At 49.6% G+C, this 72,089-nt stretch overlaps 1 gene segment (V, D, J or C); it reads right to left on the reverse strand.

Moving 5' to 3' along the window:
- Nucleotides 1-17,195: 17,195 nt before the first annotated feature.
- On the reverse strand, nucleotides 17,196-36,099 carry LOC123278876 (immunoglobulin lambda constant 3-like). The segment is given in 3 exon segments: nucleotides 17,196-17,631; nucleotides 18,899-19,017; nucleotides 35,796-36,099. Coding segments are annotated over 3 exon segments (636 nt in total).
- Between the last annotated feature and the right edge of the window lie 35,990 nt (nucleotides 36,100-72,089).

Here is a 72,089-nt window from a genome sequence, read left to right on the forward strand (position 1 = left end):
AGAGAAATTCCCTTGGTGTTTTCTGACTGATTTGGTGGGAAACTGCCCTATTTCGTGTGGCCATGAGGATCTAGGTTTGGAAGTCTAGAGCTGTCAGTTCAGAGCTGTGATACTGGTTTGAACCCAGTGAGGACAACCAGCTTGAGGGAACGAACCAGCATACACACAAAAGGCTGGAGAAAAAGTATGTTGTTGAATTAGTTTCTGGCTTCAACCCTGCCCAAGATCAGCTACAACCCTGATCTTTCCACGGTTGGTCAGTGAAGCCAATAACGTCTTTGGTAGGTCATGTTCTAGGTGAGTTTTGGTCACTGAAAACCACAGGGTTCTAGCAAACATGGCTTAAAACTCTTTCTTCAATTCTGTGATGTCATAATGTAGTTGATAAATACTTAGGAAGGATCCGGTATGGGCCAGGCACTCTGCTAAGTAATGGGGACCCAAGGGTGAGATGAAAATATGGCTCCTGTCTATATAGAGCTCCCTGTCTGGAGTTGTGCTGTACAATGTAGTAGCCACTAGCCACATTCAAATTTACAATAATTAAAATTAAGTAAAGTGTAATATTCAGTTCTTTAGTCCCACCGGACACGTGGTACTCAGCCACATGTGGTTGGTGGCTACCTTATCGGGCAGCACAGATACAGAACATGGATATCAACACAGAACACTGAATGCGACAGGTACCGCTGGTCTAGAGCCTTGCTAGTCAAAGTGTTATCCCTAAGACCAGCAGCACCAGCCTCACCTGGGAGCTTGTTGGAAATGCAGAATCTCAAGTCCCATCACAGACCATGGGAACCTGCGTTTCAACAAGATTTCTGTGACTTTGTTAAAGGAACCTCTGTTAAGTAGAGCCCTGGGGGGTTGGATGTTGATCCACAGTTCAACAGAAGACTGCAAATAGGGGCCTGCAAAAGAGTCAAGGGCCTGCAGGGAGGTCGAGGCAGAACACAAGGGGCATGTGCCTTTATTAGGGTCCAGGACTGGAGTGCTTTGGGGTCCCAGGCTAAGGCCGGATTGGTCAATTCAGACCAAAACCAGTGGGATTTTGGTACACTTCATGGCCTGGGAGCTACAAATTCTTATCACAATGGCTTTTGAGGGAGTCACGTCAGGAACTTCCACTTACTTAGGAGTCTGTGGACTGTTGTCTAGGGCGTGCACTCTTAGGAAGTTCTAACGTCAGTTCAAGGTGCCTGCAGGCCACTTGGCCACGTGAAGGGGATGCCGAGGCAGCAATACTGTGGAGTAGTTTAGCTAAACTCTCAACCAAGTTACCCACATGGTTCATGTGCACATGGGAGTTTGAGAAACCCTGTTCTGATAGCCACTCCTAGGTTAGCCTACCCTGCCTCCTCTGTCACAACCACCCTCCCATGAGCAAGAGTGGGGCCCAACCTTAAGGAGGACATAGATGGTCACCTGGCCACCAGCTCACTGACTTCTCAACAAGCCACAAAATTCACTCCGTTGGTGTCTGTCCATGGAGCAGAGGCTTGAAGGAATGACATCAATCCTCAGCTGAAAAAACTCCCTCCCATTGCACTCCCCAAGCTGATAAATAGGATTTGTGTTAATAACGACCACTAGACTTGGCGGAGGCGTGGCAGCATTCCCACTGTCGACTGAAATAAAGAGTCTAGGTAAAGGTTAAACGAAGGAGTTTATTTGATAATCCTGTATTACACCAAACATCTGAACTGTTCATCTTCAATTCAGTTTGGTAGCAATAGTGATTTGATAGTTGAGCCGTACGATTTCTTATTCCCTCCCAGTAAAAGCAACCCCTTCCCATATACCATATATTGTTTTGGACAGGAGTTTTTTGTTTTTCTTTTTTAAAGATTTTATTTTTTCTTTTTCTCCCCAAAGCCCCCTAATACATAGATGTATATTTGTGATTGTGGGTCCTTCTAGTTGTGGCATGTGGGATGCCACCTCAGCATGGCTTGATGAGTGGTGCCATGTCCATGCCCAGGATTTGAACTGGCAAAACCCTGGGCCACTGAAGTCGAGTGGGCAAACTTAACCACTCAGCCACAGGGCCGGCCCCAAGACAGGAGTTTTTATCATAGGCCAAGTAAGGGTTATTTCTGAATTCCATTGTGCCTGCAGGCATAGCCATATCCCTCTACATTGCTCATGTGGGGGATCGGAATTGGCCATCCCAAAATGTGTCTCTTTGGCATGAGGACTATTTTGGGCTGGTTACTTTTACAAACTACAGACATAGGAGAAGCTCTGAAAATTAGAATTTATTTACCCTTTGTAAGAGACATTTACATTTGTAATGGAAACCTCCATCTGTAAAGGTGTCTCCCTCTCTGTCCCAGGAAGCAGGGGGATGACCTTACCTCTAAAAACTCTTACCAATGCGGAAGGCAAGGACTTAAATCTGCGTAATAACCTCACTCTTGTTTACTATTCTTTTCCGGTCATCGCCCACAGCTGACTCCCCCACCTCTAACGTCCTCCTTTGCCTTTAGCTGAAGCTGGTATTTAAGGGAACAGCCTCTGCCATTTTGGCGAGTTGCTCAGTTTTCCTGATTCTCTCCCATGTACACATGTTATAAAGCCTTGTTTAATTTTCTCCTGTTATTCTATCTCATGAGAATTTAATTTGTAGCACAGCCAGAGGGACCTAGAGTGGGTAGAGGAATGTCTTCCTCCCCTACATTCACAACCTAGAACCAAAATAGCTTCCCCTCATGGCATAGTCTCACTGTGGCCAAGAAGGGCCCACCAGCTCGCTATAGGAAATATCCAATAGTTGTCATGGATGGTCCCTATCCCCACAAGTTGTGCCATCTTAGGAAATATTTTTGGAATGACTCTCGAAAGATCTTGTACTGTGTCTACATTTCTTTGCTTGTCTTCCACTCCTTGGTGTGTAACGTCATCCATAGGGTTTGTTAATCCTCCCTTTCCACCTGTTCCTTACCTTTAATTTTTGAGGCAATCATATGAATTAGCTGATAAAGATCTGAGAATCCTGGAACATAAATTCTGATTGTTAACTCAAATTCTTTAGCAATTTGAGTTCCTTCAGGCGTCTGGAAAATCCTTGGTTATGGCTCTTATTTCTGATTTGGCCCAAGGAGTACACTGGGGTGTCATATAGCTCCGCCTCCTTGCCTGGTTGCTGTTTTCTCTCAGGTGGGCAATAATGGCACAGGGGACTGGAAGTATCTGGCTGTGCCTTGAGTGGAGGTATTGGTGAGGGCAGAGGAGATAATGAAATGGCATCCAGACCTGGTGGCTCTGAAAGCAGCAGGTATAATGGGCGAGCTGTTAAAGGATTTACCAAGTTGGGTGCTGTGCTAGCTTCAGCAGTTTTCTTTAACTCAGAGACAGTCTCACATAGAGTTTTATTAATTAATTGCTCCATCACTTTCTCTCTTGGATGCTTCCAGTTACCTATCGAAATACGCATCCCATTCTGACTCTTTAGTTTTTTAGTTGGCTTTCCCCAGTTGCGTACACAAATACACTAGTTTGGGTAAGTTGAAACTGTCCCATTTTGGCTATTTTATAGTGAGATCTCCTTTAGAAATTTCTTTTAGGAATATTTAGGAAGATTCCTTTAGTACCATCCTCCCATTTAGGGAGCTATTTGCAAGTTTGTGCTCCATAAGTATTGACCATTAAATTTGCCAGAGCACTAGCAGACAGCTGGATGTCAGATGTCCTGACAGGTTTTGATGTTTACTTTCCCCTTCCGATCCAGCAAGCAAAACTAGTGGCTTAGTGTGGTAGATCAAAAGGGTGCTGCTTACAGGCACAGCTCCTCAGAGTGTCCCCAAGGAGTTCGTCCCACCCTTCTGGGCCTTGGTTTCTCCTGCTGATTGTCTAAAATAATCATAGGGCTCAGAGCACAGGTGATCATCCTACAGCACATCCCTGGACAAGCCGAATACTTAATTCCCTGGTTTGGAGTTCCCCGTGGGACCACTACACATCTTGAGAATGGATCTCAGACTCCAGTGGACTAGTCTCCGCTTGTCCCCTGGTCACCCAGAGGCACTGGCATTGCCAGCCAGAGGGAGCAAGTGTCTCTTTTCTTCGGAGTCAGCCAAGGCTGGCCCTCATTCACGAGTATTTTCGTTTTTGGCTAGCCAAACCAGTTCTCACTCGTCAAGGAGGCAAAAAGGGGAAAACTCTACTCAAGCCACCAGTTATTCTCCTTATTTTTCTTGGCTCAAAAGGCTGGAAACCCGAGCACCAAGTTTGGAATTCCCTTCTCTGAGAACACAGAGGGTAACCTGTCCCACGCGGATAAACACAAGACAACTATTGAATAGACTCAAAGACCTTCAACCTTTGGCTGGGAGGTCTGGGACCCAGGAAAGACTAACCCTGCCTCAGATGGAGCTCTGGGGAGCTGCGTGGGCTCAAAGGGTGCTTGCTGGTACCATGGCCCTGGGTCCCCTTCAGGCTCCAGGCGGTCTCAGGCAGTCTCTCTGGGTCCCTTCGTAGTTGTCAATTTGCCGGCTGAAATAGTGTGGGTAAAGGTTAGATGAAGGAATTTATTCAATAATCAAAGTGAGGAACTCGAGCCCTGGGGAGCAGCCCAGCACAGGATGCTGAGGGGGTGCCCTGAGGCCCACAGCCCCAAGTGCTGTTTACACACCTTTTAACAGAGCGCTGTCCAGGCCGAAAGGCCTTACACGTCTGACAGTCGTCTACTTCTAAGAGAACATGAAGTTTCTGGTTGTACATCAAACAAGGCTTGGAATGTGGGTGTTATCTGTGTGTGGAGGGAGGCAAGGACCAGGTCGCCCCTCTTTGCCTCGATCTCTGAGCAATGTGGCTGGGACACGTGAGAGTGAGGTCCCCTTTGTCCTTTCCTGTTGTGGATCTCTCCAGGGGACATCTTCAGTCACAACACGAGGAGCTGCAGGGCCATTCGGTCTCAGGCTGAGGCCTGCGCGGCCTGCACAGCACAGCGTGGGTTTCTGTACTGACAGAGCCTGTGCGGCTCACTTGCTGGATTCGCCGTTAGACCAGGGAGAAGGTCCCAAATGTCCTATCACAGGAGGCAGCCATGGGGCAGCCTCAGGCCCGGGCAGGGGCTGGGAGGGGGCCAGGTGCGGGGGGGGCTCTGCTACCCTCCACTGTGAGCTGCACAAACATCTGGTTCCAGCCCTGAGACTGCCCTGGCCCTCCTCGGGCCACACCTGGCCCTGTTTGTCCCCTGTCCCACGCCCCACTGACCATGGGCTTGATTTCTCTTCCCCTTACTGCTCCTTTTCTGTCACCCTAAGTTCGGGTTTAGGTCAGGTTAGGATTCGTTTTAGCCTGGGTGTTCTCAGGGTGACCAGCAGGGCCACCAGACCTGGGGGAGGCCATTCTCTCCAGTCCCGTTCCACGTCAGGCCTCGCGTCCTTCCGGGCCCAGGGCCTCTGTGCCCATCCCGTCATCTAGGAATCCTACAGTTTCCCAGCAGACTGGCCCTTGGAACCTCTCACCCAGCTCCTCCTTGAGCAGAGGGGAAGACTGGGGCTCAGAGAAGGAAAGCAACTTGCCCAGGGTCACACGGCATGTCAGAGGCAGACCTGGGGCCCAGGAGAAGAAAGCAATAACTGGGGTTGGTGAGGGTCATCATGGGCCAGGGAAGTCATAGGCATTGTCTCCTTTAATCTCCAAACCCACCCTGTGGGAGAGACACTCATTATTACTTCTTTCTACAGGGGAAACTGAGGCCCACAGAGGGGAGACAAGCCACCCAAGGTCAAGGGCTGAGAAGGGCTCATTGTGAGTGAAGGGACCCCTCCCTATTAGACCCTAGGGTCTAGGATCCCACCACAGAGTTCCCCTGGGCCCCTAGCCAGTCCGCTTCCCTCCTCCCAGCCATGGGGTGGAGGCGTGGCCTCCTTTCTGTACCCCTTAAGTGGGGTTGGGACTGGGGAATGATGCAGGGAGGTCACCCCAGGTGAGCAGTTTGGGAGCTTGGCAGAGGACAGCACTCCTTATGGCACAGCCCCTGTGAGCTCGACCAGGCCCCTGCCTCTCCTGGGGTGTTTCCCCATCCAGCTGATGGGACGGCCCAGGCTGGGAGTAGAGACACCCAGGAGCTGGCTCTGTCTTGCTCTTTGGGGTGCTAATCATTCTGAGCCTCAGTTTTCCTCCCTGTGAAATGAGATGATGATCCTGACCGTCAGCGTCATAGAATCCGTGAGTGGTTTAGCTGGATAATGTGTCCCCGTGTTTCATAAATGATACAAGGACAGTAGGCCATTCCATAGTGTCACAGGGCACAGCTGCCTTTTGAAATCTCAGATCTGGTCAGGGCTGAGGCCTTCAGGGGCCTCTACCCTCTGCCTCGCCTCCTCTGAGCTCCGTCCCTGCCTGTCTGCTGGGCTTTGGCTCTCCAGGCACTCCGGCCCACTGACTGGGCTCAGCCTCTGTGTTCCTGCCCTTCCCCACCTCAGCCCTGCCTGCAGCACAGACCACCCATCCACTGTCCACCTGGGAGATCTCCTGTGTACCCCCCCGGGGCCCTGCCCTGGACCTGGATCCCAGCATCCTCTCCACGTCCCCTCTCTGCCCAGAGGTCACTGTCTGTGTCTGAGTCTCCTTCCTCCCCAGGGCAGGGCTTGGCCACGGGGTGCAGAATGCAAGGGCTTTCTGGGTGGCGAGGATGATGGCGGGCCAGGTGGCGCAGGAGACAGGAGTCTGGGGTCTTCGAGGCGGAGTGGTCAGGGTCCCTCAATGGGGGCCTGGGTACGCCAGCTGAGGGGTGCTGCAGTCCCCCTCTGTGTCTTTGCTCATGCTGACCCCCAGGACACCCTCCTCCCTCTGCCCCCCCAGCCCCAGAGGTCCAGCTCCCAGGCCCTGTTTGGAGGTGGCTGAAGTTGCTGCTGCCACCAGACCACCTTTGCTGACTGTGCAGGACCCTCAGTGTCCCCCACCCCTTGTCATCCTCACGGAGGTCTCATTTGTGCTGTGAGTCTCAGGCTGCACACGGACAAGTCTCCCCAGGGACCCCAGAGCCACAGCGCCCTCCCTACTCCCTCAGTGAACTAGCAGGTGCCTTCCAGGTCTCACTTCAGCCTCAGCTGGACCAGCCCCACCCTGCCCGGGACAAGAAAAGCCAAGGGCCCCACACAGCCCAGGCCCCCAGGAGGCCTCAGGGATGGTGGATGTGGCTGACCAGTCTCATGAGCGACCAGTCTCGTGTGCTTCTGGGCCTCACATTATCTCTCCAGACCCTGGGCTCCCAGGGCAGCCATTGCGAGGGGCCACATTTCTCCTCCCCTCCCCATATTTGGCCTAACTCCCCCAAAGTCCCCAGCCTGGAGTAAGCAGGTGAGATGTGACCCAGTGTGCCACGTCCCGCCCTGCCCACCCAGGGCTCCTCTGAGCTCCGAGTACCTGGCTGTGCCCCATGGTCGGCTGCAGCTCTGCTTCCTGGGGGCCTGGGGAAGGCACAGGATCCACAGGGACACAAGATTCTGGAACAGAAGATGCCGCTCCTAACTGCTGATTGACCGTGATCTTGAGACACTGCCCAGCTCAGCCTGGTTACAGGGGCCGGGGTGGCCTTGGTGCTGGGATGTGGGCCCCTTCTCCAGCTGGGCTGCTGGAATCTTCTGGAGCTGGACCCCCCTCCTTCCCCAGGGAGAGAGAAGCACCTGCTGCCAGGATGGAGCTGGTCTTGGGGTTTCCCAGCTATTTCGGGCATCAGGGACTCTTGGTTTCGCCAGGCCAGCTGCACTGGGTTAGGGCGTGAGGCCAGTGGAAAGCCATCCCAGGGGTGCTGTCCTGAGGCCTGCTGGGGCCGGAACAGCCCAGTGATAACAATAGGCTCCCGCAGAGATGAGCAAAACGCCCATTTTTCATCTGACCATTCCTTCCCTCCCCGCAGGGAGTGAGGTTCCATTATTATCAACCGGTTGCACAGAGGGGAAACTGAGGCCCTATGCCACCAACTCCAGCTGCGGGGACCTGGCCCTGAGTCAGGACTGCTCCCAGCCCCTGGCTGCCTCCAGCTACTCGGACATCTCCCCTCAGGAGACCCGGGCTGGATGCTCTCTGGCCCCCTCACCCCCGGTTCATTTTCCCCACTGCACGGATCCTGTGTCCTGTCCGACAATGTTCACTGTCCATTAGGCTTATTCCCGTGTCCCCCAGATGTGAGTGCTCCTAGCAGGGCTGGGCCTGGTTGCCCACCACTGTGGTCCTGCACACAGTAGGTGCTCAGGAAAGAGATGTTGAACAGACGACTTGGCTCTGGGCAGTGTCTACACTGGAACCTCAGCCACAACAGGCCATGGTCCACACTAGAACTGAGTCGGAGCCCCCATCTGACCAGGGACACCTGAGAACGGGGCCCACTTGGCGGGTCTGGGGTCCCACCTTCTCCAGCCTGCTCTGACCTGCAGCCCCGGGGCCAGCACCTCTTCCCTCAGAGAGACGCTCTCTGTTGCCCGGCCCACGGCAGCCCTTCCATCCTCTGCTGGGAGCCAGGCTGGGGTCTGGCCACAGCTTCCTCCCTCCTCCCGGAATGGTCAGGAGACCCCACCATCTCCCCACGCAGGCTGGACACTGGCCAGGCTGGGGTTGCCCATCCTAGTGAGGACCTGTGGGTGGTCTAGGCTCCGGTGCCCAGAAAAGCCCTGGGCACAGTGGATGCTCAGTGGATGCCCAGTGGACGTCAGTCCTGACATGAGATGTCCCCAGCCTGGAGCCTGAGGAGCAGGAGGGACCTGGGATGTTGACGTGGCCACAAAAATAGGGTGTTACGATGAGGGTGTGGCTTTGTGGAAACAGACGCATGGTGGGTGCTCTGGTGGGTGTGCTGTCAGCTACTCTGTCCCTAGAGGGACATGGGGACTGACGACGTCAGTTTTGTGACACTGACCACAGAAGTCTCCCAGCCCTTCCCCAGGCCCCTGTCCTTGTTGTCCTGAGACATTCTCCCTGATTCCTGTCTATTTCCCCGGGACAAGGGCTGCCCAGAGGACCTGTCCCTTGCTGGTCCCTGTCACGCGGTGCTGTCACTGAGTAGGAAATGATGTCAGGGTCACACTTGGGTCTCTCACAGGTTGGGCTGGTGTGAGCTCACACCAGAGCTCCAGTGGGACCCATGGTGACCAGGAACCCCATGGTGACCGCCTGCGTGTGGGCCCTGGTGAGGCCGCTGACTCCCATCGTGGCGCCTCAGTCAAGAACAGACCCATAGAGCACTTGATGGCTCTGTGTGGTGTGCAGCACGGCACCATGCAGGGCTGGTGGCTGGCCTTGGGCCTCCTCCGTTATAGGGAGCATTGTTCAGTCATTCAGCAAACAGCTGCTCCAAGCTTGGGTGACCAAAATTTATTGTCCAAACAGGGACATTTATGGGAGTGGAAGGGGCACTGTTAATAATTATGCCAGGACACAGGCATGAACTGGGAATGTCTGGGGAAATTGAGGATGCAGGTCACCCCCAGAGCCTGGCCTGGGCCCGGCCTTCCAGGGGAGGCCGGCAATTGTGGGATTCCTGTCAAACAGGGTTAGGATCGCTGTGGTGCCAGGGGACCAGCTGGCTTTTCCGAAACACTGATCCAAAGACTGGCCCTGCCCCGACCCCACTAGCCTCCAGCACATCACTGTGTTTATGTCCCCGAGGCCAGTCCACAATTCCTGAGGGTGACCATGTAGGAGCAGAGGCTGCCCAAGGTGGCCCCAGAGGGAGAGAGTCCTCACAGGGTCTCCTGCTCATATGAGGAGGCGCCTCTCGGGGACGTGGCACAGGAGTGCCTTGAGGAGAGTCCCAGCCGCTGCGGCCAGGTGGATGCTGGTTTGGGATGCTCATGCGTGTGCAGCTGGGGACCCTGGGCAACTGGCCCTGCTCCTCCCACACGTCCTACTTTGGAGCCACAGGGAGGAGGTTGATGTGCCCTCCAGTTACGGATGGGCTGTAGGACACAGAACCTGGCTGGAGGCCACAGAGACTCTGAGAAGAGGCTCATGTGTTGGGAGGGAGGGGGTGAAGGAGAGCCCACTCTGAGATGTGGACAGTTGTTGTCATGCTGTGTCATGTGTCACTAAACCAAAGGGCATTACAGGGGACAGTTGACAGATCATGGACCCCCCTGAAGCTGTATTATTATTATTTTTAAATCGCTCTTGAACTTTAATTCCTTTTTTTTTTTTTTTTTGGTGAGGAAGATTGGCCCTGAGCTAACATCTGTTGCCAATTTTCCTCTCTCTCTTTTTTCCTCCCCAAATTCCCCCAGTACACAGTTGCATATCCTAGTTGTAGGTTCTTCGAGTTCCTCTATGGGGAAGGCCACCTCAGCATGGCTTGATGCTAGGTCGGCCTGGAGGATCTGAACCAGTGAAGCTGGGGCCACCTAAGGGGAGTGTGTGAACTTAACCACTGGGCCACGGGGCCGGCCCCTGAAGCTGTATTTTCAAGGTGGCTGGAAACCTGGGTTTGGAACTTTGTGTTGGGAAGTAGGTTTCGCCTAGTTTGCGGGGCCTCGAGTCTGTTTCATTTGTTTCCTGGTGAGTGTCCCTGTCCCCACGAGACACAGGCTGGGGGCAGACCCCCCTTCCCGCTGCTGCTGGGCTCAGTGAATACTATGGGGTGAAGGGGTTCCCCTGCCCAGGCCTGGCTGGGCCACACTCTCTAGGTGCCTTTGCAGGCCTCATAGGGGACCTGGCAGATGGGACAGTCACCCAGCTCAGCTCAGTCAGAGCTCTCTGGCCTCCCCCAGGTCCCAGCTGTCCCCTTCCCTAGCTCCCCCAGGGCCCCTCTGCCTACCAGAGGCTATTCTGGGCTCTGCTTTTAGGCTGTGGAGGAAGCCACCAACCCCTCTCCCCCTCAGCCTGGCCTCCAGCAAGGAGGAGGCTCAGAAGGGAGGGGGCTGCCCAGGGTCACACATGGAGGCAGGGTGGGGCCAGGCCAAGCCCCTTCCCTGGCCTGCCAATCTTTTCTATTCCAGGAGGGGCTTACCCAGTGTGAACCACCTGGGGCCCTGGGGCCCTCACTCCCTCGAGGGCTGCCCTAGCTCTGAGCTGGGTAGGGCAAGCCCAGTGCATCCATCATGGTCAGTGTCCCCTCTGTGAAATGGGTAATGACATCCCTAACAGGCACTTGGAGGCTCCACGAGGGACTGTCACGTGCCTGGAGAGATGCCCGGTGACAGCAGCTCGGGGCATCCCCTAGACGTTTCTGTTGGTTCAGTCTTATCCCAAGTGTGTGGGTAGATGCTTGTGCTGCATCAGATGCTCCCTGGGCTGGGAGCTGACCTCGGGGGCTTGAGGACAAAGGTGGAGTCAGGGATGCTCTCTAAGGCTGTGCCCCCCATCACGTCAGCTCTTCCAGGGCAGGTGGTCCTCATCTTCTTGCATCCAGCCCTGGCCCACAGCAGTGCTCACCAAGAGTTTGTTAAATGAGTGAGTGAGTGAATGAATGAATGGCACGTCACGCAGGGCTGAGGAGCCATGGAAAGAGCTTAGGGGGCAGGTCAACCAGCAACTCGCCATGTGACCGCAGGCAGCTCCCTCCCTGCAACCTTCCTCCTGCCATCAGAGCCTCACTTCTTCTTACCGCACGAAAATGGGGCTCTCCTATCCAATGCATGTAAACAAGCCAATTAATTACAGCATCAGCTTCCAGGAAAAGAAATCAGTTTTATTCCGTGAGCTCCATCTTCAGGGAGACAGGGTGTGTGTGCCCTGGGTTGTGTCTCTTTGATTCAAGATTTGGGACAAAATTTAAGAGGTTCGGGAGAACAGGCTGGTGTGTGGAAATGCTGGTGGGACAGGTTTTGATTTGTGGGCTTCAAGCATTTATGGGGAGGTTCTAAACATTTATGGTGAGGTGGGGAAGGAATTTTAACACCAGATCTTCCTGGAGGACGGAGCCCTCACTTCTGATGAGAGTCCGACTTTCAGATTCCAGTCACGTCCTGGTCCTCTGGTTTCAGAGGTAGCAGAATCTTGGGATCTGCAGTCATTTCAGGTCAAGATTTCTTCTGTGCATGCTCTGGCTCCATGACTTTGCACATTTTCTGAGAGGCACTTTCTTAATCACTCTGTTGATAAGGGATGGAGCCCGTCTGAACTGGCTCTAAATGGCCCCGTGGTTACGTTCTCTCCTCTGAAATGGGCACACAACACGTGCCCTGCTTTGCACAGGAGTCTGTTGTCCTCGTGGGGCCAGCTGACACAGGTCTGATGTCCTCAGGTCGCAGGACTCTGGGGGAGGTCAGACTCAGGATGACAGAGGATGGGGGGGGCTTTCGAGGCAGCCCCTGGCTGAGAGGAGAGGAGCGTGGAGCCTGCACTGGGAGCTTGGAGGTAGGTGTGGGAGGAGGTCTTTGGAGAGGGTCGGGGGTGGCCAGCACCTCCCTGAGCCTGTGGGCCTAGTGGACGTCGAGCCAGGGGTGGGTGAGAGACTCCTGGGTCCGTGGATGTGGCAACGCAGAGTTCTGCAGCTTCCTGCCATGCCCTGGAGGGCCCCACTTCCCAACTGACTGACCCACTGTGTGCTTGCTTTCCTCCCTAAGAGGCCGCTGTTCTGAGGTGCAGAGGAAGGGGCACAAACCCACAAACTCACACCCTAGTCACACACACAGCCCCAGATGCTGACAACTCTACGCACAGGCATGGTGGCACTCCAACTGTCACACTCACCATGTTCCCATGCTGATCTTTGCTCTCACTGTGCTGAGAACAGAGGGCTGAGGAAACCAGGTCCCCCCACTCCATAGAGCCTTGAGGATGCCTCTGCCAGAGGCCGAGGGGGTCTGCGTGCTCAGCACCTTCTCCTGGCACAGCACAGGTACGGCCTCCTCATGAGGGAGGGGGACTTCAGTCAGGGGACCTGGGTGCCCACCATCTGTGCAGCCCTGAGCACCTGAGGAACTCGAGCAGGTGGCCTCAGCTCTGGGAACCTAGGTCTCCTCATCCGTAAGGTATGGGGGATATTAACACCTTCCCTCCTGGGTGGTCTTGGGATCACAGGAGGTAAAGCACCTCAGACACCAGCACAGTGCTTCCCTCAAGTAGCACTCGGTCACTGTCCTCATGGCAGGTGAGATAACAGGGCAGCAGAGCTGGGGACAATCCCACAACCAAGCAGCATCCATCGAGGGGCTCAGTGATGCCCACCCTGCACCCAGCTAAGCCTCTGAGGAACTGATGGGGGTGCAGCCCCTAATGCTTGCGCCCACCATCTGCTGGTGACTTGGTCGTGTAAGCTCTGCTGGGGTCATGCACCCACCATGCGGCCCAGGGTTGTCGAGCCCGAGGCAAGTCTGAGAGATCAGGCCAATAAAGAACCAGTCGAGTCCTTTTTAGATCCAGTTTACGATTATGTGGACAGAGAAAGAAAGACTAGCAGAAGAGGCCAGTTTCCCATGGCCCTGATGGGCTGTGATGGGACACCCTATTGCGGAGGGCCCCATTTCATCCTGCAGCTGTGCCCTGGGGTCTGAGGCCCGAAGCCTCATTCCTCATCCTGACTGGGAGGTGATGAGGAGCTGTCTGCTGACAGCCTCCAGGGAGACGGGGAGAGTGGGAGACGCCTGGGAGCAGCTCCTCTCAGTCCCCCTCGTCCTTGTCCCTGATCAGCTGCAGCTGAAGCCATACCAGTGTGTGACACTGACCCACTCAATCTCCAGTTGCTGTGCTGGACATGCAGTAAGCCCTTCACTGAGACACGAGGGCTTGGAGAAGGAGGAATGTTTATTCGAATTGACCAAAATGAGAAGGCAGGAGGAAAGGTTCTCTCCTATCCACCTTCACAAGAGAAGAAAGCAGGGGATTCTATAGAGCTCAGGGGCTTGAGAGGAGGAGTTCTAGAGAAACAAGGGGAAATCTGTTTCTTTCAGTCCAGGTAAGCCCTTGGGCAGTCAGACTTCTGCACGTCAACTGCACCTGGGGGCTGCTCACCTGTCGATGCCGCTCCCTTGAAGACATTCTTTTTCTTCTGCAAAACAAGCTCATAAATCCTTGTGACCCTTGAGTCACCCCTCGGGTCAAACAAGAAAACAGCAAATTAACAACATTAACTTCTTTTCATCTGTGTCTGGGTTGGGAAGCACGTGGAAGGGTAACCGCGTTCTTACTGAATATTGACAGTAACCCTCAGGTACCTGGCTTCAAGAGGAAGGCCAGGGAAGGTCATGAGGGAAGAGGAAAGAGCTAACTGCAGACCTTGAGGAGGGGTGGGCTCTGTCAGGTGTGTGGGGACAAGGAATGGCATGCCAGCAAAGGGAACAGCAGGAGCAAAGGTGCAGAGGGTGAGGCAGTGCGGCCTTTAGGGATCTGAGTCAGTTGGAGTGGAAGGTGTCGGGGAGGTAGAGGCAGCAGGAAATGCAGCCGGGTCTGGGGAGGGGCAGATGCCCAGTGGCCTTGTGTCAGGCTTGGCATTTGGACTTTATCGTCAAGACCTGGGGTTTGGCTGGGCAGGCCCCTTGCCAGGTAATGATCGTCCTGGTGTTGGGGCAAACAAGGGTGAGCCCTGCAGGGAGCCTCCCCTCCCAGAACTGGACTGAGGTGGGGTCTCCAGAAAGAGGAGACCCTCCCTGGCACCTCTCTCAAGTGCCCTCACCCTAATTTTTGACCACAGGATGTGGGAGGGGCCTGAGGAACCCAGCCACTCCAACCTGAGGCCCCTGTCCCCCTCGGTCTCTTGTCGACCCCAACAACTCTGTCCCGGGGCAGGGGACCTGGGTGTGAGGGGCTCAGAGCTCTCCAGGGAGGAAGCTGGACTAATCAGGAGAGCCCGGCGGGAACCGGGGTCTGGGGCTGAGATCTGGAGCCGAGCGGCCCAGGTTCTGGTCCCTGCTGTGACCTCAAGCAGGTCACTCAGGGTCTCTGGGCCTCGGTGCATCCATCCATAGAAGAAAATCTTAATAAGATCTTCATCCAAGAGTGATTTGATGGCCGAGAAGGAAGGTCTGGAGAGCAGTTAGCCGGAGGGCCAGCGGGAAGAAATGCCCCAAGCTGAAGCGAAAACCCAAGTCCCTTCCCTGGGACCCCAGGAGGAGGAGGGGCCCCAGGAGACCAGGGAGGAAGGAGGGCTTGACCTGGGCAGGGTGGCCCTCAGGAGTGGCCCAGACTGGGGACTGAGCAGGACGCAAAGGGAGAGGAACTTGGGAAAAGGTGTCTTGAGTCCCAAGATCTGGGAAATGGGGCTGCGGTCAGCAAATAAGCCACCCCGAGGGTCTCCGCATCTTAGCCCCCAGCACCTGTGAACGGGGCCCTCCATGACAACAGGGATTGTGCAGATGTGATGGGGTTAAGGACCTTGAGATGGGGAGATTACCCTGGAGCGTCTGGGGCCCCACGTGGGGTCTGTCTGAGGGAAGGACGAGGCCAGAGCATCAGTGAGAGGACATGTAGGATGGAAGGGGAGGACGGAGAGAAGGGGAGAGACTGAAGACGCTGCCTTGGGCCTTTGAAGTTGGACAGAGGGGCGGCAAGGCAAGGAGTGTGGGAGCCTCCAGAAGCCGGAAAGGGCCAGGGGGCAGGTCCTCCCTGGACCCTCCAGGAGGGCGACCAGCCAGCTCCTTGACTTCAGTCGTGAGGCTCATTCCGGACTTCTGACCTCAGACCTGCGAGCGAATAAATGCATGTTGTTTAACCACCAAGTGTGTAGTGATGTTATAGCAGCCGCAGGAGACTAACGCAGGAACCAAGGGAGAGACTCACTGAGGATGCTCAGCGTGGTGCCTCCACGGCCCTCTGCCCCAGGGACACGTGTCTGACCTGCTGCCACTGCCCCCATCCCGAGAGTGAGGTGGAGGAGCCGGAGCCCAGGGGCCTGGCGTGAAGGGCTGGATGGGGCCAGGCCAGGTTCTCTCATTGCAGCCCTCGTCCTCAGAGGGCAGCTGGCACCCCCAGACCCCGGGAGCCTCACAGCATCACAGAGTCCCTAAACGGGACCTGGTTTACCGCTGGCATCCAAGATCCATGGAGATGATTCCCAATACATAATGCCCCCTGCCCCCAGGAAGGTGGTAGGTGACTCTCTGTGCCACATGCCTGAGAGGATAACTCCCCCTTTGGCAGAGCTAGGGCATGAGTGGGGAACAGCTCAGGGGGCCCAGGACACCCAAGGAGGTGTCAGACAGGGGTGGGAATGGCCTTGGGCGTGTGGTGTGTGCAGGGTGGTAGGGTTTTGTACTGAGGAGCCACCCTGGATCCAGGGTGAGGATCTTGCCTGGCTGGACTCCCCAGGCAAATTGGGGGACTGTGATTACATATGTCCCCCCCCTCCCCCTCAGTAAGGGTGAGCTGGTAGTACTGGAGGCAAGAAGACAGGGGCCTCCCCATGCAGGGGCAGCTGTACCAGCTCGTGGTCATCACCACATCCTGAGGCTGCCGGGTGATCACTGGGCGTGTCAGAGCCTGATTCCCATCAATGCTGAGGCCTCAGGTGAAACGTGTCTCCACTTTTAACTACGGTACAAGATGACTGGCCTGAGTGTTGAGACGTCAATTTCCCTCAAGCAAAGGCTTTGTTTAATCTCAAAGAAATTATGAGGCACCTATTTCCCTCTTTGCATGGGTTCTTGGGGAGCTCAGAGCTTACCTTTGTCAAGTGTTGAGCCTCCTGGCAGGGCTTTCGTGTGACAGTTTCCTTCCTGGCTTCCCCCTAGTCCTCTTAGATCTCTGAACCTGCCATTGGGCGACGAAGCGAGATGGGCCCCAGATTTAAGAGCCAGGGAGCCGATGTTGCTGGAGTGTCCTGGACCCCTTGGGTAGTCCAACCCTTAGGAGTGACAGGGAAGGGGTGAGGGTGGGCAGGAGCTGAGCTGGGGAGGGAGGAAGGAGGGCATTAGGAGGCGAGGGCCAGGAGCAGAGGGGTCCAGGTCACAGCAGGGACTCTGGGCTGAGGAAAGAGAGGACAGGAAGGGTGTAGAGGGTTCTGACCCAGGCAGGGAGGGAGCCTTACCTAGACGCCGCTGGCCAGGGACAGCTCCCACCAGAGAGGTGGCAGGGAGTGGGAACGGCCCTGTGATGGAAGAGGAACGAGAGGAAGGAGAGGGCAGAGGGACTGATGTTTGGTGACTAGACTTCTCATGTCCTGGCGGGTTTCCTGGCAGATGCCCCCAGGAAACTGTGAGGCTCTCCCGTTGGGTTATTGGGTGCCAAGGATTCCCAAACCCCACCCGGAGAATCCTGGAGAGGCTGCAAATTAAATATGAGACAAGAAAAAAATGAGCAGAGAGCACGATTTCTGATTGACAAAAGGACATTTTATTGAGAATGGATTGGGTGCAGGGAGGATGACGGGGTTGGAGGGAGACCTCGCAGGTGTCCTGCAGCTCCAGGCCCCTGAGGGTAGGACAGGCTCAGGGACCTAAGAACACTGTGAGGAGGCCACTGTGTTCTCCACGGTGCTCCCTTCATGCGTGACCTGGCAGCTGATGCTGCTGTAAGACTTCCACGTGGCAGGGGACAGCGTCAGGTAGCTGCTGGCCACGTACTTGTTGTTGCTCTGTTTCAAGGGCTTGGTGATCTCCACGCCCTGGGTGATGGGGGTGCCGTTCGCCTTCCAGACCACTGTCAAGTTGCTGGGGTAGAAGTCACTGATGAGACACACCACTGTGGCCCTGTTGGTACTGAGCTCCTCAGAGGAGGGCGGGAACAGAGTGACTGAGGGCGCAGACTTGGGCCCACCTGTGTGGACAGCAGGAGAGTCCGGGGTGATGGGCAGTCCCTTACTCTACAGCCTCACGACTGTTCCCGCAGAGCCTGTGCCTGTTCACCCAGGGGACCCTCCTTTCTTTCCTTCCTTTCCTTTCCACTCAGCCCCTGACAGCAGACAGCCCCTCACCCTCCCAGAAGTCCTTCCAAGTCACCTCTCCCAGGGGACCTTGTCACATGCTCCATCTGCAGCCTCAGTCTCCCCGTGCGTAAGCAGGGCAGGCTGTACTCCCTCCTCCTGGTCTGGAGTCTGAGTCTGGAATCCTGAGCCGCAGCCCGACCTCAGCTCTTCCAGCCAAAGCCCGGGGGCTCCTCTGCGGCTCTGCCCTTGTCCCTGTCCCTACTGCCCTGACTGCAGGAACCCTCACCTCGGCTGCGTTCCTTGGGCTGCTCCCCGCAGAGGACAGGCACAGTGGCCTCCACGGCCACCCCAGCACCTCCGGGGTCTCTTGATTTTACGGAACAGCCGTGTAGCTCTGAGTCCCCCATTCACTTCCCCGTTTGTCGTCTCCTGAGCCCAATGCTACCTTTGAGGGAGGCGGGAAGCCAACCCTTGGGACAGGTGAGACCCTGGGTCCCAGGGATTATGGCGACCCAGGGCCAGATGAGCCTCTGCCCTATGGGAACTGCTCCTTTCTGACCACCGTCCAGGGAGCACCAGGCTTCCGGCCACCTCGCCCATTTCACCTGTGGCTCTGTGTCCTCAAGGCCCAGCAGAGGCCCCAAGAGCACCAGCCTAGAGGGAGCTGGACCTGTCTCTCTGCCCTCCAAGAGCCTCCTCTTGAGCTGCCCTTCTGTGTCCCTGGAGAGAAGGGTCACAGTCCCAGACTTGTCCCTAGCCTCCTGTGTAGCTCCTCCACCCTGGATGGGCATTGAGCCCTCAGCCTAGACCTTGGGATTCAGCGACTGTCTCGAAGGCCACTCCAGTGCCCCTTGTCAGAACCTCAGGCCTCCATGTGGGCATCTGCCCTAGGAGAGGGAGAGGGGCCCCTGTTCCTGGGTCAAACCTTCAGCGCAGGCCCTGGGATCTGCCACATCTAATTGTCAGACTCCAGAGGTGGCTGCTCCTGCTGTTGGGTCCTTTTTGCTGGTTACCCTGAGACTAACCCCACACCCAGGTCCCACAGAGGAAGGTGGGAGCTAGTCCTAAAGGCCGGGAGGGCAGAGGGGAAGCAGCCCCACACAGACAGAAATGACTTTCCTGAGACAGCAGAGGAGAACGGTGGTGAAAGGTACTTACCTGTGACAGTGAGCTGGGTCCCTTCGCTGAAGATATACCATGGTGGCTGAACGTCAGACCAAAACCCACCGGGCCAGCACCTGGGGCCTGCCCCTCGGGGGCCAGGTCGCAGTGGGAACCTGGTGGGCATGATGGGCACAGGGCTGTAGCAGGCGGTGCTGCATCTTGGGGCTGGGCAGGTGGGTGGCCAGCCCCCAAGAGAGGCCAGGGCAGCCCTGGGTGGACTCACAGCCCAGAGGTGGCCCAACACCCAGCCTCCTGTCTGAGGCAGGTGACACCCACACCTTGGAGTCACCCAGTGTGTGTCCCCCCTCTCCGAGGCTGTCCTTGTCACCACTGAATCCTCAGGGCTGATGGTGACACTGTACATAGTAGGTTCTTGGCAAATCCATGAGTGCCTTGTCGTCTCGTGTGGTGTGGTAAAGAGAGTCCTGAGCTGGCTCAGACCTGCTCGACCTTTCAGACCTCATCTTCGGGTCTCTGAGTGTTCCTCCCACAGTCCAGCTGGCAGGCGTCCTCCCTGGGCCCATGGACACGGAGTCATTCCTGACTCACAGTGCTCCCCCTTTGAATCAAGACACAATTCAGCTCACCTCTTTCCTGAAGCCTTCTCTGATCTCTCAGACCACTGGCTTTCTGTCCATCTGCCTGTTCATCTGTCCATCCATCCATCATCTGTCCATCCAACCATTATCTATCGATCATCCATCCATCCATCCATCCACACATCTATCCATCAGCAACAGCTCCCAAGCTCCTGTCTATGCCAGGCACTGTTCTATGTGCTGGGACATGGGAAGGTGCCCCTGGCTCTCACCCCTGTCTCTCCCTGAAACCTCTCAGGTCAAGGCCAACAAGGCCCTTGTCCCAGTCAAGTCCAAGGTCCCTCCCCAGTTCCTGTTGTACTTTATGTCTCTGCAGGATGCAACACAGGGTCGATCGTTTTTTCCAGTGATTCTTTTCCCCTGGGCATCTGAGACCCTCTACTCTCTTCCTCCTCTGGCTTCCCTTTCTCCTCAGCCCACGTATGGCTGCTGACCCCCACACCATTACCCTGCTCCTTCTTCTTTGCCATCTTCTCACATTGTGGACTCCCCCTACTGCCCATATAGTTAGGCTTGAGTCTATCTCAGCTTCAAACCCTCTCCTTAGCTCCACCTAAATTGCCTACTGACCATCTCTAGCTGGATGCCCAACAGGAATCTCAAACTCTCCTTGTCCACATGAGACCGACCATCTTTCTCCCAACCCAGCTCTTCTTTTGTCTTCATCTCAACACATCCGACTATGAGTTGGAAACCTGTGTTTAGATTCCGCATCTAAATATTCCTTTTAAAAGTTAAAACAAGGCTCAAAATAATTAAGAAACAACAAAACCACCCCCTGAGACTCCCAAACCACAAGAAGCCCCAGGTTTTGTTTTTGCTGATTTTAATTTCCAACTCATTCAAGGATGCAGCACTGAGTTGGGGCTTTTTGGATGCAAGCATCTTGCCAGAGGGTTGGGCCAGTGTGTTCCCATCTTAGAAACTAGTCCAGTAAGCTGTGGTTGGTTTTGTGATGCAAATCTAAGATTTATTTTGCTTTAAATTTTTAAAATTGTTTTAAAATTCTAAGAATATCGCACATATAACACAATTGAGCAATGCAGAAGTGTATTTAAAAAGTGTAACATTTATCTCTCCATCTCTCTCCGGCTATGTAGTGCCATTTCCTTTTTTATTTTATTGTGGTAAGATGTACATAGCATAAAATTTACCACTTTAACTCCTTCTATCAAGCCAACATTACCCTAATACCAAAACCAGACAAAGACATTATAAGAAAAGAAAACTACAGACCAATATCTTTCATGAACATGTACGCAAAAATCCTCCGTGAAATATTTGCAAATCGAGTCCAATAAAATATTGAAAGAATTGTGCACTATGACAAGTGGGATTTATCCCAGGCATGCAAGGCTGGTTCAGCATTTGGAAATCAATTAATGTAATCCATTGCATCAACAGGCTAAAGAAGAAAAATCACACGATCCTGTCAATAGACGCAGAAAAAGCATTTGATACAATCCAACATCCATTCATGATGAAAACACTCAGTAAACTAGGAATAGAGGGGAACTTCCTCAAGTTTCTAAAGAATATCAACAAAAAACGCTACAGCTAATATCACCTTAATGGTGAGAAACTTGAAGCTTTCCTGCCAAGGTCAGGAACAAGGTAAGGATGGCCCCTCTCACCACAGCCTTTCATATCATACTAGAAGCCTTAGCTAATGCAAAAAGACAAGAAAAGGAAACAAAAGTTATACATATTTGCAGGGAAGAAAGAAAACTATCTTTTTTGGCAGATAGTAAGACTGTCTGTGTAGAGAATCTAAAAGAATTGACAAAAAAACCCTCTTGAAACTAATAAGCAATTATAGCAGGTGCAAGATACACAGTTAATATCCTTCAGTCACTTTTCTATATACTGGCAATGAACAAGTAGAATTTGAAATTAAAAACACAATGTTATTTACATTATCACCCCCTAAAATGAAACACTTAGGTATAAATCTAACAAAATATTACAAGATCTATATGAGGAAAATTACAAACTCTGATGATCAAAGAACTCAATAAATGGAGGCATATTCCATGTTCATGGATAGAAAGACTCAATATTGTCAAAATGTCAGTTCTTCCCAACTTGATATTAGAGTCATACAATCCCAATCAAAATCCTAGCAAGAAATTTTGTGGATATTGACAAACTGATTCTAAAGTTTATATAGAAGGGCAAAAGACCCAGAATAGCGGATACGATATTGAAGGAGAAGAGCAAAGTTGGGGGAATGACACTATGAGACTTCAAGCTACAGTAGTCAAAACAGTATGGTATTGGCATAAACACAGGCATATAGACCGACTGAATAGAATAGAGACCCCAGAAATAAACCCTCACAGATACAGTCACATGACTTTTGACAAGGATGCCAAGACCATTCAGTGGGGAAAGGATAGTCTTTTTAACAAATGGTGCTGGGAAAACTGTATATCCACATGCAAAAGAATGAAGTTGGACACTTACATAACACCATATACAAAAATTAACTCAAGATGGATGAAAGATATAAATGCCAGAGTTAAAACAACAAAACCCTTCGAAGAAAACAGGACAAAAACTTCACTACATTAGATTGGCAATAATGTTTTTGTTTTGACACCAAAGGCACAGGAAACAAAAGAAAAACTAGACAAATTGGACTTCTTGAAAATTTTGTACATCGAAAGACACTGTCCACAGAGTAAAAAGCAACCCATAGAATGGCAGAGTATATTTGCAAATCACGTATGTGATAAGGGGCTAATATCCAGAATATATTGGGAGCTCCTAAAACTCAATGACAAAAAAACCCCAAACAACTCAATTCAAAAATAGGCAAAGAACTTGAATAGACTTTTTTCCAAAGAAGATGCACAAATGATAGATAAGCACATGAAAAGATTCCCAATATCACTAATCATTAGGAAAATGCAAATCAAAACCACAATGAGATACCACTTCACATTGATTGGGATGGCTACTATCAAACAAAAAGAAGACAAGTGTTGTCAAGGATGTGGAAAAATTGGAACACTTGTGTACTGTTGGTGGCACTGTACAATGGTACAGATACTATTGAAAAATAGCATAGAGGTTTCTCAAAAAAAATAAAAATAGAATTACCATATGACCCAGCAATTCCATTTCTGGATATATCCTCAAAAGAACTGAAAACAGGGTAACACAGCTATTTGTACACTCATGTTTATAGCTGCATTATTCACAATAGCTAAAACATGGAAGCAACCCAAGTGTCCATTGACCAATGCATAGATAAGCAAAATGTGTATATACATGCAATGGAATTTTATTCAACTTTACAAAGGAAGGAAATTCTGCAATATGCTACAACATGGATGAACCTTGAGGACATTATGCTAAGTGAAATAAACCAGTCACAAAAAGACAAATACTGTATGATTCCACTTATATGAGGTACTTAGAGTAGTCAAAATCACAAGGACAAAGGGGCCGGCAGGGAGGGAGAATGGGGAGTCATTGTTTAATAGATATAGAGTTTCAGATTTACAAGATGAAAAGAGTTATGAAGATGGATGGTGGTGATGGGTATACAACAGTGTGAATGTATTTAGTATCACTGAATTTACTTAAAAAGGATTAAGATGGTAAATTTTATGCTATGTGTATTATAACACAATAAAAAAGAAAAGATAGGGGCCAGTCCAGTGGTGTAGTGGTTAAGTTTGCATGCTCTGCTTTGGTGGCCCAGGGTTTGCAGGTTCAGATCCCAGGTGTGGACCTAACACCACTTGTCAAGCCATGCTGTGGCAGCATCTCATATACAAAGTAGAGGAAGATTGGCAGCGACTATCTTCCTCAAGCAAAAAGAGATGTTAGCTCAGGGCTAATCTTCCTCACAAAAAAAGAAACAGAAAGATAATATTTAAAGAAAAAAGAAGGAATATATGGTCTTAAGGAAATATGGAAAAATAAAGAAAATCATAAAGAAGAAAGTTAAAGTTAAAATTATTTGTAAGTCCAGTAGAGAGAGATAAATATTATTAATGGTTTTGGTATATTTTCTTCCAGGCTTTAAAAGAGCATATACAATTATATTTTAAAACAAAGTTTATATGAGACTTCTTATTTTCTTATGTAAGTATTTAATGCTATAAATTCTCTTCTAGGTACTGCTTTAGCTGTGTCCCACAAATTTTGATATGTTGTGTTTTCTTTTTCATTCAATTCAATTATCTAAGTTTCCACCTTTAAGAAATTAGAAAAGTAATCATCTCAAACCCAAAGAGAGGAAACAATAAAAAGCAGAAATCAATGAAATTGAAAACAGAGAAAACAAATAAAACCAAAATCTGGTTCTTAAAAAATCAATAAAATTGACTAAACCTCTAAGCATACTGACCAAGTAAAGAAGAGAGAAGACACAAAGTGCCAACATCAGGAACGGAAGAACATCGCTAAAGATCCTACAGTCATTAAAATGTTAATAAGGGAATACTGGGAACAAGTCCATGCAAATAGATGTCAGCACTTAGATGAAGTGGACCCATTCCTTGAAAGGCATGAGCTACCTAAGCTCACCTGTATCCATGTAAAATCTGAATTCAGAGTCAAAAGTCTTCTAACAAAGAACTCCAGGTCCATATGGCTTCACCTGTGAATTCTATATTCTTCCTTAAAAATATTCAAGGATTAAATAATACCAATTCTACACAATCTCTTCTGGAAAATATAAGGGAAAATTTTCCAAATACTTTTATGAAGGCAGCACTACTTTGATATCAAATGTAGATAAAGACGTTGTAAGAAAAGAAAACTTCAGATCAATATCCTTCATGAACATAGATGTAAAAATTGCTCTCAAAATACTAGCAAATCAAATTCAGCAATACATAAAAAGTCTAATACATATAATAAAGTGAGGTTTAACCTGGGAATGCAAGGTGAGTTCAACATTTGAAAATCAATCAATATAATCCACCACATTAACAGACTAAAGAGGAAACTGTAGTATCGTTTCAATAGATGCAGAAATAGCATTTGACAAAATTCAACATCTATTCATCATAAAAACTCTAAGAAAACTAGGAGTCAGAGGAAACTTTCTTAACCTGATAAAGAGCACCTACAAAAAACCTACAACTAACATCACAGTTAATGGTGAAGGACTGAATGCTTTCCCTCTGTGGTTGAGGACAAGCGGGGAAATGCTCAATGAAGAAAGAAGTTGATAGATTTCAGCAGGAGAGCACTGTGTCATTTTAACTTACCCACTCACCATCCCCTACTCTCCAGCTTGATAGCATCCATGAAGACAGTAGCCTGGATTCTTGGGGCAGGTTGCTAAAACCAGAGGAAGCAATACAGACCTTAGTCTCAAAGAATTGTGGTTGTGTGTTTTGTCCAATCTGATGGCTCCCTGAAGAATCAGCCCAAATGCTTGCCTTTGTTTTGCGTGCCTCAGAACTAACCCAGAGCTGAGGCAGCTTCCCACAGTGTGTTTGCTGAAAGCATTTAAAGGCAAATGTATTAGTCACAGCTGCTGGGGACAAGGGATGACATTTGAGGAGAGCAAGAGACAGACCAAAAAGCCTGAGAACTAAGAGGCTAGGGAAGGAGATACTTGGGGAAATAAGGGCTCTGAAAAGCTCCTGCAAATACCAGGGACTATAGAAGGCTACATGCATTCCCAGGATAGCACGCATGCACAGGAGACCTGAGAAGACCCAAAGCTTTCACTCCTGGCATACCTTTAGACTCCATGCAAGCAGGAAGTGAAGAGCCAAGGCAGGGTTGCAAATAGTCTAGCATTGAAGGAGTGCCCTAAATCATAGCCAATCTACAAAGAAAGGGAGAGTCTGGTTTTGGTTTGGTTTTTTGTTTGATGTTTTACTTCAGGCATAATGGAACAGACACTTTAGTGGCCACACATGATAATGCAGACTTTACAAAGATAGTACAGAAATGTCAATAAGTAAATAAACAGCAACAACTCCCAATAAGCAGTAACAACAAAGTCTGGTAAGGGAGAGAATCTGATTTCCAGGGTTTCTATGTTATAATATTTAAAAACTTCAGTCTTCAACAAAAAGTTACGAAGTGTGCAAGGAAGCAAGATACTGTGGCCCACTCACAGGAAAAAAAAAAATGAACAGAAATTGTCCCCAGACAATGGGCTTAGCAGACAAACATTTGATCGACTATCTTTTTTTTTTGAGGAAGATTAGCCCTGAGCTAACTGCTGCCAATCCTCCTCTTTTCACAGAGGAAGACTGGCCCTGAACTAACATCCATGCCCATCTTCCTGTACTTCATACATGGGACGCCTACCACAGCGTGGCGTGCCAAGCCGTGCCATGTCCGCACCTGGGATCTGAACCAGCAAACCCTGGGTCACCGAAGTGGAATGTATGCACTTAACTGCTGTGCCACCTGGCTGGCCCCATCAACTATCTTAAATATGCTCAAAGACCTGAAGGGAACCGTGGTCAAAGAACTAATGGAAACCAGAAGAATAATGTCTTGCTATATAGAGAATATCAATGAAAAGATAGAAATTATTAAAAGACAGGTCAACTGGTATTATCCAGTCAGAGGAGTAGAAAGAAAAGAGAATGAAGAAAAATGAACAGAGCCTAAGAGCCCTGTGGGGTACCACCAAACAAATCAACATGTGCATAATGGGAGTCCCACAAAGAGAAGAGAGAGAGAAAGGAGCAGAAAGAATACTTGAGGAAATACTGACTAAAAACTTCCAAAATTTGATGAAAACCCTAAATTTACACACCCAAGAAGCTCAACAGACTTCAAGTAGAATAAACGCAAAGAGATCTGAGATCAAAAACACGGAGACATATTATAATTGTCAAAAGCCACAGACAAAGAGAATATCATGAAAGCACCAAGAGAGAAGCAAGTCAACATGTAGAGGAAATTCTCACTAAGAGTAACACCTGATTTCTTAAGGTGTTAATCAAGAACCCAAGGAGGCCAAAAGGCATATTTAAAATTCTGAAAGAAAGAAACCTGTCAACCAAGCATTCTATATCTGGCAAAACTATCCCTCAAAAATGAAGGTTGGGGGCTGGTCTGGTGGCTCAGTGGCTAAGTTTACTTGTTCTGCTTCAGCAGCCCGGGGTTTGCTGGTTTGGATCCCAGGCACGGACCTACACACTGCTTATCAAGCCATGCTGTGGTGGGTGTCTCACATATAAAAAATGGAGGAAGATGGTCACAGATGTTAGGTCAGGGCCAATCTTCCTCAGCAAAAAGAAGAGGATTGGAGGTGGATGTTAGCTCAGAGCTAATCTTCCTAAAAAACAAATGAAGGAGAAATAAAGACATTCCCAGATGAAAAAAACAACCAAACAGAAAAGTCTATCACCAGAAGACCTGCCGTAAGAGAAATGCTTCAGGCTGAAAGGAAAGAACACTGGACAGTAACTCAAAGCCATATGACAAAATAAAGAATGCTGGTAAGAGCAGCTGTATAAGTATATGTAAATGCTTGTATTATTGTATTTTTGTTTTCTAACGTCTCTTTTTTTCCCTAAGTGACTTAAAAGACAAATGTATAAAACAATAATTATAAAATCTATTCTAACGGATACACAACGTAAAGATGTAATTTGTGGCAATAACAATGTAAAGAGGGAGGGACCGAGATGTGTAGGAGCAGAGTTTTCGTATACTGCTGGAACTAATTTGGTCCTAATTCAAACTGGTTTGTTGTTATGGGCTGAACTGTGTGCCCCGCAAATTCATATGTCAAAGTCCTAACCCCCAGAACCTCAGAATGTGACTGCATTTGGAGACAGTCTTTAAAGAGCTAGTCAATTTCAAGCAAGCTTATTAGGATGGGTCCAATCCAACACGACTGGTAGCCTTACAAGAAGGGGAGATTGGGACACAGACACACACAGGTGGAAGACGGTGTGAAGACAGAGAAGACGGCCATCTAAAAGCCAAGGAGAGAGGCCTTAGAAGAAAACAACCCATCTGACACCTTGATCTGAGACTTCAGCCTCCGGAACTGTGAGAAAATAAACTTCTGTGATTAAGCCAGTCAGTCTGTGGTCCTTGGTTAGGCAGCCCTAGCAAACTAATACGATTGATATAAATTTAAGATGTTAATTGGAATCCCCAAGGTAACCACTAAGAAAGTAATTAAAGCATAAACTGAAAAGGAAATGAGAGGGAAATAAAAACGGTACACTAGAAAAATAAATTAAAAACAAAAGAAGGCAGCAACAGAGGAATTGAGAAACAAAAAAGATGTAAGGCATGGAAAACAAATAGCAAAATGGCAAAAGTAGGTCTTTCATTATTAGTAATTACTTTATGTAAAGGATTAAACTCTCCAATTAACAGATAGAGATTGTCAAAACGGATTTTTAAAAAAAACAACCAGATCTAATTATACGTTGTGTACAGGAGAATCACTTTAGATCCAAGATACATAGAGACTGCAAGTGGAATGATGGAAACAGATATTGTATACAAATAACAACCGAAAGACACCTGGGTGGCTGTACTAATATAAGACAAAAGAGACTTTCAGTCAAAAATTGTTACAATAGACAAAGGAGGACATTATATATCGATCAATGGTCAATCCATCAAGAAGATATAACAATTATAAATATATACACACCTAACTACAGAGTCTTAAAATATTTGAAGCAAACGTTGTTCAGAATTGAAGGGAGAAAGACAGTTCTAAAACAACATTTGGATATTTCAATACCTCTCAATCAGTAACATGCAGAAAAACTACACAAAAGGTCAATAAGGAAACAGATGACTTTATTTTTTATATTGTATTGTTTTTGTAATAACTCATAAACCTAGTAGAGTCAAAGGCACATATAGAACTCTCCACACAACAACTGCCAAACAAAAATTCTTCTCAAGAGCACATGGAACATTCCTCAAGATAGACCATATGTTGAATCACAAAACAGGCTCAATAAATTTAAAAGGATTGAAATTATACAAATGATCTTCTCTGACCACAACCGAATGAAAGCACTAGTTAATAACAGAAGAAAAACTGGAAAATTAAAAAATAAGTGGAAATTAAACACCACATTCTTTAACAGTCAATGAATCATAGAAGAAATCACAAGTGAAATCAGAAAATGCTTTGAGATGAATGAAAACAAAAACCCAACATACCAAAACATGGATTCAGTGACAGTGGTGTTTTGAGGAAAATTTGTAGCTATGAAAATACCAGTACTAAGAAAGAACAAAGATCTCAAACCGATAACCTAACTTTACGTCTTAAGGAAGCAGAAAAAGATGAGCAAGCTAATTCCAAGCTACCAGAAGGAAGAAAATGATAATGATTAGAGCAGAGACAAATGAAATAGAGAACAGAAAACAATAGAATCAACAAAACCAAAAGTTGGTTCTTTGAAAAGATGAGCCAATTTGACAAACCTTTGCTAGTCTGACAAACAAAAAAGGAGAGAGAAGATTCAAATTACTAAAATTGGAACTGAGGGGCCGGTCCAGTGGTACAGTGGTTAAGTTCGTGCACCCCGCTTCAGGGGCCTGGGGTTCTCGGATTCAGATCCTGGGTATAGACCTACACCCCTCAGCAAGCCATGCTCTGGCAGCATCCCACAGACAAAATAGAGGAAGATTGGCACAGATGTTAGCTCAGGGATAATCTTCCTCACCAAAAAATAAATAAAATCAGAGCTGAAAGTTGAGACATTAGTACACACCATGCAAAAATGAAAAACATTAAAAGGAAATAATATGAACAATTGTATAGCAACAAATTAGATAACCTAGATGAAATGAACACATTGCTAGAAAGAAATAAACTACTGAAACTGACTCAAGAAGAAATGCAAAATCTGAACAGACCTACAGCAAGGAAAGAGATTAAAATGGTAATTAAAAACACCCCACAAAGAAAAGCCCAGGACCAGATGGCTTCACTGGGGAATTCTACCAAACATTTAAATTTAACATCAATCCTTTGCACACTCTTCTAAAAAATAGAAACACAAGGCACACTTCTTAATTCATTCCATGAGGCCAGAATTACCCTAATACCAAAGCCAAACAAAGACATCACAAGAAAACTACAAACTAATATCTCTTATGAATATAGATGCAAAAATCTTCACCAAAATACTAGAAAAGTGAATCTAGCACCATATTAAAAGAATCATAGAGCAAGCGGGATTTATCCCAGGATTGCAAAGATGGTTCAACTTAAGAAAATCAGTCAATGTAACATATCATATTAACAGCATGAAGGATAATAACCACATGATCACCTCGGTTGATGCAGAGAAATATTTGACAAAATTCAACACAATTTCATGACAAAACACTTAAAAAACTCAGAATAGAAGGGAATTTCCTCAACTTGATAAAGGTCATATATGAAAAATTCACAGTGAACACAATATTCAATGGTGGAAGAGTGAAAGCTTTCCCCTTAAGGTCGGGAACAAGACGAGGATGTGGATTTTTCCCCTTCTGTTCAACACTGTACTGCAGGTTCTAGCTAGAGCAGTTAGGCCAGCAAAAGAAATCAAGGACATCCAGCTTGGAAAGGAAGAGGTAGAATCATCTCTATTCACAGATGACATGATCTTATATAGAGAAAATCCTAGAGAATCTACAAAAAACCTACTAGAGCAAATAAGCAAATGCAGCAGTTGCATGATCAACACACATTCATACTTCTACACACTAAAAGAATTCATATTTCCATACACTAGCAATGAACAACTAAAAGAGGAAATTAAGAAAAAATTCTTTACAATAGCATCAAAAGAATAAAATACTTAGGAATAAATCTAACCAATGAGGTAAAAGACCTTTACACTGAACATTGCAAAACAATTTTCAAAGAAATTAAAGATGACCTAAGTAAATGCAAAGACATGCTGCGTTTGTGGTTTGGAAGGCTTAAGATTGTTAAGATGGCAACACTACCCAAAGTGACATACAGATTAAATGCAATCGCCATCAAAATTTCAATGTCCAGCCATTGTTACAGAGATGGAAAAACGGATCCTAAAATTCACATGGAATTGCAATGGACTCCAATAAGCTAAACAATCTTGAAAAAGAAGAACAAAGTTAAAGGACTCACACTTTCTAATTCCAAAAGTTGCTACAAAGCTAAAGTAATCAAACAGTGTGGTACTGGCATAAGGACAGACATATAGACCAACAGAATAGAACTGAGTCCAGAAGAAACCCTTACATCTATTGTCAACTGATTTTCTGAAAAAGGGGCTGAGACAATTCAACAGGGGCAATAATTGTCTCTTCAACAAACAGTGCTGGGACAACTGGATATCCATATGCACAAAAATGAAATTGAACCTCACACCATATAGAAAAATTAGCTCAGAATGGAGCAAAGATCTACACATAAGAGCTAAAGCTGTAGAACTCTTAGAAGAAAATATAGGTGTAAATCTTCATGACCTTGAATTAGGCAACAGATGCTTAGATATGACACAAAAAATACAAGCAATCAAAGAAACAATAGATAAATTTCACTTCACCAAAATTCACAACTTTTTTGAATCTAAGAAAAACTGTTATCAAAGTGAAAATACAACGCACAGAAAGGGAGAAATGATTTTGGAATCATATATCTGATAAGGGTTGAGTATCCAGAGTGTATAAAGAAATCTTCTAACTCAGCAACAAAAGAAAAACAATTAAAAAATGGGCAAAAGACTTGAACAGACATCCCTCCAAAGGAGATATAAAAGCGACAATCACATGAAAAGATGCTCAACACTATTAATCATTAGAGGGAAATGCAAATCAAAACCACAATAAGATGCCACTTCACAGCCAGTAGGATGGCTATAACAACAAAAAAGGGAAAATAACAAATGCTGCCAAGGGTCTGGAGAACTGTAACCCCCATGCATTGCTTGCGGGATTGCAAAATGGTGGAGCCACTGTGGAAAACAGACTGGCTGTCCTTAAAAAGTCAAACTTAGAGTCACCACGTGACCAAGAAATTCCACTGTTGGGCATATACCGAAAAGAACTGAAAACAGGTTTTCCAACAAAAACTTGACATGAATGTGCATAACAGCACTATTCACAATAGCCAAAAGGTAGAAATAACCATGATACCTATCAGCCAATGAATGGGTGAGCAAAATGTAGTATCATTTGGCCTTAAGAAGAATGAATTACATGCTATAACATGGAGGAGACTGGAAAACGTGCTAAGTGAAACAAGCCAGACACAGAAGGCAACATATATTGTATGATTCCGTTTATGTGAAATCTCCAGAATAGGGAAAGCCATAAGGACAGAAAGCAGATTAGTGGATACCAGGGATTGGGGGCTGGGGAACCAGAGGCTGACTGCTTTGGGGTTTCCTTTTGGGGTGATTCATATGTTCTGGAACTAGATAGTGGGGAGGGTCACACAACGTTGTCAATGCACTAAATGCCACTGAACTGTGCATTTTTAAATGGTTAAAATTGTGAATTTTATGTTAAATGGATTTTATCTCAATTTCTAAAAAAACTGACAATACCAAGTGCAAGTGAGGATGCAGCGCAACTGGCCCTCTTATACATTGCTCGTAGGCATGGAAAAAGGTACAGCCGCTTTGGAAAATTGGTAGTTTCTTGTAAACATACATTTACCACGTGATCAATCAAATCCTACTCCTAGGTATTTATCCAAGTGGAATGAAAACTTATGTTAAAACAAAAACTTGTCTGTAAACGTTTACCCCAGCTTTATTCATCATTGCCCCAAACTGGGAACAGCCCAAATGTTCCTCAGTTGGTGAATGGCTAAACAAACTGTGAGACAGCCATAAATGCAATCCCACTCAGCAACAGAAAGGAACAAGCTATTGATAAACGGGATGACTAGGATGAATGGCAAAGGCATTATGTGAACTAAAAAAGTCAGACTCAAAAGGTTCTGTACTTGGAATATTGTTCATCTATAGAAAGGAACAAACTATGATACACCCAACAGTCTGGATGGACATCCAGAGAATCCTGCTGAGTGAAAAAGCCAGTCCTGAAATGTTACATACTGTTGATTCCATCTATGGAACAATCTTGAAATGACAGCATTAGAACAATCTCGAAATGACAAAACTAGAAACAAAGATCAAATTAGTAGTTGCCAAGGGGTCAGGAGGGGCTTGGGAGGGAAGGAAGTGGTCATGGCTATAAAAGGGTGATGTGAGGGATCTTCTTGGTGACGGAATGTTCTCTACGTTGACTGTGTCAATGTCAGTATCTTGGTTGACATTTTACTATAGTTTTGCAAGGCATTACCATTGGGAGGAACTGAGTGAAGTGTCCAGGGGACCCCTCTGTAGTATTTCTTACAACTGCCAGTGAATCTACAATTACCTCAAAATTAGAAGCTTAATTCACAAAAAGATTACATACTGCATCATTCCACTTACATGATATTTTGGAAAAGGCAAAACTATAGGGTCAGAAAGAGACCAGTGGTTTCCATGGTCGGGGTGGAGAAAGGGCTGCCTACAAAGGGGCACCGGGACGTTTCAGAGGGTGGAAATGTTCTGCCTTGATTGTGGTGGTAATTACACGACTCTATGATTTTATGGAAATTTATACAACTGCTATATCTGCTGTAAAAAAAGAGAATTTTACTGTGTAAGTTAAAACAAAATAAAAATAGAAAAACTGATATGTGACATATTGCAGCCTGTTTTAAAAAAATCTTTATTATGTCATTACAGCTGTTAAAAATATCATATTGAATGACTTTAATATTCCCTGTCGTGGTGTACCATAGTTCATTTTACCTTTCCTTATTGTTGGACATTGAGGTTGTTTCCACTTTTTCCTCATGAACACATTTCTAATATTTCGCTAAAGTTCTGATTATTTCCTCAAAATAAATTTCTAGGAGTGGAATTACTTGATTAAAAGGGACATATATTTTTATGAATTTTGATACATGGTGTTATTTGTTCCAGAATTTCAGTCTCCCACTGACAGTCTACGAGAGTGCCCACTCCTCGCGTCAACTCTCTGGTTCTGTCACTTTACATTCACTTGTCAATTCCATAGATCTTGGTACCTGGTCGCTGCGTGGACAGCCCTCCCTCTGCCATTCCAATCTGGCCTCAAAAAATCCAGAGCCACTTTTCCGGGACACAAGTCCAACTCTGAGAGTCCCCTACTTAAATCCCTTAAAGACAACAGGAAAAAGAACATGGAGCATAAGACCCCCTATAGTCGGCCACCAGCCCATCCTTACCACCCCCCCCCCCCAACTCGCTGTGTGCTTGCACATCTCGCTCCTCTTGGCCTGCACGCTTCCTCTGCTTGGGGCGCCCCCATCAGTGGTCAGTGCCCCTCCGTCTGTAAGACCAGCTTAGGCATTTCCTTCCCTCCCACCTTACTGCTCCTAAAATGTTCCATGGGTCTGTCCTCATGCCTGGACATGATCCCCTGGGTTCAGGACCACCATTTCTGCAGCCCTTGGCCGTGAGGGGCCCGTCAGTGAGAGGATGTCCTTGAGGGAGACCAGCGCCTTGAAGATCACTCCTTTTCTTGAATCACTTTGTTAAAATACACGACACATTGATGCAGTCACAGCTTCTCTTAACTGTCCAGAAAAAATCCTGGCTCCTCTCTCTCCTGTTTCTTCCACTTGATGAATCTGTCCACATATCTGTCCCCTCTGCCTGGGACACTGCCACAGCCTCCCTGAGGTCTCTCTAGTTCTGGATTCCCACCCCCACCCACCCAAGTCTGGTCATGTCTGTTCCTTTCAAACATCTCCCAGGACTCCCCAGGTGAAGTCTGCCCTCCAGGGATGGGTCCTCCAGGTCTGGGGCTGGCCACATGTCCAGCATCCTCTCAGACCACGTTGGCCTCAGGACCCACCCACTCCAGACGTGCAGACCCCTGGGAGCTTCCTGAGCCCTCCATGCCTGTATCACCTTGCCCAGGTGGATCCCCTACCTGTACTCCATGCCCAGTGGGGCCTCCTCTGCCCTTCCCTGTCTGTGCCTCTGTCCTGCAGACATCACCCTGTGTGTGGTTGCCACTTCACCCTCTCCTGTCGGACCTTAAGTTGAGGCCAAATTTCATTCCCCTGGGATCCAAACGCCAGCACAGGACCTGATCCTGATGGGGGCTCTATCTCTTCTCGTCTTTTCCTGGGCCCTGCCCTTGCTCAGCGGTCCCTGTAGGATGTCGAGATGCTGTCCTGACCTGGCACTCACAGCTGCTGACCCACCCTCCATGACTGGATTGCTGGTGTAGCAGAGGATCAGTTCATTCCATTCCAGCCTTTCACCATGGTGACCCCAGCCTCCCCGGGGTGAGTGTCAAGCTGCAAGACCCTCATCCAATGAGGACCCCTCACTTTGCAGAGGGCGAAACTGAGGCCTGGAGAGGCGGACTTGTTAGCCCAATCAGTTTAGGAGATGGGGATGGGGACAGCTGGAGGCCATCGAGCTTGGGCGCTGGAGTCTGTACCAGCTGTGTGACCTTGGGCCAGTCACCTCACCTCTCTGGGCCTCTATCCCTCTCTGTAAATTGAGGATGACAGCAGGACCTGCCTTGTGGGGCCACTGGGAGGGGGGATTGCCCCTAAAATGATTAGTGCCCATGATGAACATGCTCACTCAGTATCATTAGTGGACCCAGATGTTTGGCATCTTGTCCAGGGATTTCCCACCACATGCAGAGAGGAGTGGGCTGGGGTCACCCAGCAAGGTGGGGTGGACCGTGGCCCCCCAAAGACCCTCGCCTGGGCCTTTCCCACGGAGGGGCCTTCACCCTGGGTGGGCTCAGGTTCCTAGGGGGCCAGTCACAGGAGGCGGCACTGGCTGAGGGTCCTTGGCTGAGCGTCCAGTGACTTGGGGACACTACGGAGGGTCCCCCCGCGCCCAGGTGCTCCAGGGAGTGGCGCCTGCCTGTGGGGGGAGGGGTGAGGCGGTGCCTCATCAGCTAAGAGAAGGCGGCCCTGGCACCCACCACCCAGGCACACTGCCTGAACCCGCCTCTGCCCTGCCCAGAGGACCAGGGAGGCCAGGGAGGCACTAGTACTGGGTGCCAAATTTAAGGGCTGCCAGAAACTCGGTAATTAAGATAAGTAATATTTTAATACAATATTAAAAAAATAAAAATCAGTGCAAACAAATCCACACTGGACAAAATGTCGACACTGTAAATAAAGCTAGTGTCTGCCCAGCCCTCTCCTCTTGGCTCATTCTCCCTTCTCTCCTTTCTCCTCTCACTGTGGCTCTCTGTCCCCCACTCCCAATCCAGACTGACCTCCCCACCCCGGACATGGCTCAGCCCCTTACCTGTCCCACAGCCTCCAAGGGCTGCTTCCTGCTGGGGCTCCAGGGCCCGGGGTCTTGCCCCGTGGTGCGGCTGTTGGGGGCAGCAGGCCATGGGTGCCCACGGCCAGTCCCAGCAGTATCAGCGGCCAGAGCTGCCTGGGGCCAGGGCTCTGCCCCCAGGGGGCCTCATGACCCATCAGGCCTGTCCTGGGCCTCATCCACCCTCAGGGTCAAAGGACCTGCTGGCCTGGGCTCCCTGGAGAGGGAGTCGGCAGGTGCCCCCGGTCCCTCTTGCTGGCAGCAGCTGTCACAATGCACCCTTGCCTGTGTGGCCCTGTCCTCTGCCTGGGCCTTCTCAGTTCCCTGCCCCAGTGCCCAGCCCCATGCAAAGCCCATGGCCATTACCCCTGGGGCTCTCTCCCAGAGGGACATCTGCCAACTGCCCTGCTGTGGTTGGGATCCAGGGCTCAACCGTCTCCCACCACAGCTGTCAGCCTGGCCCCCCCTGGGGCCCCGGGTGGGGCACACCTGCCCTGTCCTCCTTTCCCCAGGGCCCCCTGGGTCCTGGAGCATCTCTCTCTGGAGGGGCCGTGGAGGGCAGCAAGCGGATCAGGAGGTGCCTGAGTTCAGCAGGGTGGGGCTGGGGCTTCTCTTCTGACCAGCCCTGGGGCAGGAGGGTGGGTGACAAGAGGAAACAGGGGCAGATTTAGTAAGAAACCAACATTCAAGTCCTAGAATCATGATACAATTACCCAAATGGTGTTTAACACTCCACGTGCAGGACCTCACAGATCTCATCCATCTCTCTCTCTCACACACACACTCCCTCACAGATTTTATCCCGAGGTCACCATCACAGCCCAGTGTCTGGGGCACAGTGACGGCTTCTGCAAGGCCTCTCTTTCCTCTCCCACTGGTGAGCCCGCCCACCTCCCCAGCGTCCAGCTGCATCGTTGGCCCAAGAACCCTGTGCTTTGGTGTGGGGTGGGCACTGAAGGAGGGCAACGAAGAGGGACCTAGCAGCCGCTGGGGTGGCAAGGGCCTGGCTCCGTGCAGGTGCTGCCAGCTGCAATGCTTCTGGTCACCTCCGAGTCTCCAGGCTTCACCTCCTCTGCCCCAGGTGAGTCTGGAAGTGCAGCCGCTTGGCTCACTGTCAGGACTGTGGTGAGGCCGATGTTGGGAGATAACGGATGTTAAAGCGCTTTTTTTCTTTAGTTTTTTTCAATTGTGGTAAAATACACACAAAATAAAATTCGCCATCTTAACCATTTTTAAGCGGACAAGTCAGCAGTATTAAGTACATTCACATTGTTGTACAACCATCACCACTGTCCATCTCCAGAACTTTTTTATCTTCCCAAACTGAAACTCTGTTTACACTAAACGTCAGCTCCCCTTTTTCCTCCCTCAGCCCCTGGTACCCACCGTTCTACTGTCTGTCTCTGTGAATTGACGATTCCAGAGACCTCATCTAACTGCAGTCACACAGGACTTGTCTTTTGAAAGTGCTTTTTAAACTGAGAAGTGCTACACAAGCATAACACACAGGGAAGATGATTGTCATCATATTTGTCACTGATATTATTACCAGCTGGCCCATCTGACGTGGCTTGGGAAAAATCATTAGCCATCAAAACAATGAATGGATCCCTGATGATACTTCAACTGCTGCTTTTCAAATTTTGCATTGCAACTCGGAAAGGGTTTGTGAATCGATTGTGAAATGAATTCAGTCAGTTGCAGCCAGCATTTTGCAACAGTGAAGTAGCCTAGAACAGGCTGGAGAACGGAGAGCATCCCATGCGAGGGAGGGGTGGTGACGGTTCGTGGGATTCTGCTTCAGTTGTCTAAATGCCCACAAGCTGGATAGTGATGGGAAATGTATTTCTTACTGGGAGTTTTGATGAAAGAACTTTTGGAAAGTGCCACCCGGGACACACTGGTCCAGTTGTGCATATGAGGCAAAGCTTGTCAGATTCACCCTTGCATCTCACGGCTGGCGGACCTGGAGCTCATGTTTAAACTGCTCTTTGCTTTAGGTCCCGCACGTCCCAGGCCACACAGGTCAAGGGCGTCTCGCGGCGGTGCTGTCCCAGTGACTCATCCCCCTGCATGAGGCCGGCCCAGGGTCCCCCAGAGTGAATTTCACGGAAGCCACATGCCCTGGTGGAGTCGGGCCATCCCAGACATCCATTGGTGTCTGTCCAGTCATGGTCATGGGATGCCGTAACAGACAGACAGACTGACTTCCCAATGTCATATGGAGTTCATGAAGGCCACTGTGAGGTCAGATTCCATGGACCGTCACGACTGCTTGGATCTCTGTGTCCCACACACACTGGCTGAGCATCCCAGAGGACCAGGTGTTGCATCTTGGAGATCTCACAGTTCACGGCGAGATGGGCAAGGCACTGAAGAGTAACGAGTGTGGGTGCTCTACAGGCATCGTGCAGGGCACGGGGCAGCCCCTGGAGGGCCCCTGAGCCAGTCCAGCTTCTCCCCGTTTCAGGGCTTGGCCTACTCCTGCCCCTGACCTGGGCTCCTTGCACCTTGCAGGGCTGGGGCGGGGTCTGCCCTGCGGGTCCAGGCTGAAGATTCTCCCTGCCAGCCACCTCTGTGTGAGGGTGACACTCACCCACTGCCCAGGGCTCAGAAGCTGTGGCTCCTCTTGGGGGAGCCCCAGGTCTAGGGGAGAAGGGGGCTGTCCCAAAACTCAGTAGCCCCAGCTGCCCCTCTGTCTCTGCCCTTGTACATGCCACAGGCTCTAGGCAGACGTCACCACAGAACACATCCTCCTCTGGTGGCCACAGTCAGAAATCTGGATCTAGCTGGATCCTGTGGACTATTGAGGGATAGGCTGGGCCTTCTCATCTGGAGCATCTGCAGCTCTGGCCCGCCCAGGCCTGTCCCCACCTCCTTCCTGACTGAGATGTGCCCAGGGCTGGACTCAGGAGGGGCCGGAGAGGTCCGTGTCCAGCTGTTCTACTCAGTGGACCCTCTGCTCAGGGTCCCTGGCCCCTCTGCATCCTGTCCCAGCCCTTCTCTCCTTGTGCAGAGGGATGTGTCCCTGTCCAGTCACTTCTGCCCTGCTCCATGTCAGAGGGCACCCCTGACTCCTCCTGGTCAGTCCCCTGTCCACGCTCCATCCCACAGGCCCCAGAAACTCTGCCTACGGCCATCACAGATTCCTGTCTCCCATCTGTCTTCAGGGCAGGCACGTGGGTATCTTCGCCAGGTCCCAGGTGCCAATGTTCTAGAAACTCCTATGTTTTAGGGCTCACTGGGCTTGCTGCCTGGCTCCCGAGCCCCTCTCTGGGGGTCGGCTCTGCTATTTTGAAATGTTCAAAATATCCTCCAAAGCCCAGACGTCTAAGGTTTCATCTGACATGGAGGTGATGATATGGCCGCCATTGTTTATTTAAGCCAGTGAGGTGGTCAATTTTATGTGTCATCTTGGCTGGGCTACAGTGCCCAGATATTCGGTTGAATATCTTCCTGGGTGTTTTTGGGTGAAATTAACATTTAAACATGTCAATCAACATTAAATGGATGCTTCCAGTAAAGCACATTGCCCTCCCTAGTATGGGTGGGCCTCCTCTAATCAGTTGAAGGCCTGACTAGAACAAAGACTGACTTCCCCTGAGCAATAAGCAATTCTGCCAGCAGGCTGATTCAAACTGCAACTCTTTCCTGGGGCTCCAGCCTGCAGGCCCACCCTGATTTTGCATTTGCACCTCCACAATCACATGAGCCAGTTGCTGAAAATGAAGCTCTCTTTATATAGGTACATACACATATTCTATTGGTTCCATTTCTCTGGAGAAACCTGCCTCATACAGCTAGCTATGACGTCTTTATAATAACTCTATGGAGTGGTCATTATGATCCCCATTTCCCAATGGAGACACCGAAATTTAGGGGTTTATTTAGGTGCAGTGACTTGCCCAAGGTTACAGAGCTGGGAAGAAGTAGAACCTTCTAGATCTAAGAATGATAAGATTTTGTGGTCTGTGCATATCTTTGGGAATGTGTCATAAGCCATAGAATTTCTCCCCAGAGTAAAGCTCGTTCTCCCGCCCATGTGCAATGTTGCCCGTGATTCCTGGGCCCCACAGCTGAGAATCCTTGCGTGAGACTCGGAACTTGAAGAATGGAGGGCGCGCCTCCCATCCACTGTGCATCCCTGGCGTCTAGCACTGAGCCTGGTGGGCAGCAGCTGCACAACAGGGCTCTCAACAGGGTGTGTGAACCAGAGTTACAGTCCAGTCTGTCTGCCTCCTAACCTCTCCCTTCCCCCTGCGCCAGTGGCCCCGGCATGGGAAACTCACAGCCTTTCAAGCCTCCTGTGCTGGAGGGGGCCTGTCTCAAGGGGCCTACAACCCAGGTCCCAGGTCAGCGAGTCTCCCACTCTAAGGGAAAAGGAACCCCAGGACATCAACTCACCGTGATGTCACCTTCCCCCCATAGAGGCCCTCATGCCCCACATCTAGGTGACAATTAGAACTTCCCTTCCTATGACCTTGTACCCTGCTGGTGTGAGGAACCCTAAAGCCCAGCGGTGGCCAGTGAGGTATGCCTTCTGTCCCCAGTGTCCGTGGAGTCACTTTCCATGACTGGAAACATCTTGGGTCTGGACCGAGCTCCGTGATACCGAAGCTGCTCGCAGCCACCATGCTGTTGGTCCTCCTGCAGCCCTGGGCTGTGGGGACGCTGCCTCAGCAGAGGCTCAGCAGGGGCAGAGCAGGAGGCCGAGACCCCCTGGGGATCATCATACGGTGAGAACGAGAATCCCCACCACAAGCCCCAGACCTCTCCGGTCCAGCATGGAGGTGGCAGGGGGACCTGTAGGCAGGGACTGTGAGTGCCAGGCCAGAGTGGCAGGCTCATGTGCCATGTCCCCATCTGTCTGTGTCACCGTGAGTCACTGTCAGCTGCTGCCACTGCCATGATAGGTGGCAGAGTAATTTGTTAGCCTCATCCTCAGCCCTGCTGATGGGCAGTGTGGCCTTGGTCCCTGAGTTGGAGAGCTGGTAGCCATTATTATAGACGGCCAGCACAGGGACCTGGCCTGGCTTCTGCTGGGACCAAGATGCATATTTATCCCTGAGGTTATCGCCAGAGCAGGTGATTGTGGCCACCTGTCCCAGGGCTGCCTACACTGAGGGTGGCTGCCTCAGCTCATAGGAGCCTACAGGGCCTGTAAGAGAGGAGAGGAGGGGGGCTTCAGGATGAAGGGCCCAAACCCAGGCGATTGCATCCTGAGGCTGTGCCTGGGCTGAGCTCAGGGTTTGGGGCAGGCCCAGCTCAGGGTCCTGTGGGGGCTGAGCCTTCCGGCAGGGCCTGGGGGCAGCACCTGTGCGGAGAACGAGGAGGGGCAGTAGAAGAGGGGTCCAGACTATGGTGGAGATGCCCCAGAGCTCTGCCTCCTGAGACACCACAGCTGAGAAGGGCTCCACCAGGACTCTCACATTGTTGGCTCTAGTCTCGGGGGAATCTGACCCCACCCGTGTCCTGCTGTGGGCTCCCTAGGCATCTGCGCGGGGCTGGTCTCAAGAGAAGCAGTTTGGGTGGGTTCTTCACTTAGCTTCCCCACACCCTGCAGGGCTTCTCCCTTGCCCTTCTGCCTCAAGGCAGCTGTGCTCCACCTTTGCGTCTGAGATGTGCTCAGGGCCCCAGAACGTGCATCGCCACCATAATAATGATGACCCTTTGGTTCCAGCTGCCCTGGCCCCGGGGCTGGGCTGAGCACTTCTCCTGAGTGTCGGATTTGGGATCCACGTGCCTGTCCATTGTGGATGCCCTCTGTCAGCGGGGTCAGAGCCACCAGAGCAGAATTAGGAACACGAGTCCTTCTCCCCTCTAGATTGCTCTCCTCCGATGCCTCCAACACTGTCACCGGCCCACAAGTCACAGTTCCTTTGGGACATTCATCCAATTTATTGAGGATTGTTTGCATTTTAGGTATTTCTTAAGCCTTGGTCTAAACAGACTAACAAGAAATGAAGCCAGTCCCGTTCACCCACTTGTCCTCAGAGAAGGCAGTTTTAACTGAGGAAGAGCGGCCACTGGCAGCGTCAAATCCCTGTCTGTTTCCCTGCGTGGTAAAGCTCAGAGTGAGGGGTGGTCCACGGGATTGAGGAACTAATGGGGGGCAACAGCAGCCCCAGCCAGGGAAGGGCTCCAGGTCCCGCAGGGTGAGGGCAGAGAAAGTGGAGGGTGCAGTGGCAGTGGGGTGGGGACACGGGAAAGTGGAGGCTGGAGGGGGGAGGGGCACTCCCCAGAGGGCAGCAGCCCTTCAGGAACAGGGCCACGAAGCCACAGGTGGAGGGTGCTCAAAATGCCAGCGCAGTCCAGGCTAAGTAGGAGGGAAGGGCCTGTGGTTTAGAACCAGAGGGAGCTAGAGACCAACAACGGGAGGTGAGCGCTCTCTGTGCGCAGAGGGTGTGAACGTCATATTTCTTCTGGGTTTCCTGTGCTCCTGAGTAGGCATTTCAGCTCTTCAGATAGTCATCTCCTGGCCCATATTTGTGGTTTGGGTGAAAGTGTCTCAAAAAGTGAGGTTGAATCAGATGATGAGTGCCTCTCAGACGCTCATGTGCGTGGAATGCCAGGGATCTTGTGACATGTGCATTCAGATTCACCAGGTCTGGGGTGGCCCGGAAACGTGGCATTTTTTACAAGCTCCCAGGTGATGTGCCCGCCTGCAACCACACTCTGAGGAACAAGGGGCAAATGCAACTCTCTACTGCCCCCTTGCGGCCTTGTCAAGCAATGTTTGCCCTCCTCCAGTAGGTGATGGAGGCCAGTGGTGGTTGGTGGTCATGGTGGCCAGAAAGGGGATTTCCAAGGACAGCTCTGACATCACTGAGCTGAAGCTGTAGCCGGGCTGGATTGTTGGCTAGAAGATCGGGAAGCTGTGTGTCTGGGTGAGTACGTACTGAGATGCAGGAAATGAGAGGAGGGTCAGATCTGAGGGACTTCTCCAGACTTCCCAGTTGGAAGGCAGTCACTGGAAGCAAAGGGAGGGGTCCCCGTGTGGTTGGCCTGTAAGGACCTCACCCTCCTAGCTCCACCTCCCTCAGCTGCATTCCCGGTAGTCCTGCTGAGGGGAATCCCTGCTCACTAACTTCAGGCCTCTGGGCGCCATCATGCTTTAGCTCCATGGTGAGAAGTGAAGCCTTGGGGACACTGAAGGGAGCATCACTGAGGATGGTAGTGCTCTCCTTAGGCTTTAACTCTGTTTCATGTTTTGAATTTTGAGAGAGTGGTGTTAGGTAGGTTAGCGTTATCCTGAACTTATCCCTAACTTTTCTTTTTTGGGAGGGTAAACTATTTGCATTGGGTACCCTCCTCCCACCCTTGATCTGAGCCTGATTATCAGAAAACGTATGCGTCATTTGCCCAAATGGGCTCCTTCATTCAGTGATAGGAGTTGGAGACTTTAATGCTCCACTGTCAATAGGAGATAGAACAACTACACAAAAGATCAACAAGGAAATAGAAGATCTGAACAATGCTGTAAGCCAATTAGACCTCACAAACGTCTGTAGAACACTCCATCCACAATAGCAGCGTACACATTCTTCTCAAGCGCACATGAAACATTCTCCGGGAATGGACCATATATTAGGTGATAAAATAAGTTTCACTAAATTTAAAAGGATTGAAAGAATATGAAGTATATTCTCTAGCTACAAATGAATGAAATAAGAAATCAATAATAGAAGGAAATTTGAAGAATTCACAAATATGCGGAAGTTAAACAACACATTCCTAGAGCCAATGGGTCAAAGAAGAAATCACAAAGGAAATTAGGCAATATTTGAGATGAACGAAAATGAAAACACAACATCCCAAAACATATGGCAACCCCCATTTTCTGTCTCTGTGAATTTGACTTCTCTAGGTACCTCATATAAGTGGAATCATACAGTGTGTTTGTGACGAGCTTATTTCACGTCCTCAAAGTTCATTCATGCTGTAGCATGTGTCAGAATTTCCTTCCTATTTAAGGCTGAATAATATTCCATTGTGTGGATATACCTCATTTTGTTTATCCATTCTTCTGTCAAGGGACAAATGGGTAGCTTCCACCTTTTGGCCATTGTGAAAAATATTGCTATGAACGTGCGTGTACAAATATGTTTTTGAGATCCCACTTTCAATTCTTTTGGGTATTCCCCCACAAGTGGAACTGTCTGATCTTATGGCCATTCTATTTTTAACTTTTTGAGGAACTGCTATACTGTTTTCAACAATAGCTACACATTTTACATTCCCATCAAGGGTTCCAATTTCTCCATATCCTCACCAACATTTATTACTTTCTGGATTTTGTTTTTTGTTTTTTTTATATTGTAGCCATTGCAATAGACATGAAGTGCTATCTCATGGTGGTTGTGGTTCTCATTTCCCTTAGATTAGAGATGTTGAGCATCTTTCATGTGCTTGTTGATCATTTGTCTATTTTATTTGGGGAAGTACCTATTCAGGTCTTTTGCCCATTTATGATTGGGCTGTTTTTTTTTTGGTTGTTGAGTTGTAGTAGTTCTTTATGGAGTCTGGATATTAATCCCTTCTCACATGTATGATGTGCAAACATTTCCTTCCATTCTGTGCATTGCCTTTCACTCTGTGGATCATGTCCCTTGATTCACAGAAGTTTTTAATTTGATGTAGGTCAGTTGACCTATTTTATTCTTTTGTTATCTAGCCTTTCGTGTCATATCCAAGAAATCATTGCCAAATCGCAGACCTGCTTTATACCAAGCACAGTGCTGGGCGGCCGCGGTCGGGAGAACGACAGCTCCTGCCCCCAGGAACGTCAAATCCATGGAGAGAAGAATCATTGACGTCCTCTGATAACCGATGGTCACTGATCTAACACTCTCAGAGGTTTAAACAGAAACATAGAGAAGCAGGGCATTTGAAACAGTCAACAGAAACTGGAAAAGGACATAAAAATGAAAAACTCTAGCTAAATAGGCATGGAGGAATCATTTGCTTGTGGAAATTGGGGCAGGAAGCTCGTGACCTGTGAAGGCTGCTGGCTGAGTGTGTTGTAGAGGGAGCGGAACAGAATCACTCTGTCAGGGAACCAAGCACTCTGGCCCGAAAACTCCAAAAAGAGCGGGGGCTGTCATTTCGGCTCCCTCCATTGACCTGCTGTAGAATCTGACCCCCTAAAATATCTTCCCCGAGGGGTCGTTTTATTCATGAGGACCCATGCAAGCACCGAGTGCTCTGAGCTCTGGAACAGCAAGGTCTCGTCTGGCCCGCACATACCAGAACCGGCCTTGGTCCCGCTACTTAGCATGTGCCCCAGCGTCAACTAACGAGCCCACCTTGATCTGCCGAAGCTGATGGTGACAGTAGCAGCGGGAGTGAGACCCTTCATGACTGACGGGGCAGGAGATGACGTCCAGCAGGAACCTGGCTGACCAAGAGGGAATACTGAGTCAGTTGCAGCTCTGCTCGGTCCCAGAGGACATGGGTGGACATGGGCTGGGAGAAGTGGTGTGGGTGGGACTGAGGCTGAGGACTGATGGGTGACACGTTATTTTTGGCTGGTTTGGAAAGCAGGAAAGGAAGGCTAGGGTCTGAGGCCCTGGACATTTCCCCAAGTGTCCTGGCCTTCAAGCAGAATGGGCTAGAGTGGAGGACGGAGGGTACCTCTCCAACACACACACATAGGGACAGCCCTTGGAGTGCAAAGAAGGAAATGCTGAGGGCAGGGCATCCCAAGGAGACAGGTGTCTACGACCCCAGGAAGAGCAGAAGTGCAGCCCCCCATCAAAGCAGGAGGGCCTGACAGTCATACGCAAGAGCAGGAGCCCCAGGGTTAAGTGCATGCAGCCCCCCAGGAAGGCCAGCAGCACAGCACAGGTGGGCTCATGGAAGGTGTAGGAGACCAGGAGGGACTTGATGGCCGTGGGCCCCAGAGTCACTATCCGGGAGGTGCCCAAGAAGAAATACACAAAGTGCCCCATGAAGGCAGAGTAGAAGCCGTACTGCTGAGGAGAGAGACTGATCAGCACCCAGGGCGCAGGGGGCACACCCATGGCATCCCTGCTGTAGACGTCTGGGCACAGGGATCTGTGTGCCCGTTGTGTACGCTGGGCACACCAGTGCACACAGGGAGGGTAAACGCTCACCCTCTATCACCCACACGTGAGACCTGCAGTGACCAGGAGACCTCTTTTCTCCCCACACTCCACTGGGGCCTCGGGTGGTACCTGCGGGAGCACAAAGGCCTGGGTGCTTCCGTGTGAGTGTGAGTCTCAGGAAGCGTTCTTAAGGCTACGGAGAGTCATCCCGCTGGCCCCCTCACACAATCCACAGCTAGCTCATTCTCCGTGTGTGACAACTGGGACAAGAGAAGTTACAGTGGCCTGTGTCTACCCAAAGGCAGTCACATGCTCTGCACTGTAAACCAAGGCTTCTTGGGCCCCATGGGCCTGGATGCCAGCGTGCCTCATTTGTCTGGAGTGGATACTGCATTTCTACTCTGCTTCTGGGTGGGCACTGAGGCCTGTTGGGGTCAGAGAAGGGAGGGGATGTGGCCAGCAGCAGGGGCAGACATCTCACCTGGGGCAGAAGTCAGCCCCCTCAGCACAGGTGGCTGACTGGGGCATGACCTTGAGCTGGACGGAGAGCCCAGCAGAGAAGTCCATTTCAGCCACTCTGCTTGCACAGAGTGGTCAAGCAGCCAGGCCAGGATGCGCAGCCTCCCCTGCACGATCTCAGGGGATCAACAGCAGGCCTCTTGGGGGCACCATGCAGGCACCTGAGGGCCTGGTCAGTCTCAGTCTCTTCACAGAAGAGGGCATGCCTGGGGTGGGTGTGGGGGTGACACGGACCAGCAGCCAGGGTCCCAGCTTCAGAGAACCCAGCAACAGGGCCGGGGTCCAGGGGCATCAGGAGCAGCACAATCTGTCTCCCTTCCAGGGGCTCTGATCCAGATGGGTTAAATCCCCCTCTTGCTGGTCTGAGGGAGGAACCTAACAACCTGATAATGGTCTACCTTCATCCTTTTGCATGTGGCTGTCCAGTTTTCCCAACACCATTTATTGAAGAGACTATGTTTTGTCCGTATGTTCTTGGCATCTATGTTGAGATTAGCTGTCCGTAGATGTGTGGTTTGATTTCGGGGCTTTCGGTTCTGTTCCATTGATCTGTGTGCCTGTTTTGGTACCAGTACCATGCTGTTTTGATCACTATGGCTTTGTTTTGAAGTCAGGGATTTTGATACCTCCAGCTTTGTTCTTTTTTCTCAGGATTGCCTTAGCAATTCGGGGTCTTTGGTTGCCCCATATGAATTTTAGGGTTCTTTGTTCTATTTCCATGAAGAATGTCATTGGGATTCTGATTGGGATTGCACTGAATCTGTAGACTGCTTTGGGTAGTATGGACATTTTAACTATGTTTATTCTTCCAACCCACGAGCAAGGAATCTCTTTCCATCTTTCTATGTCACTATCAATTTCTTTCAGTGATGTCTTATAGTTTTCATTTTATAAGTCCTTCACCTCCTTCGTTAAATTTATTCCTAGGTACTTTATTCTTTTAGTTGCGATTGTAAATGGAATTGCATTCTTGAGTTCTCTTTCTGTAAGTTTGACATTGCAGTATATAAATGCAACTGATTTTTGTAAGTTGAGCCTGTACCCTGCGATGACTTTACTGTAGTTGTTAATTATTTCTATTAGTCTTCCAGTGGAATTTTGGGGGTTTTCTATATGTAAGATCATGTCATCTGCAAACAGTGAGAGCTTCACTTCTTCGATCCCTATTTAGATTCCTTTTATTCCTTTCTCTTGCCTAATTGCTCTGGCCCAAACCTCCAGTACTATGTTGAATAAGAGTGGTGATAGAGGGCATCCTTGTTGTTCCCGTTCTCAGGGGGATGGCACTCAGTTTTGCCCACTGAGTATGATGTTGGCTGTGGGTTTGTCATATATGGCCTTCATTATGTTTAGGTAATCTCCTTCTATCCCCATTTTGTTAAGAGTTTTTACCATAAATGGCTGTTGGATCTTGTCAAATGCTTTCTCAACATCTATTGAGATGGTCATGTGGTTTGTATTCGTCAATTTGTTGATGTGGTGTATCACGTTGATTGATTTGCACATGTTGTACCATCCCTGTGTCCCTGGTATGAATCCCATTTGATCATGTTGTCTGATCCTTTTGATGTATTGCTGAATTCTGGTTGCTAAAATTTTGTTGGGGATTTTTGCATCTATGTTCATCAGCGATACTGGCCTGTAGTTCTTTTTTGCGCTGTCCTTGTAAGCCTTTGGAATCAGAGTGATTTTGGCCTCACAGAATGTGTTAGGAAGTGCTCCATCTTCCCTAATTTTTTGGAATAGCTTGAAAAGGATGGGTATTAAATCCTTTCTGACAGTTTGGTAAAATTCCCCAGGAAAGCCGTCTTGTCCCGGGATTTTCTCCTTTGGGATGCTTTTGATTACTGTTTCAATCTCTTTACTTCTGTTTGGTCTATTCAGGTTGTTTTTTCTTGACTCAGCTTTGGGAGTCTAAGAATTGATCCATTTCCTCTAGGTTATCCATTTTGTTGGCATAGAGTTTTCTGTAGTATTCTCTTATAATCTGTTGTATTTCTGTGGCGTCTGTTGTTATTTCTCCTCTTTCATTTCTGATTTTCTTTATCTGAGCTTTCTCTCCTTTTTTCTTTGTAAGTCTGGCTAGGGGTTTGTCAATTTTATTTATCTTCTCAGAGAACCAGCTCTTTGTTTCATTGATCCTTTCTACTGGCTTTTTTGTTTCAATAGCATTTATTTCTGCTCTGATTTCTATTATTTCTCTCCTTCTGCTGAATTTGGGCTTTGTTTGTTCCTCTTTTTCTGATTCAGTTAGGTGTAATTTGAGATTGCTTATTTGGGATTTTGCTTGTTTGTTAAGGTGAGCCTGTATTGCTATGAATTTCCCTCTTAATAAGGCTTTTGCTGCATCCCATATGAGTTGGTATGGTAGGTTATCATTTTTATTTGTCTCCAGATATTTTTGATTTCTCCTTTATTTCTTTATTGATCCATTGCTTGTTCAATAGCATGTTGTTTAGTCTCCAGATCTTTGTGCCTTTCTCAGCTTTCTTCTGGTAATTCATTTCTAGCTTTATAGCATTATGATCGGAAAAGATGCTTGTTATTATTTCAATCTTTTGCAATTTATAGAGGTTTGCCTTGTTTCCCAACATATGGTCTATCCTTGAGAATGTTCTGTGCACACTAGAGAAGAATGTGTATTCTGCTTTTTTTGAATGAAGTGTTCTATATATGTCTATAAAGTCCAACTGGTTTAGCTTTTCATGTAACTCCACTGTTTCCTTGTTGACTTTCTGTCTTGATGATCTATCCATTGATGTGAGTGGGGTGTTGAGGTCCCCTACTATTATTGTGTTATTATCAATAACTTCTTTAGGTTTGTTCATAGTTGCTTTATGAAATTTGGTGCTCCTGTGTTGGGTGCATAGATATTTACAAGCATTATTTCTTCTTGATGGAGTGTTCCTTTGATCATTGTATACTGCCCCTCTTTGTCTCTCTTTACTTGTCTTATCTTGAAGTCTACTTTGTCTGATATGAGTATTGCGACACCTGCTTTCTTTCGTTTGCCATTAGCTTTGAGTATTGTCTTCCACCTTTCACTCTGAGCCTGTGTCTGTCATTGGAGTTGAGATGTGTTTTCTGGAGACACCAAATTATTGGGTCTTGTCTTTAATCCATCTTGCCACTCTGTGTCTTTTTATTGGAGAATTCCATCCCTTTACTTTTAGGGTGATTATGGATGTATGAGGGCTTAATACTGTCATTATATCATTCATTTTCTGGTTTTTCTGCATTTCCTTTGTTTCTCATCTTGTGTGTTTTGGTCTACCCATTGAACTATGAAGTTTATTACGATGTGTTTCTTTGTTTTCTCCTTATTTCTTTTTTGTGTCTCTGTTCTGCTTTTTGGTTTAGTGGTTACCCTGAGGTTTGTATTCAGAATCTCATGTATAATATACTCCATTTTCTGATGACTTCTTATTGCCTTAGTCTAAACCAATTCAGTCCCTTTCCTCCTCCCCTCTTAAGTTATTTTTCTCATATTTTATTCCAACTTGTGTTGTGAATTTGTGCTTAAAGTGACAAGATTGTCTTGTGGTTGGTGTTTTCCTTCCCTTTAGCCTAATGCTATAGCTGAATATTTGCTATCCTATTCTGATTCTGTCTACCTATTTATCTCCTTACTCTATGTTTTGTGACCGCTTTCTCACTTTTTTTCTTTTTTCAGGTATGAGGGCAGGGGGGTCTCATGGTTACAAAGCCCCTTTGCTTTTGTTTTTCTGGGAAAGATTTAATTTCTCCCTCATATCTGAAGGATGTTTTTGCTGGATAGATATTCTTGGCTGAAGATTCTTGTCTTTTCAAGTTTTAAATAGGTTATTCCAATCTCTCCAAGCTTGTCAGGTTTCTGCAGAGAAATCTGCTGAAAGCCCGATAGAGAGTCTTTGTAGGTCATTTTCATCTGCCTTGCTGCCCTTAGTATTTTTTCTGTGTCATTTATTTTTGTGTGCTTTACTACTATATGTCTTGCAGTAGGTCTTTTTACATTGACAAATCTATGAGATCTGGAAGTTTCTTCCACACAGATTTCCCTCTCTTTCCCTAGATTTGGGAAGTTCTCTGCTATGGTTTCTGTGAACAAGCTTTTGGCTCCATTCTGCTTCTCTTCACCTTCTTGAATACCTATAATTCTTACGTTGCAGTTCCTAATTGAGTTGGATATTTCTCAGAGACTTTCTTCATTTACTTTTAGTCTCAGTTCTCTCTTCTCCTCTGTGTGGAGCATTTCAACATGTCTGTCTTCGATTATGGTGATACGCTCCTCTATGATGTCCACTTGAGCATTCAGGGCATCCATATTTTGTTTTCTCTCTTCCATTGTGTCTTTCATCTCTAATATTTCTGATTGATTCTTCTTTACATTTGCAATCTCTTGTGAAGTAGCTCCTGAACTTGTTGAATTGTTTCTCTACATTCTCTTTTCCCTCGTTGAGTTTTTTGATGGCAGCTATTTTGAATTCATTGTCATTTAGCTTACATATTTCTGTGTCCTCAGGACTGAGTTCTGGGTGTTTGTTGTTTTCTTTCTGGTCTGGAGATTTGATGTAGTGTCTGATGTTGGTAGGATGGGTCTTTCTCATTCTGACATTATTCAGTTGCATTTACAGCCTATAGCCACTGGGTGGGGGGTCGACTTCTGGGTATTCTGAGCCTCTGCCCTCTGCTGAGATCCCAAAGAGTTGAGCAGTGCGGGGTGGGTTGGGGTAGAATGCTATCTCCTGTGTGCTCTCGGGGTTTTCTTGATCAGCTCTTGCTATCTGGTTTCCTGGGGTGTTGGCTTGATGAGGTCTCCATCAAAGTTTTTGCCTTGTTAGAGGGTTGCCATCTAGGCTGCAAGGTCCTGTGGGATTCCTGGTTGATCCCGTGAACAAGCGGCCCCTCCCCTACTCCTTCCCTCATGGCAGTGATCACAGTCTTTAGGTGAGGGAGTGAATTTCTCTCTTACTCCATTCCAGCTCCTCTGAGGGGGCTCCAGGCTCTCTGCCCTCCATGGTGTGGCTGCAGGTCTCTCTGACGATTTCGTGTTGTGTTAGGGAGTCTTCTTTTGGAGTATGGATGCCCCTTTTTGTTGTATGTTGGAGGGGAGAGAGCCTTAGGCAAGTTCAGTCCACCATGACACTGACATCACTCCCCTCGATCTAGTATGTCTTTTTATTTTAGAGTCTATCTCTTGCACAGTGGATAGAGAGGTTCTTGGGAAAAGGATGTCTTAGTTACATGTGCCCATGGTCTATCACACAAGCCCTGGCACATAATGAGTAATTAATAAATGTTTGCTAAATGGCTGGATAGGCTGGGTGAGTGGTGGATGTCTGGATCGATGGTGAATGGATGGGATGGGGCAGAGGGTGGGTGGTTAGTGGATGGATGGATAGACGGATGGTTAGTTGAGGTGAATGAATGGAGAGAGGGACGACTGGAATGGATGATGGATGAGTGGGATGATGGATTGGGTCGGGGTATGGGTAGTGAATGAATGGATGGATGGGTGAATGAGGTGAGTGGGTGGTTTTGAAGGGGCATGGGGCGGGTTAAGGAATCGAGCGATGGAGAATGGGGTGGGTATAAAGTGGAATATGCAGTGGGTGGTGGGTGGAGTGACGACTGGATGGCTGGATTGGTGGCAGATGTGGTGGGAGTGAGACAGGTGGGTGAAAACAGACAATAGCTGGTCCTCATCTGAATAGCTTCCTAGACATTCTCTATTTTTCCTCTTCAATCATCTTATATTATACATATCACTTATCTACAAGAATCAGGCTGGCCTGCATTCACCACTGAATTGATACCTGTAAAGGCATATTCAGATTTAAGGATTCACAAATCCCTAGATATTATGGGGATTGGCAGATACCTACTGCTCCAGATTGGAGTCAGCTGAATGGCTGCTTAATAGGTGGATGGCACCAGACCACCAACGGCTGAGCCAAAGAAAAATACCCTGTGCAGTGCAGCCCACAGCCCTGGAAGGCTGAGGGATGCCCCAGCTCCTGCCTGCCTGGAAAGGAGAGCAATTTTGCTTTTGCGGGAGCTCATGGAATCCTGCTGATGGAAGAACTGGGCATGGTCTTCCCAATACCAGGGGTGGGTCACCGAGTGTTATGGCATCCAATAGAGGATTCTGTGCCCCCAACCCTTCCCGAGTCCCAGTCCACCCTGACCTCTTTTGGGAAGTGTGGAGCAACAACAATAGTTTCATGAGCATTAACAAAGTACTGTGCTCAGGGCATGAATGTCTATCCCATTTAACCCTCAAAGTGGCCCTAGGACCTGCTGCTGATATTATCTCCCCTGCTTCAGGCATCAGGCAAGGTCATCTGCCCAAGGTCACTGAGCTGCCAAGAGGGCAAGTCGGGCTTTACCACCACTACATTGGACTTCAAAACTCCTGCTCTGCACTTTGTGCTAAACTGTTCCTGTCCAAGGAAAAGGAGGCCGAGGTCATGACCTGCAAGACACTTGGGAAGGACAGGATGGGGATTGGGAGTCTCGTGAACAAGACTTTGCAGCACGTGGTTTTGATAAAGACAGTGGGAGGCAACACATTCAAAAGATATTCCTCAAATTCTCCCTCTCAACTGTAATAATCTTGGGAACACCTCCTCTTTGGCTGATGGACTGGGGAGGGGAAAAATTCTGAAATAAGTGTAGGATTGTTCAAGGAAGTCCTGCTGGCTAACTCCACTGAGCTTCAGATCCCACAGAATGCTCCGGATCACTGGCCAGGACAAGAGAAACCAGGGAGACTGAGGAAAGAGTTAGGGGAGATGCCCCAAGGACTGTAGGTTAACGTGGCTCCTTGTGCAAAGCCCCTGGCACAGAACTTTGTGAATCCAAGAGCCCATATGCTCTCCTTCCTTCTTTTTTTTTTGAGGAAGATTAGCCTTGAGTTAACATCTGCTGCCAATCCTCCTCATTTTGCTGAGGAAGACTGGCCCTGAGCTCACATCCATGCCCATCTTCCTCCACTTTATACATGGGACGCCTACCACAGCATGGCGTGCCAAGTGGTGCCATGTCTGCACCCGGGATCCAGACCGGCGAGACCCGGGCCGCTGAAACAGAACGTGTGAACTTAACCCCTGTGCCACCGGGCTGGCCCCTCACTCCTTCCTTCTTCATTGCGCTGGATCATTCCACTGGCCCTTCCATAGCCATACTCCACCCTTCTCCACCATGTGCTGGGCCCAGGGGCAGGTCTTCAGTGGCCCTATCAACGGCTCCCTTGTTCACCACCAGGAGTTGGGTCTAGTCCATTGGGAGCAGCTGCAGGAGATTGAAAGGAGGGAAGGGAGTCTTGGGCAGCCATCGGCTCCCCTCTACTGGGGTCACAGCTCCTATCAGGCAACCCAGTCCAGTAACTGCACTCCCAGGCCCTCCTCCTCTGGGGGTGGGCATCAGTCAGTTTTTACCACATTACAAGCAACCTCAGAATCTCAGTGGCTGCCAGAGCAGTCATCAGGTTTTCTGCTCACAGGTCTGCAGGTCAGCTCTGACTCTGATGGGCCCAGCTCAGTTTGGTTCAGGCTGCCAGGTGGGGTCAGATCTGCTCCAAGGGTCTCCTCCTTCTGAGGCCGTCATATACCTGGAGCCTGCTCTCCTCAGGACAAATGACAGAAGCACAAGAAGTCAGCCAAGCCACACAAGCACACTTCTAGCCTCTGCTCACATCACTTCCTCCTTCATAGTCGGTTGACCTCAGCAAGTCCCATGGCCAAGCCCTCAACCTTTGGAGTGGGGATGTTCATTCTTCCTCTTCCAATGGAGGTGGTACAGGGTCACATGGCTCAGGAAGAGAAGTGCTGGAACAATCAGCTTGAGGAATCCAAGACGGCAAGGGCTCCCCACTGACGCAGCCCTGGCTCACAGCACTGTCCCTGGTTGGTTTCCCAGTGTCTCGCCCACACATTTGTAAATCATCCATGTATGAATAATTTTAATGGCTATTTTATTATTTAAATGTTTTAGTGTTATTTTTAAATTAAACTCTCCTCAAATTGCCCACTTTGAGGATGTCATCTGTTTCCTGAAGAACACATCAAGGCATCGAGCAACTGAGCCACTGTTCACTGAGAGCCCTCTCTGTGCCCGGCTTGGGTGGATAAGAATCAGATGGACAAAATGAATGCCCTCTTCTTGCCGAGCTCACGTTCTGTTCCGTGCATGGGGCTAACCGATCCTTGCGTGCATCATCTAAAGGAATGATCACGACCGCCCTGGGCAGGAGCGTGTCTTATCCCAGTGTAAGAACATGAGGCTCCAAGTGGTGGAGTGAGTTACCCAACGTCACTCAGCATGAAGGTGAACGAGGCAGGATTCGACCCCAGGTCCCCCTTCTCCGCAGCCTCATCACGACCATGCTTGATGGCCTCCTGTTGCAGTAGAACATGTGTTTGCAAATACAGACTCGTTTCATCATCATCTGTGCACCAGGTTCTGTTAGCTGTCAGTTTGCAGATGGGAAAACGGAGTGTCAGGGAACAAGGCCCAGTTCCCCGGGACCACAGGTAGAAAACTGCAACACTGAACTGCAAATCCGGTTCTACCAACCCCAAATCTGTTCTTCCTGCCACAGTGCACTGCCAGTCAGCTCTCTCTCTCAGCGGGACTCTGTGCTGAGCAGATCCCAGTGGGAGCTCCGGCTGTGCTGAACACAGTCCCGGACAGAGGTCAGCCTGCTCCAGCCTCTGCTCCACGGCTCCTCTACCAGCTGGGCCTCTCCAGGTCCAGCAGGCTCCCCACTCTCATGTCAACTGCTGCTCAGGGCCACTTGTCAACCACGTGTCACAGCCCACTCAACGACGAGCAAACACATATGAATGGCATAACAACCCGGGCTGTAATGACAGTCACGATGAGCTCGGGTCCCCAAAGTGAGAATCTCTCCACTGCACGGGATCTAAATCCAACTGTCGTCCCAGGAGTCCCATCGGCAGGGGGCCAGTGCCTGTGCAAAGGGACTACTAATGAGGCCAAGAGCTCCCTGCAAAAACACAGAGATGAATCCAGAGCTGGCCTGGTCTCTGCCTGACTGTCCAGTCCAGCGGCTTCTTCCGGCCGTCAAATTAAGGCTGAGAACTGACCTTGAGCCATTTCTGTTACTAATAATAGTAATAATCATGACGATGATCCAACAGTAGCTAACATTCACTGACCACTCTGCCTGCGTCTTTTCCTCTAAACCTCTCCACGCCCTGTCACTTACCAGTCGTGGGATTCTGGGCAAGTGACTGAACTTCTCTGTGCCTGTGTCCCTGTCTGTGAAATGAGGGGTGACAGTAACCCCTCCCTTATCACATTGAGGGAAAGGTTCCGGGAGGTAGTTCATGTAAACTGCTAAGATCAGGAGCTAGGGATATTCTTACCTCATTATTCATGGATGCACAGAAGCTCAGAGATGCTAAGAGACTTGCCCAAAGTCACACAGCTAACACAGGGTTTTGTCTGGATCCCAGTACATTGTTTTTAAAATGTTGTTTAATGCCAACATTGAAAAATAAAGCTGATTTCTTGTTTTTCTTGGGCATTTGAAAAAACTGGTGGCACCGGCCCACATTTCTTTCTACCACACATCACTGCTAACCAGATCTGTCTCTCAGGGCAGTTAAATCCAGCAGGGCCAAAGTCCACCCAGAGACCCCGGAGAAAAAGCCCATAGTCTGGGATTCTGAGGGTGTCTGTCATGCCCTGATCAAGTGCCTGAGTGCCCTGGATCAGAGGACGCTGACCAGCAGCTGTCCCCACTCACATGTGTTTGTGCTCCTGGTTTACCACAGTCCCCACCACTCCCTGCTGCCTGCACCTGGCCCACTTCTCTCACTCTCACTTGCCTTCCTGGCCCCTGGAAGCATCTGAGATTGTGGATAGATCAGCACATTCAAGTCTCACATCAAAAACTGAGGGATGTACTTTATCATCCCCAGTTTACACATGCAGAAACAAGGCCAAGGAAACAACGACTTGCTCCAGGTGACAGGCTCAGCAAGTGTCAGAACTGGGATTTGAACACAAGCCCGCCTACTCCCAGAGCCACTTTCTCTGTCCTGTGTGAGGTTCCTTCCCAGGCTTGCGGGTTAAATGAGAGTCCACGAGCAGAGACAGGAAGGAACATCCATGTCAGCCTCTGTCTTGGGGAAGGAATGTGACAGGAGAGAGTGCTCGAGTCTGTCTCAGGTCTCCCAGACTCTCCGCCACCATCTTTCTGAGGACACACGGCTGCTCCCAGTGACTAATGGCTCCCTCAGTGCAAGTCCGTCGTCGGGGGAGAGCACCGAGCTTGCATGTGTCCCTATCAGGCGACATTGCAGAAAGGCTCCCTCCTGCAGTCAGCTTTCCCGTTCCATCCCTCAGACCTTGCAGGAGAGCAGGAGGCAGGGTGGGCTGTGGCTCCAGTGACCCCACACCCAGCCCCGCCCTGTGGGTGACAGCGCCAAGGCCCCATGCCCTGTCAGCCCCGGGAACAGGCAGCTCCCCCAAAGACACACATAGGGCAGCCTTCCTGGTTTGGAGGCAGAGAGATTTCATTTTCCCTCTCTTCTGGAGCTCACAGCTGGACAGTAGTTTCCGAGGAACAAACTTTATTCTCAGGGAGACAGACAGGCCTGGACTTTAAGTGACTCCATGAATCCTACTTCCTGCTAGGCCTCACCCTTGGCCATTACACCAGGTCCCAACTCCTGCCTGAGGAGCCTCATTACTGCTCCGCAGAGGGTTCTTGTTGGCGCTCCAGGCACGGAGCCACTAGTGGGCGCTGCTGTGCGTGAATGAGGGTGAGGATCCCCCTCCATCAGCCCCTGTAGGTTATGGACTCTGTGAAGGGCTTCACAGGGGTTCCATCATTTCATTTTCACCATGACCCCGAGAAGAAGCCAGGGAGGCACAGAGAGGTGAAGCTGCTTGCCCAAAGTCACACAGCTAGGAAGTCATGGAGACAAGACTCAAATCCATAACCAGTGGCAGAAGTTCTGGGTAGTGAAAATATCAGTGTAAGGACACCAGCTGTCCCTGCCAGGGAAGGGCGATGGCCTTCTATTTCTGAAGTCACGTCCTTCCTGCTCTTGAGGTGCTAAGATGCTCTTCCTTTATGAAATGAAGCAGGCAGTGGATGTGTGTGTGTTGTCTTTTTTCTCGTCCTTAATAACCAAAGTTAACAATTTTTTGCTATCCTATGTCTCCCCCCAGCCCCCATCTCCAGACCCCAAATTCCAAGGCCTAGGGCCTGTGTCCTGAAGACCAAGATCCAGTGGACTGGAAAATGGACCACTGGGGAGTCACTGAAGGGTTTTCAGCGCAGGCACTGGAGGAGAAGATGTTGACAGTGCATCTGCATTTTTCAAGATCCCGTTGGCTGCAGTGTGGGAAAGAGGCCAGAGGGCCGGAGTGGGTGGGGGAGACAGAGGAGGAGGCCATTGGTGGTGCCAACCAGACAGTCACATCGACTGGGACCAACATTTGAAGCAGGTCAGGTAATTCAGGGTCCTGGCAGCAGAAAGACCATCCAGAATGGAAAAGAATCAGTCCTTCTGGGAGTTGTGGGCAGCTCTATCCAGCTGCAAGGGTCTGACCAGCCTGCACCAGCTCAAGTAGGGAGACCACCTGTTGCCCTGGTTTGCCCAGGACTTCAGCACCGAAAGTCCCAAGTCAGGGGAAGCTCCTCCATCCTGGGCAAACTGGGACAGTCGGTCACCGTCATCTCAGGACCAGGTTTGTGTGTCAGTCAGGGTTCCCTGCATCTTGCTCTGTTTAGCCCTTCATGAGAACATGCCCCAGGCCACGCTACTGAGCTGAACTGGAGACTCTGCCTGAACTGTGCCCTGCAGCAGAGTCAATGCATTCTCTGTGTCATGAGTGGGATAAGCAGTCTTCTGGGTGCTAAGAACATTCCAGTTCGTGTGTATTTTGTGTGGATGTAAGTACACATCTGCGTTGAGAGTAGACAGAGGGGAAACTGTGGCAGCCAAGGGGAGGAGTATATTAACTTTTAAGACATAATAACACAGTCTTCCCCAGTGTTGTGTCTACTTACCGACCATCAGCACTGCAGAGAGTTCCGTTTCATCCACGTCCTCACAACACTCGACATGGACTCTTCTCACTGTAGACGTGCTGCTGACTGGGTGGCTCTCAAACTGTGTTTCCCTGAAGACTAATGAGGTTGCGCCCCTTTCCATCTGAGTCTTCACGATGTAGGGCCTCTTTGGGGAAGTATCCGTTCAGGTCTTTTGCCCATTTTCTCTTGTTTTCTTTGTAGATACGAGTCCTGCATTGGATGTGTGGGTTGCAGAGAGCCTTTGCCACTTTGGGGCTTATGTTTCCTGCTCTTGCTGGTGTCTGCTGATGAACAGAGGATCCTCATTCCAAAGGAGCCAATTTTTCCTCCATGGTCAGCTCTGCTCTACCCTAGTCACGTCACCTCTGCCCTCCCCAATGTCGGGAAACCCTCCCCTTTGTTTCCTCTCAATGTTTATTGTTCTACCAAGCACAATTAGATCCACAATCAACCTGGAGCTGATTTTTGGATAGATTTTGAGGTCGGGTTAATGATTTCCGTATAAATGCTGACCCAGCATCATTTCTGGAAAAGGATGGTCAAACTGTCACCAGACAGGGACCCTAACCCACTTCTCTTGTCCTGCCTGGACTCTGACATTTGTGTCTGACCTGATCCTCCTGTCTTCTGGCCAGGGGCAGGGGTTCCTTGATCTAACACTGCAGGCCATGAGCTTACTGGCTTTCAGTATCTTCCAGGAAGAAGGCCTAAGCGACAGGTGCCCTGGCCCCAGCTGCTCTGAACCAGCCCAGACCAGAGCAGCCCAGCCCACACCCACCAGACTAGCACCGACACAGACAGGTGAAGAGTTGTACCAAAGTAACCTGCCCTCGTTAACCTGGTCAATTCCCCTCCTCTGGGACTGGTGAAGGAGCTGTTTTCAGGTCACGTGATGTACGTAGAACCACGATTTCAAACCATGCATGTGCCAGCTTCTGCCCGCCTCTCCGTGCGATGATGAAACTTCCCTTTGAATATTTATTCCCCACCCCAGCGAAGACACCCACCTCCCTGTGCTCGGGGGGCCATCGCTTCATGAAATTATTCCCTCTGCTCTCCACCTTTTTCTTTGCTGCATGCTGCAAATAAAACTGGACTCTATGAAACTACTTCTGGTCCGTCCCTCCCAAGAGGGACCACGTTTGGTTTGGTAACAAAACTTGTTTTGGGCTTAATTTCCAAGAGACAGGGATTTTAGTTGCACTCATCGGCAGTGCTTGTTGTACAAGCTGCAGTTGTTCCTTTGTTTATTCAGCATTAACCGGGCCCAGCCTTGTGCCAACCTCTGGGCCTGGCCTGAGACTGTGGGCGCCGCTCTCAAGGTTCCCAGGGGAGGACAGACGAGAAACCGCCCACTGAATGGGCCTGTCTTATCATCACTGTATCTCCTAGCCTCACCCAGAGCCCAGCACACAGTAGGAGCATAATAAACAGCAATTGCCTGGGCAGCAGGACAACACGACATCTCTGGCATCTTGACTTCGACAAAAGCGTGGGTAAACAACAGCCTATCCTCTTCTTTGCTGTGTGACTCTGAGCAGGTCACATCACCTCTCTGAGACTCGATTTCCTTGTGTGGAGGATGGGAACTGACATCACAGGGGCCTGTGGGGTTTCAGGAGCTGATCTGTGTAAAGAGCCTGTGTACACTGAGTGCTTTACATGTTGCAGCTACTGGAGTTAATATTGTCACCATGGTGTCCAAGAACCTGGTAAATACTCTGGTCTCCACTCACCTTCTGGAAAGTGAGGAGGACTGACCAGATGATGTCTCTGTCTCGTCCACTCTTGGACTCTTGGAATCAGAGACGGGGCCTGTGCTGAGCAGGCCCAGGCAGAGGAGAAGGAAACTGACAAAGTGTATCATGATGTTCAGAAGAGAGAGCTTTAAAAGTGGGACAAGGTTGGCAGAGAAGCCAGGAAGGTGACTTGCGTGGGTGGAGTCCCCAGCAGGGGAGATCAGAGAGGTCCCCTCATCAGGACCCAGGACTCCCGAGTGCCCGGGCCCCAAGTGCTCGTGGAGGAGGAGTGTCCTGCCCTTGCAGGCCGCCCAGGTACTGGGTCTCCAGGTCCCGTGGGCTCAGAAGCACATCTCCCATGTTCTGCTCCATCTCTCTGTCTCAGCTAAGGGCACGGCCTCCACTGTCGCCAAGTTGCCCGTGCTCAGGATGCCAGGGATGTGGAGGGCTCTGTGCCAGGGTGTAACCATGGCATCCTCCACAGCCCTGGGCCACATGTCAGGTCAACATCTGGGCCTGCGTCAATCTGACACTAGCTCCTTGGGCTTCTGGCTCTCCTGGATTACTAGTGTCACGTGGGAGAGAGAGGCTCAGAGAGGTGCAGTGACTGCCCAGGGTCACAGAGCCCATGAGAGTCTTCTAGGACCAGCAGTAACTCTGGCAAGGACATCTCCTGCTGTCCATAATCACTGACACCATCTGACACTCACACTCTTTCTTTAGCTACTATTCTGTTTCCTCCGGTCAAAGAATCCAGTGCCAAAGGTTAAGGAGGAATTTGTGGCAGATCAAAAGCTAAAACTGCTTCAGCACTTTTTAAATTACCCAACTCATGCCTTCAGTCACAAAAACGTAGGAGAATATAGAAAACCCCAAACCAAGTAACCTTACTGTTCACAGACAAGCACTGGCACAGTGTACTGCACTATGATCATATGAAATAGAAATGACTAGGAAACATTTTCTTTCACGTGCATTTATGAATACTGTACATCTTTTTCAGAGCACACATTTAGTGAGATATCAGTTCTTTCATTGTCAACCAATTCTACTTCTTATTTCCTGGAAATTACCTAGTTCTAGAGTTTGATATTGCTGTACAACTTCAGTTATATACGCTGAGCATGTTGTGATCACCAGACATCATGTAATTATTTTACTGTGGTGAGAGCCCTTAACACATAGCTGCCATTCTTAGCAAACATTTGAGTGCACGATGCAGCCCCGTGAACTACAGGCACAGTGCTGTGGGCAGCTCTCTAGAACTCACCCGTCTCACACAGCTGCCACCTGCTTTCTGCCTGTTGAACAGCAGTTACCCATCCCCCCCCAGCCCCTGGCAATCACCGTTCCACTCTCTGTTTACATGAACTTGACATTTTTTCCTCTTCTTGCTTTTCTAGGGGGTCCTTTTTCTCAGCCATATTGGGGTATAACTGACAAATAAAACCGTCAGCAATGTACAACCTGATGATGTGACAGACTGTGTGAGGATTCCCCCATCCAGTCAATTAACACATCCGTCACCTCACATATTGTTTTTTTTTGGTGAGAACACTGAAGTTCTACTCTCGTAGTGAATTTCAGTTACACAATGCAGTGTTATCAAACATAGTGACTTAACTATTTTAGAGACCTCGTCTAAGTGGACTCACACAATGTTGTCCTTCTGCGACTGGTCTATTTCACTTAGCACGGTCCAGCCATCCCACTTGTGGGTACGTATCCAAAAGAGTCGAAAGGAAGATCTCCAGGAGACCTCTGCAGCCCCGTGTGACAGCAGCACTATTCACAGCAGCCAAGACACAGAAGCAACTTACTGCCCACCAAAAGGTAACCGGAGAAGGAAAATGTGGAATATACGTACCACGGAACATTGTTTGGGCTGAAAAGAGAAGGGTATCTTGCCATATGCAACAACGTGAAGGCACTTATTTTAAAGTGACAGTAGACTTCAGGTTGGGCCAAGATGGAGTAGGCCCCACACATCCTCCATCTCTCAGATGACAAATGAGACTGTGCACAGAGGACAGAAAGCACGTGCTTGAAAACACTGAGACGTGAACTCTACCAGGCAGGTGGGGACAGGACTCCTGCAATGGGGTGATGATGGGGCTGTTCTCTCGTCTGTGTCCTAGCCCAGTAGGGCAGGTGGCGCCCAGCAGCCACGCACAGTGAAATCTGTGGGACCAGCCCCTTATTTCTAACCCAACTAGTGGGAACGGGGTCCTTGTGAGTCAGGAGGGAGGGGTCACCCCCACTCGTTTTGTTTTTCTCTCCCCAGTGACAGAGTCTGCCCTGCGGCCTCAGCGATGGCAGAGGCACCAAAGCCCAGAGAACTTCCCTTTGTCTCTGGGCGAGGGAGCAGGGACAGAGACTCCTGGGTCTGAAGAGTGTCAGGGAAACCTGGTGTTTTTTTTGCTGAAGAATATTCGCCCTGAGCTAACTTCTATGCCAATCTTATCTGTGCCAATCTTCCTCCTTTTTGTATGTGGGTCCCTGCCATAGCATGGCCACTGATGAGTAGTGCTGGTCTGTGCCCAGGATCTGAACCCAGGCCACCAAGGCAGACCACGTGGAACTTCGCCATTAGGCCACGGGGCAGGCCACGGGAATCCCCATTCTTTTCTTCTTTCTCTTCTCTGGCTGTTTCACCAGGTAGGTCAACCAAATCACGTGGATCTGCATGACATTACAGGGTGCAAACACTCAGAAGACCTTGTCAGAGGCGCCATAGAGCCTGAAGATGTGGGTGGATCCTGAGCAAGAGAGAGCTGGAGAAGGGACTATTTACCGCGGTGGGTGAGCCAACACGAGTCCTGGGCTCATGCTGAGCCCCAGGCACAGCACAGACCACAGAGGCAGAGCAAAGCCCTGGAGAACTGAGCCCCACTCTCTGCCCGGATCCACCCGTGAGTGGGATGTATCCGTGTGACGCAGCGGCACAGCGATGCCGTGACAACGGCCTGAGGCGGGAACAACTGCCATCAGAGGCAAGTACCACACGCAGCTCGACCTTCCCTCTATCGATGCTCCATCAGCCAACAGAGGGAGAACAATGAACCAGCTCCAGAGCATTGCACTGGGAAGCAGAGTCTCACGACACCAGAAGCAAACCGTCCAGGACACTGCGCAAGATCACACCACAAACAGACCAAGAACGAGGACAAGCTGAGCACTTCTCAAGGCAAAAGACGCTCCACAGACCCAGCCCTGAAATAACCCACAGGCACTCCGCTCAGACAGAGCCTCCACTGCACCCACGCTCAGGGAGGCAGAGGGAAGGCTCGGGAAACTCCTGGAAAGACTCACATTCTCAGCAGACAGAGATAAACTGTGGAAAAGAAGCAGACGGACATTTTAGAACTTAACATACAACATCCAAACTCAAAAATTCACTGGATAGGCTCAGTAACAAAATGGAGAAAACAGAGGAAAGAGTCAGAAAACTTACTGATCAATAGAAATGGCAAATCTGAAGAACAAAGGGAACGAAAGATTCAACGAAAGACACGAGACCCTCAGAGATGTGGGGAACATGGAAACTTCTACCTTGTGAGCCATGGGAGCGTCTGAAGGAAAGTGAAACAGGTCAGTGCAGAAGAGAAGATGTGAGGAAAAGGATGGTGGGAAACTTCCCAAATTCATGAAACACAGGACTCAGCTCAGAAAGCCTCACCCTGACCAGAGTCAATCTCACAGAAAGCAAAGACCAAGGAAAAGCTTGAAAGCAGTCAGCGAAACGACACGTCATGGCTAAGAGAACATCAGTGTGCAGGGCTGTGACTTCTCCTCACAAACCATAGAGGCAGGGGCTGGCCTGGAGGCATAGTGGTTAAGTTTGCTTGTTCTGTGCCAGAGGCCCGGGGTTTGCAGGTTGAGATCCTGGGCCCGGACCTACACACCGCTCATCAAGCCATGCTGTGGCAGAATCCCATAGACAAACTAGAGGAAGATGGCTCAGATCTCAGCTCATGGCCAATCAACTTCACAAAGAAAGAAAAAAGAAAGAAAAAGAGAACATAGAGGTAGAAGAGACGGAATCACATCTTTAAAATGCTGAAAGAAAAGACCAACCCAGGACATGACAGGGAGCAAAGGTGGCCTTAAGGATCGAAGGCCAAACCAAGCCAAACCCAAACAAGGGTTGATGCATCTGAGAGAAAACTAGGAGAATTCATCACCAGACAATGCACCATAAAATACTCTGTGAAAAGAACTTCAGGCTGAGGTGCAATGACACGAGAGGAGCTGGGAACTTGAGGAAGAAGGGAAGAGCGACAGAAAGGTTGTCTCTGGATAAATGTGGTGGCCTATTTTTCACCTCTTACATTTTTTAATATATGTACGACTCTGAATAAAAAAGGCCTCCTCAGTGTCAGAGGGTGGCGTTCAAGTTCTATGGAGGTGACCCATGTGACGATGGTGACAGAGTGGAGGGCACAGCATCCACAGGGCTGGAAGGCTTCTACGTTCTATTTCTCTGGTAAGGCGTTATGTGCAATTGGTCTGTGAAACAACGGTACACGTAGCGTTATTCTCAGGACAACTAGAAATCCTCACAAACTCACTCCAGAAAACTGGAAAACCTCAGTAGCCCCACATGAGGAAATTTGAAAAAGGCAGTGACAACAGTCACTGCACCCAGGTTTCTGGAGAACACAAGTCGTGATCTCCCTTGGTCAGCTGCCTAGGAGCGTGCTTGCTGGGTCACATGTTAAGTGTGTCCCACCCCAGGTCCTTCTGGATCCTCTGCACACGTGCCCTTCCGTCTAGAATCTTGGCACATGTTCATTCTTCCCTCACAGGTTCCAAAGCTGCATCCTAGCAGCAGGCCTCACAGTGCCCACTTCGCCTTTGGTGTCGTTTGCACCTGAAGGAGAGAACTCAGAGCCCAGCTCTCCATTGAGAGACAGACCTCACCCACCTGCGGTATGGGCGGATCCCAGGGCAGGCTGTGCCCCTCACGCCCACCCCGGGCACCGTGGGGCCAGCGCCTGCCAAGAGGGCTTCGCCGCCTCCAGCCCCTTCACCGCACCTGCCGACTTCCCTTGGCTGTCCGGGGTCACCCAGCTGTCCATGCCCCGCCACCCACTCGCAGGACATCCTGCAGGAATGCAGCAACTTCACACCCGCGATTTCTCATCGCACCTCCCAGATGGGGTGCCTTGACCCGGAAGATCCTGCGCTCCTTTCTGGGGGTCCTTTCCTCCATCTGCAGGCCTGGCCATCAGAACAAGGCCATGCTCTCTGCTCTCACCCCTGAGAAGTCCTGCAGCTCACCATCTGCTGAGGACAAAGTCACTCCCTCCGTGGTCCAGGAGCAGGGAGTCACCCCGATGCCGCCCACAACACCCAGGTGTGCTCAAGACCCCAGCACTGAGAAGATGCTGTTGAGAACCCCGGGAGAGAGCAGGAAAGAGACGGCCGAGCAGGAGGAAGACCCCCCAGTCATCGAGAGGCAGGACGATGAGGGAAGGGGCCCTGACAACCCTGGGGAGGCATCGTCTGCATTTAGGCCGCTGGGGCTGCAGGGAGGCCTCTGTTCCATCGTGCCCAGGCCTGGGCCTCTGCAGGGAACCCACCACAGCATGAGGTCAGAGGACAGATCAATCCAGAAGTCCCAGACTTCGTGCATGAGCTCCTGCCCCAGAAGAAATGCCATCACCAGCTCATATAGCTCCACCCGAGGGTTCCCATCAGTGCAGAGAAGGATGGGCCCAGCCACAGCCCACACCTGGCTGCCCCAGAGGCCCTCCGAGAAAGTGATCCCAGAGGGCCGTGGATCTCCCTCTGCAGGCTCGGGGCTCTCCCACAGGAAGACGCAGCGTGGGAAGGACGCAGAGCCAACACCGGGGCAGACAGAAAGCCAGAGCATCTGCTCACCCACACCCGACAGGTCCAGGCCCCGAAAACGAAAGACCCCTCTGCTGCCAAGCAGGCACGGGGCCCCCCTGAGCCTGCCACCAGCCCCTGAGCTGGGATTTCGAGTCACCGTGGAAGATCTGGCCTCGGAGAAGGAAGCAGCACTGCGGACCATCGACAGTGCCCTGCGGGGTGAGACCGAGGCCGTCAGGGACCATGGCACCACCCAGCCTTCCTGTTCTGTCTCCATGCCTTCTGCAGCGACGGCTCCTCCACCAGCTGTCCCTCTGGCCCCCAGCATGACCTCAGAGTGGGGAAAACGCAGGAAGGTCCAGGACACCATGGGCCCACTCACCATCCTGCAAACTGCTGGAGCGGCCACCGTGGGGCATCCTTTGTGGCACAGGAAGCGCAGCTCTCCAGGACCCCTCCTCTCCCTGTCACAGCCCCTGCCAGGCACCTCTTCACCCTCACTGCCCTCACCCATGTCCACATTGCTGACCCCTGCTTCCTCCCCAGGATCTGGCAGGGATGCACTGCCTGCTAGGCGCCCAAGCGCCCTGCTCCCTGCTCCTGGCCCTGCACCAGGCATGGAGTCTGCAATTGGAAGCCCAACTTCTGCCTGCTGGGCCCCTGCCCCTGCGGCAGCATCCCCTCCCTGCTTCCTGTTGAAGTCCACCTGGGGGCACCCTCGCAATGGGGGAGGAGGAGGCCACTCGAAACCCAAGGCTTCAGTGTCAGCTGCAGCAGACGCCAGTTCTGCCTTCTCTGCAGCTTGGAGCACCTCACCCATGTGCACAGACTCTCCTGTCTCCACCTCACAGCGCCCCCCTCCCATCACGGATCCTGGTGCCCCTCCCTCCACGGGCCTGCCAATCATTCCTGCTGGCAGTTCCAGCCCCTCTCCCTGCATATCTACAGGCCTGGCTCCCTGGGCAGCTGCTGACACTGAGGTCACCCCCATGGACACTACTCCGGCTCCCCAGCCTCTGCTCGAGGGGTCTGCAGCTGGCTCCAGTGGGAGCATCTCCTCACCTGCCCTGGCCCTTCAGATGTCCCCCAGGGACAGCATGGCCTCAGTCACCAGCAGCCTGTCCCCACTGAGGTTCTGTGGCCGCACCCCAACTCCCAAACTTCCCACGAACCCTGGAGCCGTGGCCCAGTCCAAATCAGGGGCCCCTGATGGGCAGCAGCATGGTGACACCACCTTACCAAGCTCTCTCCAGAAGGGCACACGGGCTGCGCCAGCCCCACCCCGAGCCCCAACCCCTGCACCAGACCAGCCTGCTGGGGACAGCACCACATGGGCAGCTTTTCGGGTGGCAACACCCACACCTTCCATCTTGGGCACCCATAGCAGCACCTGGCCAGGTCTTGCTGCCACCCCAGCTGTCTTCCCTTCTGGCACAGCCCACGCCTCGGGCTTGGCCCGTGCCACCTACAAGCAGAGCACTGTGACCCATGCTGGGACCAGGAGGAGGCAGCCACAGTCACAGTTTGGCAGCAGAAGCCACGTGCCCTTCAGGTTGCAGGTCTTGGTAGCATCTAAGGGCTTTGACAGCAGATCTGCTCTGTCATTTTTGACCCGTTCCTTCAGAGCCCTCAGCCTTAGAGCACAGAGGAGTGTGGCCCCAAGCACCACACACCGCTATGGGGGCAGCTTGGGCCAGAACACCTGGGGGCCCCCTCCCCAGAGCGTCCCAATGGTGACTGCAAGACCCAGCACCAGGCAGAACCCTGGGTGTGGATGCACTACTGCCCCTTCCTCAAGACGCATCCCTGGGGGCCTGTGCAGGAAGAGACGCCTTACTTCCAGCTGAGGGCCCTGCACCACGGCCAGGAAGGGGTGTTTCCATCCCTACCTCTACTTCCAGCAGCCCTACCTCAGCGGGGGCACCGGAAGGAGCAGCCTTGCTGTTTGGTTAGGTCCCCTCATCCCCTGTCCCTGTGGTCAGAGGCCTCAGGAGAGAACACGGGGGCACTTGATCACGTTCCCTCTAGTCAGGCAGGACACCTCCTTTGCACCTACAATTGAAACTTCCCCTCTCCCCATCTTCCTCCCAGAACCCTCGTGCCTTCCCCACACCTTTTAATAAAGCCTTGTTCTTGTTCCTTAGCATGATTCTCCTCTGTCTGTCTCTGGAGGTCAAGTGTGGAAAGCACTGGCTGTGTGAGTGGTGACAAGGGAAGCCAGACCTAACTGTGTAAAGGTTGCTGTGGCCCAGCTAATGGGGTGTGGAGAGGACACAAGTGGATGGCTACAAGGACTGACACCTAAATAGTAAAGGTGTGTTTTAGTTGAAACGATGCAGCCCAGGATAACAGGGGCCCAGGGGAGCGACAGACAGGGAGACTGACCCTTGCCAGTGGAATTGCTGCCTCCTTTGACCTGTCTGACCTGGAGCAGGCTTATCATCCTGAGTGGACACCAGGAGTCTGCCCTCTACACATTTCCTCCTTTAATGGAGCAATTTGCTATTTCTTCACTATTTGCTTTTAAAGTCCTAGACTAATCACCTACATACACATCCCACCTGGAGAGCATGGGCCTGGCATCCAAGCTTCTGGGCTTGAACAAAAAGGGAGCTTTAATTCTAGGACGGGACGTGACCCTGAGCAATTTGTGACGTCTTCTTTAAAAAAGCAGATGGACTCCCTGACGACATTTCTTCCCTTTTCCAGAAACAGGGATGAAAAGGAAGCATTTGCAGAGGAAACAAGCTAAAATTAGCCCATTGTAATTATCAAGATTCAAAGACTCCCCATTTGTGGTCCTAGGTGTGTGGAGCTTAGAGACCATCACTCTTGTCGTCACAACAAGAAAAAAGATGAACAAACTGAAATCAACAATTCCTAAATCCTTCAGAGAATCAGGGTCATAGGGCAAACAGTTACCACTAAAACTGGAGAGGTGGGTGAACACAGAGAGTCCCAGCTGAACAGAGCAGAGCCCTCTGCTGGAGGCAGGATCTGGGCAGCAAAGCTTTAACCGTAACTCAGGAATTTCTGGAGGCTCAGTGTAGATCAGTTTCAGGCTAAAAACCCCTGGGGGCCCCACTTATAGGGGCCTGCACACGTTCCTGAGTTTTACCTCCAGTAGCCCCAGTTCTCAGGGTGAAGATCATAGAAAACTCCTTCATCCTTCCAGCAGGGAGAGATGAAGAGCAACCATTTTGAGACACACCCAGCACAGCCTGTGTCCTTAGCAAGCCTTCCCTTGAGGGAACTCTTTCACCAGAGCCACTGCCTTGGCTTCTACCAGAGCATCACTGGCCTGGGGAAGGGAAACACCCTTACCTGGGCCCTGTAGCTTTCCAGGGACAGGAAAGGAAATACCCAGCCCCAGCTCCCTCGAGCATTCTCTCACCCATGGCACAAAAAGTCTGAGAAGCACTTGTGAAGATCAAATCCCAGGGTCACAGGCTCACGAAAAGCCTGAGAGATAATCACAGGAATTCAGAACACTCGTCCCTCCCCTAAACCTTCCCAACGCGTCAATATGGCTCCTGGATCAATAGGGGCTTCAGCGGAAAACACTTCCAGTCTCAGGTCTGACTCAAGAAGTAGTATAAAGGCAAACCCAAAGAGAAGAGGGGAGACAAAATACACAACGACAACCCTAGAGAAAACCAACGACCTAGAGGGAATTAGAGCTTCTGACACCTGATCAAGCATCAAACAGTTAACATGGCTTAACTCCTAGGACATCAGAACATCACAGGAAAGGCCCATTTATCAAGTTGTTCAGACCCCATACATCACGGCCATCCTTCGACCAAAAAGTGCAAGGCACACGGAAAGGCCAAAGCCACAGTTTGAAGAGACAGAGCAGGCATCAGAAGCAGACTGGGATACGATGGAGATTTTGGAACTATTAGACTGGAAATTTAAAACAGGTGTAGTGAATAGGCTAAGGGTTCCCATAGAAAAACTGGACAACATGCACGCACTGTTGGCCAGTGTAAGCAGCGCGACAGGAATTCTAAGAAAGGATCTAAAGGAAATGGTAGAAACAAAAAATAACTGTAACAGAAAGCGAGCATGCTCTTGATCAGCTGGTGAAAAAGCTGGCCATGACAGAGTAAAGAATCAATGAGCTTAAAGAAATGTCAAAAGAAACATCTCAAACTAAAAAGAAGAGGAAAAGTACTGAATAATGTGGAAACAAATATCCAGGAATGCTGGGACGATTACAAAAGGTGTAACATCTGTGAAAAGAGAATACAAGAGGGAGGGAGGGAGGGAAGGGTAGAGGGGAGAGAGGAGGGAGGGAGGGAGGGAGGAAGAACCAGAAGAAATATTTGAAGCACTAGTGGATAAAAACTTTTATTTGACATACATCACACCACAGATCCCGGAATCTCAGAGAACATCCAGCAGGATAAATGACAAGTGATCGACACCTTGTAAATCATACTCAACCTTCAGAAAAACAAAGACAAAGAGAAAACCTTGAAACAAGACAGAGGGGAGACATAATCTTACCCGTAGAGAAACTAGTGTAAGAATTATATCAAATTCTTCTTCAGAAACCATGCAGACAAGAAGAGAGTGGAGTGAAATATTTCAAGTCTTGAAACAAAAACACCCCAACAATATCGAATTTTTACCCATCAAATTTCTCCTTCAAATGATGAGACGTAGGGCTTGTCTAGGGGTTAGTGGTTAAGTTTGTGCTCTCTGCTTCAACAGCCCCAGGTTCTCAGGTTTGGATCCTGGGTGGAGACCTATACACCACTCATCAAGCCATGCTGTGGTGGCGTCCCACATACAAAAAGAGGAGGATTGGCACAGATGTTAGCTCAGAAACGATCTTCCTCATGCAAAAAGCAGACAATTGGCAATAGATGTTAGCTCAGGGCTAATCTTCCTCACCAAAAATTAAAAAATAAAAAGAAGAGAAATAAAGAATTTCTAAGATAAATAAAGACTGAATTTGTCTCTGCCTAACCTGGCTTGCAGGAAATGTTCAAAGATGTTCTTCAGAGAAGAGAAATGATGTAGGTCAGAAACTTAGATCTTTTAAAGGAAGGAAGAGTGCAGAGAAGCAATAAATGAAGGTAAAATAAAATAGTGCTCAGGTTTTACTTTTCGTATTCTGAAGTCGTCTAGCAGAATCATCTTCTTCAAAGTAAAAATACATTTGGTGACAACAGTTGATGGATAAGTCAAGTGTAGGAGAGGCATTTTATAAGGGATGCGAGGGAGGAATTGGGAAGACTCTGTCATAAGGGACCCGAACTAACCATAAAGAAACACAGTGCCATTTTAAAGTGAAGTGAGGTTAGCCGTAAATTTATATTATAAGCTATAGGGAAACCATTTAAAAACTGTAAAAGAAGTATAACGGATACACTAAAAGAAAAGAAAACGTGGAATCATATGAAATGCTCAATTAAAACCAGAAAAAGCAAAAAACAATTTAAAAGTATAAAACAAATAAAGTGAGGCCGGCCAAGTGGTGTAGTGGTTAGCTTTGCGTGCTCCTTTCCGGTGGCCTCCCGTTTGCTGGTTTGGATCCCGGGCAGGGACCTACACACCGCTCATCAAGCTACATTGTGGCAGTGTCCCACAGACAGAGTGGAGGAAGGTTGGCATTGATGTTAGCTCAGGGCAAATCGACCTCACAAACCCCTCCCCCCAAAAAAAGCATAAGACACAAAAAGAAAGAACAAGCACAATGGACAGAAAACAGTTACAAATATGGTGGCTATTAATCCAACTATATCAGTAATTACTTTAAATAGGAACGGTCTAACCACAGCCATTAAGACACAGAGACCATCAGAATGCATTAAAAAAGAAAAAGACCCAACTATATGCTGTCTACACAAAACCCACTTTAATTATAAAGACACAGCTAGGTTAGAGGCAAAGGGACAGAACAAGACAAGGCAGGAACACACATCCAAAGAAAGCTAGAGGAGCTGTATTAATTTCAGATAAAGACGACCTCAGAACAAGGACAATTCTCAGGGACAAAGACAGGCATGCCATGATGTTAAAGGGGTCAATTCTCCAAGAAGACAGA

Source organism: Equus asinus, chromosome 20 (genome assembly GCF_041296235.1).
Source record: "Equus asinus isolate D_3611 breed Donkey chromosome 20, EquAss-T2T_v2, whole genome shotgun sequence".
NCBI classification, from domain to species: Eukaryota; Metazoa; Chordata; class Mammalia; order Perissodactyla; family Equidae; genus Equus; species Equus asinus.